The sequence below is a fragment of the Nuphar pumila genome, chromosome 6, assembly GCF_984573655.1.
Source record: "Nuphar pumila chromosome 6, dmNupPumi1.hap1.1, whole genome shotgun sequence".
Taxonomy (NCBI): Eukaryota; Viridiplantae; Streptophyta; class Magnoliopsida; order Nymphaeales; family Nymphaeaceae; genus Nuphar; species Nuphar pumila.
Window position 1 is genome coordinate 28,680,228 of NC_143254.1, and position 72,089 is coordinate 28,752,316.

General features: G+C 37.1%; 2 protein-coding genes across 4 annotated transcripts; both read right to left on the bottom strand.

Moving 5' to 3' along the window:
• Positions 1-18,204: 18,204 nt before the first annotated feature.
• LOC149834497 (dolichyl-diphosphooligosaccharide--protein glycosyltransferase subunit DAD1) lies at positions 18,205-25,020 on the bottom strand. Its single transcript, XM_090010156.1, has 5 exons — positions 24,869-25,020; positions 24,728-24,775; positions 18,795-18,882; positions 18,615-18,658; positions 18,205-18,534 (listed from the first exon to the last, which is right to left on the bottom strand). Exons 1-5 carry the CDS (start codon positions 24,950-24,952, stop codon positions 18,451-18,453), a joined length of 348 nt encoding a protein of 115 aa, XP_089866282.1. The 5' UTR covers positions 24,953-25,020; the 3' UTR covers positions 18,205-18,450.
• A 3,890-nt stretch (positions 25,021-28,910) lies between these two features.
• On the bottom strand, positions 28,911-45,641 carry LOC149834498 (uncharacterized). Of its 3 annotated transcripts, none has more exons than XM_090011439.1 (7): positions 44,336-45,641; positions 42,703-42,814; positions 39,649-40,610; positions 37,820-37,964; positions 37,480-37,728; positions 29,767-29,825; positions 28,911-29,397 (listed from the first exon to the last, which is right to left on the bottom strand). In XM_090011439.1, exons 1-6 carry the CDS (start codon positions 45,586-45,588, stop codon positions 29,769-29,771), a joined length of 2,778 nt encoding a protein of 925 aa, XP_089867565.1. In that variant the 5' UTR covers positions 45,589-45,641; the 3' UTR covers positions 28,911-29,397; positions 29,767-29,768. The 3 variants fall into 3 exon arrangements, with proteins under 3 accessions (XP_089867565.1, XP_089867564.1, XP_089867566.1); XM_090011438.1 differs by having other exon boundaries at positions 29,767-30,076; XM_090011440.1 differs by lacking the exons at positions 28,911-29,397; positions 29,767-29,825 and having other exon boundaries at positions 37,484-37,739.
• Positions 45,642-72,089: the final 26,448 nt, after the last annotated feature.

A 72,089-nucleotide genomic window follows, 5' to 3' on the forward strand; every position in this document is an offset into this window, starting at 1 on the left:
AAGACTGAGTTTTGTACCTTAAATAGCACCAAATATTAACCCTATATAGAGGGAGAAGGGTAATGTCAAACTCTTAAACTGCCAGATACAAAATAGAGCAGTTTTGCACCGTTATCACGCGCAGAGAGAGGGGGTAATGTCAAACTCTTAAACTGTCTGATACAAATCGGACAGTTTTTGCACAGCTGATCATAAACTCGATCAGAGGCGCAAAAAAAAAAATTTGTGCTTTTAACAACCTTTTGTGGCTGTTCAAAACCGCTGATAAAATGATGTGTGGTGCAAGGCCGTACGCCAGGCATCCAATTATGTGCTCAATTATAATTATAATTATATATAAGAGAGAGAGTATTTAAAAACCGCTGCTAAAGTTCATTTTTTTTATATGATGTGTGGTGCAAGGCCGTGAGAGAGAGCGAATAATATTTGCGATCCTCGTGGGTAAAGAACCACTTAGTGAAAAAAATGCAATAATTTTAGTTTTTTTATTTAACCCTTTAGATGTGATCTACATATTAAGTTTATTAAGTTTAGTATTTCTTACATACTAATCAAATTTTATGATGATTGAAAAATCAACATCCTACAATGTACCAAATTTTCAAACCTCAAAAAATCATATTTTTACATAAAAACTATGATCCGAGAGTCTATCCCCACTATTTTGACAATGTTTGAAAACACCCATGATGTTAGATCTTGTTATGAAGCCCTCCACCTATGAGTTCCAACTGGGGGGTTCCTTACCCATGAGGTTAGCAAATGTTATCCCTATACAGTAAATATTAGCTACTAATGACCTACAAGTTGTCATAGGTGCAAGTTGTATTGACTCAATCTAACCACGTAGCTGTGTTCAACATGTTTTGTTTGCTAAGGATCAAGCCTTGAATCGTGCTTTTCTTGTGTAAAATGTGATCTTTTGAGTTATGAAATTTTGGCATATCATGGACTATTGATTTTTGGACCCTTTTAAAAACCTAATTACTTGTGGTAATCACATGATTCAAAACAAGTTTCATACTAAAAAAATCATGTAGATCACATCAGCAACATTTGATCTACTAAAAATTAAATTTTTTGGAGAAAAAAAATGATTTATACTCATTAGTTTTGTACTTTCATTAGTAGCCAATATATATATATATAGGTTATTTCTAACGACCCATATGGCAACACTGATTTTTTATGAAAAAATATCATACTGTCCTTTTAAAATGGCATGATTTTGAAAAAAGCCTCACAATTTGATGAAATCCTCCCCATATCCAAAATTTTGATTCTCGATTTTTTTAAAATAGTTTTTTTCTTTGTAAACTTCTTGACGTTCACACAAATATGTTGTGAACCTCCTGTCACACAAATAAGCTGTGAATCTCCTTGGCATGCGAATCTCTTGATGTTCATATAAACATGTTGCACAAATATATTGTGAACCTCTTAACTTTTGCATAAATATATTGTGAATCTCCTCACATCTACATGTGAACCTCACACATATTTGCGTGGACCTCCTTACGTTGACACAAATATGTTGCAAACTTAGTTTCACAATCACATATTCAAGGCTCATTTTTTACTGAACAAACCTTGTAGATCACATTCATAAACTCCGATCTACAAAAAAAGAATCTCAAAAATATAAAAAAAATGTAGTTTATACTCAATAGTTTCATGCGTTCAACAACACCAAATATTAACCCTATATATATATATATATATATATATACAAAGAGAGAAATTAGCACAGGTTATATTAGTTTTCCAGTGTCAAATAATAAGAGAAAATTAATTCCCACATAGGAGTGGATTTTGTTTTCTTTTGTTCAAGGAAAAAAAGAAAAAAGTAAGCTGCTCCGGTTGTCGAAGTCAGTCTCCCCTTCCCGCATATCGGGGTGCCCTCTACCCCTCTGCTTTCAATGTACCAACTCAGAAATTAAAGCAAAACAAGGAAAGATAAAAAAGATGTCCATTCCTTCTCATAAGTGGATTTCTATTCCTTCTCATGAGTGGATTTCTGGATGGATTCCCATTCTTCTCTAGTTAGTTCTCCCCCTCCATTATGGTTCCCATCAACCAACCCAACCATTCCCTTTTGTTTTAACCAATTCACCTGGCAAGATAGAAAGCAATGATAATACTTTTTACAAAACTCTCATTCCCCACATGCATTCCAATTTAGTGTCAACACCCCCATCCATTTGTGTACTATCTCATCATATTTGTTCCAAAAAGGGTATTCTTAGCTGTTGAATTAGGCCTAGAGAGAGAGAGTATCTAGGGTTTCTACTTTTGTGAGTTACATTGCCTTTGTGGGATTAGGCCACTTTTTTTTCCCTATAATTAACTTGAAAAGTTCTCTAGCCATTGCTCACCATGTGCCCCTCTCCCAATTTCAAGATGATCTCACTCATCATACTTTTAACCTTTTAGTTTTCTTCCTCAACCTCCAATATTGCCTCTAAGACATTTAGAAAAGTTGGGTACTTGTATATTCACCAAAGCTCCTAGCTTTTGTATTCATTTAACCAACTCATGTTTGCCTCCCACCTCTCATGCCTAACGAAACTCCATTGTTGTATCAACCAACTATTTTGAAAGGTTTCACTGATTATCCACAACCTAGGAATAGTCGAGATTGGTTTTTAGAAATATCTATGACGAGATCCGAAATCGTCAGTAATGTGAGTGGCTCCAAAAAATTTCATGTGGCAAGGGGGGTCCGGTGTCAAGCTGAAGACCCAGGAACGAATCCCTCTGACACATGGAGCATCTGTTGTTCTGGTAGAGGTCGGCGTAACCCCAACTTGCCTTTTAAAAAAATGTTAATTTTTTTTTTATATATATATTTATACCGAGAAACCACCCCAAAGAACAAAGACCTAGACCCTATGGCCCAACCTACTTACGGTCTTAAAACTCTGCGGGCTTACTTATGTCCCCACAGAGTAAAAAAAAAAAATTGATTATTTGGTCATCAAAAATTTGAAGAAAATGCATGCTTAGGGCTGAATGAGATAGCTGGATTATTAGGTTGCACCATCATCATTAAAGGGCCCTGTCTTCTAATTCCACGTGGTTTTTCCTGGCTTGACTATCAAAAAAGGCAAGCCAGCTTGTAGAATCTACATTGTCAACTACAAAATCAAAGGCTTAGATTTCAGAGGACAACGTACAGGACCTACAATTACTTAATCACGTAGAACTCAGCTATGGATCAATCATTTTTTCTAATTCGGCAATGGGAATTTGGAAATTGAGATGAAGACTGGTAGCTCAATGTGGATGAACAAAGCTCAAGTTTGCCTTAAACAAGTCATTAGGGTTGATAAACAAACCAAGCAACTATTGACTAGGCTTGGTTTGGCTTGTCACCAACTTGTTTGTGATCGGTTCGTATAGCTGGTGAGCTGAGCCATAAGCAGCTCCCTTTAGCTTAAATGAGTCGAGCCCAAACACAGGGTATATATATATATATATATATATATATATATATATATATATATATATATATATATATATATATATATATATATATATATATAGAGAGAGAGAGAGAGAGAGAGAGAGTATAAGATATATATACAAACAGAAGAATGAATTAAAAATACGAAAAATGATTGTACTGTCTTTGCAAAAAGAAGTGTTTCCCGAAATAACTAACAATTTTGACAAAATCTCTCCCATACCCAAATCTTCCATTCCTAGTTTTTTTAGGACATTTTTACTCATCTGCAAATACAACACAAACTTCACAACTCTTACTTGTGAATGTCCTAAAAATGTGTGAACCTTTATAAAAAAATGAAATAGGGAGGAGAACGTTTGCAAATCCAGTATGACCTTCGCAACCAAAGCATCCTTTTTTGTGTTTTAAAGCGCTTTTGCACATTTTTTTGTGCTGACCATCCATTGGTCAGCACAAGTTCATTCCGTTTAGGTACTATGGATTAAGCAGCTACCACTTTTCGAAAATATGAGTATTTAGAAGTTTGCACATTTTGAAGACCTTGGCAATCATGAGTTGTAAAGGTCCTTAAAATGTGTGAACCTCCTTTAACTAAATACTCTCACATTTGTGAATGTCCTCACACGTTTGCAAACGCCCTAAAAAAAAGCACAGGCTGGGAGACATTGGCAAATACAGTTAGACATTCGCAACTCATAGTTGTGAAGGTCATATTGTATTTGCAAATGTCCTTTTGCCTATATTGTTGCATAAATGTACTATTAAGTGTATTATATAAAACATATATATTAAGTGTAAAATATAAAAAATATATGCATTCCATGTATAAGAAACAGGGAATGTTTTTACACAAGCCAACTCATGTTCGGCTTGTCTCATCGAGCTTGAACTCTCAGTTAAACACAAGCACATGCCAAGTCACAAACTCAATCAACTGGTAAATGAGTCGAGCCTGAACATGCCATGTTCGGTTCATTTGTTTCGTTTACCAACCTTACATGACATCCTGGCCACTAGCCCTAGTTTGACCAGGCAGCGTGGCCACGATTGTTTATTGACCTATTCTTTTAATTGGTACAACAATGGCTTGTCAAGGGTTATATGCCTTGTCTATTTACCCCTAAGCAGTCCTTCCCAAGGCATGTGTGTAGATACGAAAAGGTATAGACCACAAGCTAGGAGGAAACAAATATTATTACAATGGCAAGCAGTCCTTCTCCTTACCAAGAAGGGCTTCACACACTTGGCTAGGCTTCAGGCACTTGGTTAGGTTGGTCGGCTTAAGGCATTTGAGCGAAAGGACATCATGAGTTTGAAACCCGATTGTAATGCCTCAGATTTTCATAACCAAAACTTGTCAACATTTTAGACTTATTATTTTTTTTTTAAATGCAACGAAAGACGATGGCTGGTCGTTGGCTTAGAAAACATAGGCCGAGTCAGAGTTATGTATCCAACAATATACTCAAACTTTAAGCAGACCATAAATTTTATTTACAAGTATTTATTACAAAACGGTACTGCTTAGTAAAGCAGTATTATAATAAACAAAGTTTACAAACAAGTATAATATGATAAAACCCTGGATCTCGACGCCACTCTGTTCTGTACCTCGCACAACAGGTCAACTACTTGGATTCCTAAAAAATGGAGTCAATATCATTCCGGTCAGTTAGAAAAGCATTTCAATTCCAAACAAGTATAATATGTTAAAACATAATTGGCCACTCAAAGGTTGTACTTTGAAAACAACTATTTTGAATCGTAGCTCAAGTCTCTATGACTTAACGTACAATCATTCACAAGTACCCCATGTACCAAAGTATGAGTTCATCGAGCTCATCTTAACCATGCGAACACAATTTGGGTCTTTCACTCATTCGGTCCAATAAAGTACCGAGACAAGTGTCTTTCATAAGGCGATGCATAAATAACACTAATGTGCATCCATTCATTCATCAGTGAACCTACAACTAATACATTGTTTCAATATTATTAGTTCACACCCTGGTATGTGAAAAAACCTATTTCGACATCAAGTGAAATATCTGGGTGTCTTTTATGCTCAAATGCCAGAATGACCTTGTCCAAAGTGGGGATAGCACTTTTGCCAGGAGAACCCAATGCTAATGTCATTTCGGATGAATCATGTTATTGTAGTAGTTGGATCTATTGCATAAGACTAATGGATAGCCCAGGCTCTTAACCTCCGTGTGATGGAAGACCATTGAACACTTTTGTTCAAAATAATATGTCACTCGAGTAGTATCATCGTCGTCTTCATGATGAACATAAGTCATGAATGAGTTTGACGATATAATCCTAATTATAAGAACGTTGAGTGTCTTTCGACAAACCAGTTCACCGCGCACGAAAGGCAATATGAACCCAACCCAAGTGAGTCAGTTTTTGAAGCACAAGTCTTTGCTCGTGTGGACGACGATCATCATTACATTTATTTATATGCATGCAAACATCACTTTTCACAAGTGCTTTACCCATTCGAGTAAATAACTTACTTTGCGCATCGGCACTTACGAATACCTCTCCTAAAATGGTAGATCACAGAAGCTTGTATATGATGCAATCATTTTCGATCAACTGCTCGAGCGTTATCAGTATTTACGAGCACCAGCCTGAAGAGGCACAATAATTACTCTAGCACAAAGGCGCTTACGAGTACTTCGCCTAATTTAAGTAAAGCCTACTCTGGGTTGCGCTTATGAGTACTTCGCTAGATCGAGGCGGATCAACTACTCTAGCACTGTGGTGCTTACAAGTATCATGTCTATTTGTGGCGGATTAAACCGAGTCATCCAGGGCGAGGTCCCAAACAATATATGTTCGTACGAAGGCATAATCATGTCATCTTTTCTCGAGTATCGGTAACTCGTGCGAGCACTTTGCCGATTGAGACAAAAATTTTGGCATTGTAACACCTTAACGAAACAAAAAAAATTTATGTTTGTTTGAGAGATGCACACCACTTATATTACATCTTTTGTGGTTTATGAGAAACCTTAGACTTAATTAAGCCTCGGGCTGGTGACTTAAGTGATTACATAGAAAACCTGAAGCTCTTTAGTATTTTGTGCAAATCTGAAACCCTTATACATAGCAGGTACGCTAAATGTGTATGTGCTAAATAAATGTGTATAGTATATATTATGTCTATACATATAACGTGCAAGTATTACATAAAAGCATGACGATACACGAAAACGCGTACATGCCCAAATAGATGCGCATATAATCGTAAAATAAGCATGGCAGTATATAGAAAATTTGTACATGCCCAAATATAGAATAAGCATGACAGTATACAAAAAATGTGTATATGCCCAAATAAATGCGCACAAAATCGTAGAATAAGCATGACAGTGTACGAAAAATGCGTACATGCCCAAACAAATGAATAAATGCATGGCCTGGGTGCAGAATAGCACACCTGCCTAAATAAATTGCAAGAAGAAAGTATATAGCATATATATCAGATAAGTGAGATCGTAATCGCAAGGATATGCAAGTGAAAACTGACGCAAACACTCACAATGGCCTAGATGGCATGAACAAGGGTTGAGACCCAATTTTTACTTATGATGTCAAGTGTAGCAAGGGCATAGCAACACGCAGGTCAACGTAGGTGGCATCAGCACTATCATCTAAGAGTGTGTTCACTTCGCACAAGGGGGCTAGACAAGGGTGCAAGTGAGTGTACGTGTGCACGGGCAAAGTTAGAAAGGCGTACGGGGGTAACTACACCGTACACAAAGCATGAATTGTAACACATTAATATTGATGCCTTTGACGTACAATCCTACCTCATTATTTATAGACGAGGCTAAGCTTTAACATAAGGCCGCTCCTGAGTCGTGGTTGTCACGTAATCTCATCCGGTACGGTCAGGACAAGGCCGGTTCACATAAAAACAAGAAATAGAGGAAAGAGTGGTGGAGGTGGTGTTGATTCGCGACGTGCACCCTCATGCACTTGGCTCACGAAAAGAGTGAGAATGAGAGAGATAAATCAAAAAAGACCGTGTCAAACCTAGCTTAGCTCAAGGTAGGTTTGCCCAACTAGGTTTGAGACTAGTTTGGGTTAGGAAAAACTCGGACTTAGGTTCAATCAAAGCTCAAAGCAAGTGAGCTTGATTGGGTTTGCAGCAACAAACCGAACCAAGGAGAGGGGCGGCTGCGAACTCACAATTGGTCCAATAAGGCTGACCGGTGGCCGGCCGACTGAACCAAGGAAGGTCAGATGAGTGGGAGAGGAGGCACCCGCTAGACCTAGTCGGCTTAGCCAGTTGTCACAGCCAAGAAAAGAGAGAGAGAGAGAGAGAGAGAGAGAGAGAGAGACCCTTGAAAATAAAAAATCTTATTTTTTAAAAGTTCACTTCTATTTATAGATTTTTAAATGGGCCATGGATCCAAATAGGGGTATGATCTTATCCACATTCAAACCCAAAAACATTAATAGTCATTAAGGTGATGTGACAAGGAGTTTATCACATCACAAGACTTAAGGAATAAGTAATTAAATAACATATATATCTCTATAAGATATTTTTGTGGGACTCACAAAATATTTTGTAGGGCCCACATGGTTCGGGGACCCGTCGATATTTTTCTAAAAAAACCAAAATTGGTCACAAGCTTCATCTTGTTGAGACTAAGCAGATTGTTTCGTACAAAACCTCTTGTTTTGCTTAACAAACTAGATATGATTTTATGAACTTTTCTCGCAAAAATCATCAAGGAGATACGTGTATGTATCCTAAGCATAGTTGGCTGGTAGAATTTTTTTTTGTTTCATATACTTAGGTCAAAACAACGAATATGCATAAAATACCTAGTATATATAACTCAATGTTACAAAAAAACTGTGGATCTTACACGATTGTGCATCCCTTGCAGCAAGGTTGAAACCAATGGAAAACTATCCGCGATGGAGGGTGAAAAGTATTTATAAAATTTATGTAATTTGAAGAAAAATAGAAAATCATTTTTTCATATATAAATACTTTAATGGGTATCATATTAGATCCAATTATAAAAATATTGGTCTCTACTTGATCCAAATATCAAAAAATACTTAAAATTGAGTAATTTTTACATAAAATGAAAATTCAAAAGATGTGTATTAAAAATCACATTATATGTTCACACATAAAATTACTCCTCGTGATATTTTTAACTTTTTATCTTTCTTAAGTTGTTATTGGCAAAATTTTGGAGAATTTTAAAATATAAATAATTTATCAACAAAATCTTGAAATTTTCTAAATATAAAAGCCCTAATCAATCCACCCCAAATTCAAAAGTCAATCAATCAAACCTTAATTCAAAAGCCCCATTCAATCAAACCCTAATTCAGAAACCGTAATCAATCAACCTCAATTCAAAAGCATTAATCAATCAAACCCCAACCAGCCATACACACACACACAAAGAGAGAGAGAGAGAGAGAGAGAGGTGGTCGGTGCAGCAGTTCCACCAGAGCATTGTCATGAGGGTAGTCACTGACGACCACGGAGCCAGTGGAGGGATTGAGGGGGAGGAGGAGAGGAGGGGGTGTGGGGAAGCAAAATGAGAGGGTGTCCGGGGGGGGGGGTATACTCCACCCACCAACAAATCCTTTGTTTTTTATTAATTACTGTTCCCACCATCCCCTTTCTAACTGTAACGAAGGAAGGGGTGTAGAATGGTAAATCACCGTTCCTGGGACGCGGCAGACAGGCATCCTCTGCATCCAGCATTTGGTTGCGACAGCGCCCAGCAGGACACACAATCAAACAGGATACACCAACTAAACCAGCAGAAGAACAGGATAAGCTCTGATATTTCATTCTACAAAGTGAAATATACCGAAATATCTTGGTTTTCTGGATAAATAGGTTCATCTAAATACGCATTATAGCCCTTCTAATATTTAGGTGCGACAGCAACAATAATTATTAATTTTTGTCTGAAAAAACAATATAATTATTGATATCATCATCATCACAAGAAATCCTTGCAGGTATTACCAATGGGTCATCATATTTCGATTCTGTGGGATCATGTATGGATTTCATAGAGTTGGTGTAATAGGAACCTTAATATTTCATTTGGTATATACCTGTATAAGTAAACCATGAACAAAAAACAGCTCAACATGGTTTGTAGCAGGGTTACCGAAAACGCCTAGGCAAGTGGGGAAGCGCAAAACGTCGTGCTTCCGAAACGTGCTTGAAAGCGCCAAATTTTTTTGGGAAGTGTGCTTCCCCCGCCCTTCCCCCCCCCCCCCCCCCAATTTTTTGTATTATTTTTCTCTTTTTTTGCTTTCCCTTGTTTCCTAGGTCGCTTCCGAGACAATTCCTGATTCACTTCTAAGTCGTTCCACGCTTCCCGCTTCCTAAAATTTTGAAAGTGCCTTGCTTCCCGCTCCCTCGACTGAAACCATGGTTTGTAGGCTTGTTTTGGGAAACACCAAGAATGGTCATTAATAAATATAATATAGCATTATAGATAATACACTATTCCTGTATTACTTTTCCTCCATTCTACTGATGCTGCTGCCATATTGGCAGTAGCTCTAATAATACCTCTAATTGCTATTGTCATTGATTCTATTGTTGTTTCAATTAATATCACTTGGCCATAAATCATGCCATGAGTTGCATGAAGCAAAATGTTTTTAATTTATTTTTATTTTTGAAAGGCAAGCTAGGGTTAGGCTGACCCCTACCAGTTATACAACTATACCATTGGGTTTTGAACCTGCAATGTCCCAACACAAGGTGATGTGCACTAGCTGCTCCTACCAGACAAGCCGAAACCCCGTTGGTAAAATGGTTTGAAATTTTCAGAAAGAGGCCCCTGTCTAGGGGTTTGGTTTGGTTTGAGCAACTGATGCTGCTGCATGTTGATTTTATATCGTTTTGTACTCATTTTCATGCCACTTCTTATTTGTTTTCGCTTGGGCTTCATATAGCTCCCTATGCATTTTCTTTTTGTTTCTCATGTGTTTGCATAATCACTTCATACTACTTTTTAACACTTGCTTTTCCACTTATCCATTTCATTTCCTGATAATATTATGAACCAGACAAAATCCTCAGCAGATGAGGTGCAAGAATTATTTGTTTTTTGGGTGCGTTTGATTGTCTGGGATTTCAATCCGAGGCAATTTGAGATCCTCGGTTCTCAAATTCAAGGATCTGAGTGTATTTTGGGGATCTCAGATCCCCCGTTTGCATAATCAAAGGATATAGTGTGGGTCCCAGGCCAAATCTGACCTTGGTCTCTGACATCAAGGGCATTCAAATGTGCCTTTATATGGCCAGGCCACAGGATCAATTGTATATGCAAACTAGGTTACTGTTTGCTACAGTCAATTGTATATACAATCTAGTGGAAAACACCAATTTTCACTCTCTTTTCGTGTGTATGAATCTAGCTATACAGATGTGATCTAGATGATTTGTTTAGTAAAAACTATGATTTGGATTGTACCCTAAGGTTTTTTATTTTTTCCTATTTATATAAGAGGAATGCTATGGTGCTTCGGGAGCACCTACACTCACCTAGTAGACATCATAGATGTAGGTTGCATCTTCTCAATCAGGCTTCTTAGATGTGTTCAACATAATTTATTTGATAGGAATCATGTCATGGATCATGTTTTTTGGGCATAAAATAAGATTTTTAAAATCATGAAACTTTGGTACAATGTGATACAATCATCACAAGCACATGATCCAAAGTTTTTTTTCTGCTTAAAACGTATGTAGATCACATTATAAGGTCAGATCAACAAAAAAAAAACTCTAAGAATTTTGAAAAAACAGCTTTTACTAGGTGGGAGTAGGTGCTCCTGGAACGCCCTATCATTATTTACATAGTTGTCAAAAGCTGCGTCTAGGCATAGGGCCACCGCCTAGGCATATTGGTCTAGGCTGTAGGTTTTTTTTTTACCTAGGATGTTCCCGCTTAAGCCGTAAAGACATAGTTGTCATGTTTTTTTTTTTTAAATTGTCTCCTCTCATTTCTTGTCTTTTTTTTTTTCTTCCTCCCACTCCAAAAGCTTTCTTTTTTTATTCTCTCTTTTCACCCCTCAGCTTAGTTGTCAAAGGCGGAGCCTAGGCAAGGTAGTCTCTTGTGTTAAAATATGATGTGTGTGTATATATATATATATATATATATATAGATTATGACACATACACATATATTATCATATATATGTCTATGTGTCTATCTACATATATAAATATATATATTTATTTTGTAATACCCGATAGGGGTAATTCTATCATTTCACTTGTACACGCATATCCTAGATATGCTTCCTTTTACTTTTTCCTTTTATTCTTTTTCCTTTTTACCTTTTTTAGTTTTCTTTTTTTATTGTTTGAGAGGGGTCCACATAGAGTCGTTGGACCCCTCCAACGGTCATAAATATGACCGTTGGAGGGGCTCCAACGACTCTATGGGAGCCCCTCCTTGGGTCCCTTGCTGTGTATAAATAAGGGTCATGGCCCCATGTATTCTTCAAGCTTCTTATGAAGCATTTTATGAGTGAAATATATTTTTTTACCTCTTTGTGTGGTTGACCACTTTTTGTGGTTTATTTTGCCCATTAGTGGCCTCTTGTGTATGTGTGTGCTTCCGTGCTTACTCTTGAAGATTTCGCCTCTCTCGTTTTGCACTTCATTACATGGTATCAAAGCCTTGGTTGAAAAGGCTTCATCGGATCCTCTCTTGACAAGTAATATCTCTCCTCTCTTGTCTTCAAAATTCTTTTTCTATAAATGGCCAACAAAGATGCAAAAATCGATCTCTCATTCAAATTGGATGGGACCAACAACCGCATGTGGGCGACCGCTATGGAAAATAATCTCAAAGGTAAAAAAACTTTGGGGTTAGGTATGTGGAACCATTCCGGAACCACAATTGAAGTTAACTAAGTTTGAAGGAGATGAGGAAAAAGCATTAAACGAAGAAAAAAAAAGGTTATTCTTGATTACTCTTCTAAAATGAAAGATTGGGAAAGTGAGCATGCTAAAATCCTAGCATGGTTCATGAATAATGTCGAATTGAAGATTTGTGCAAATCTTGCAAAATTCAATAAGGCTAATGAAGCTTGGTTTTTTATGAAAGGCATGTACACCCAAAGAGACCTTGCTAGGCACTTTTTTCTACAAGAAAAGGTAAGAGCTACCAAGCAAGGCGATATGAGTATTAGGGACTACTATAGTGCTCTATCCTCTTTATGGGATGAGCTTGTTCTTCTCGAACCGCAATGGGAAGGAAGTGCTATTGCCATGAGACAAGAGCAAATGGAAAAAGAGAGGTTCTTTCAATTTATTCATGGGCTTCATCCCGAATTTGAGCAACTTAGAGGATCCCTTCTTCATAGGGCCTCTACTCCTCTAAGTGACATTTTGGCCGACTTATGTGAAGAAGAAACTCGTTTGGCCTTGAAAAGAGATGTTGATGAAGTACATGCCGTGTCTAGACCCGGCAACAATGTAAGATCATATAAACCACCACATTTTTGGAAGAATAATGGCGGTAGAGAAAGAAAAATCATTTGTCATAATTGTAATGAATCGGGCCATATTCGTCCGGATTGCCCTAAATTCAAAAAGAAGGTGGCTTCCGTGGGTGAAACTCCTCCAATCATCAATGAAGATTCAAAGAAGGATGGTGACATAAAGGAGTCCATCGCTCATCTAACCGAAACTCTTCAACAATTTATAAAGATGAACTCCTCTACATCATCCTCTTCACCTTCCACTTCTGGTGCCGCCATCTCCTCCTTTCCAAGTATGACTTCTTGGATTCTTGACTCGAGTGCCTCTTTCCATATGACTCCAAATGCATCACTTTTGTCAAAACCAAGTATCAATAAATTCAAATCATATGTATCCATCGTCGATGAAACATCCTTGAATGTTGAAGGCATTGGAAATCTTGAGAAAACTTATGACCAAAACAAAGAAATTTTTGTTCCCAAAATCCGAATTATTCTAAAACTTAATCTAAATCTTTTTTCCGTTTCTCAAATTACCGATTCTGAGTGTAATGTCTATTTTTCACCAACTCATTGCTATGTGCAGGATCTCCGGTCCGGGAAGCGGATTGGGCAAGGCCATAGAAGAGGGGACCTTTATTATATGAATTTTTTGTCTTTGCCATCCAAATCATTTTGTAATCATGTTCAATCTAAAGATATTGAGACTTGGCATAAGAGACTTGGACACCCTAATATTTTCAAGTTGTACCTCTTTCCGTTTTTGGAAAAATTTTGTAATACAAATACATTCACTCTCTTCCATATTCACATAGTAATTTCGTGTCAAAAAGGTCTTTTGAACTTGTGCATTCCGGTGTATGGAGATCGGCACCCGTTATATCCAAAGGGGGCTATTCTTACTATGTTTCTTTTATTGATGACTTTACTAGATACACATGGGTTTACATTATTAAGAATAAATCCGATGTCTTCACTAATTTTAAAGAATTTCACGTTCTTATTCAAAATCAATTTCAAAACAATATAGCCATATTTAGGTCTGACTCGGGAGGTGAATACATGTCTAAAGATTTTCAAAATTATTTTAAAACAAATGGAATTTTGCACCAACGATCTTGTCCTAAAACTCCGCAACAAAATGGTCTTGCGGAAAGGAAACATAAACATTTAATCGAAACCACAAGAACTCTTCTTGTGTCTAAAAATGTTCATAAAATTTTTTGGGCTGAGGCTCTTCTTACCGCAACATATCTTATAAATCGTATGCCCTCTTCTTCTTTAAAAAATGTTTTACCTTTTGAAAAATTATTTAAAATTACTCCATATTTTAATAGACTAAGAATCTTTGGATGCAAATGCTTTGTACTTAGTCAAGGACAAGATAAGTTGTCACCTAAAGCTCTTGAATGTGTGTTCATTGGCTATGGTGAGAATAAAAAAAGGCTATAGATGCTATGATGTTCGAAACAATAAACTGTATGTGTCAAGAAATGTAAACTTTATTGAAGAACAAAATGGTTTCGATATCCACACATCTAGGGAAGACATCGATTATTCTTTTCTATTTGACTTAGCTCCTAGAATTGAGTCCCCTGAGGCAATTATTTGTGATACTACTTGTGATGGCATCTTACATTATAATGATATACCACAACATGATAATGTTTCCCAAAATGAAAACCTTAATGATATAAATGTATATACCCGGCGGTTAGGAAATGAACATCAACCTGTTATTGACAGATACTCTCAAGACTTCTCTTTAGAAGAATCTATTGACAACAATCCACCTAGGAGATCTTCTCGAACTAGTAGGCCACCACAAAAATTTGTGTCTTATGAATCTTTTTCTCCGAATTATAGGACTTGTCTCATGTTAATACATTTGTATCATGAGCCTACCTCATTCAAAGAAGTTAAAGATCATCCACATTGGATTGAAGCTATGAAAATCGAATTAGAGGCTCTTAACAAAGCCCAAACCTGGAGCATTATTCCTCAACCATTAGGAAAAAAGGCAATTGGGTGTAGATGGGTATATAAAGTCAAAACCAAATGTGATGGGTCTCTAGAAAGATACAAAGCTCGCTTGGTTGCAAAAGGCTACGCCCAAGAATATGGGATTGATTATGAAGAAACCTTTGCTCCTGTAGCCAGAATGACTAGTGTATGAACCTTAATAGCTTTAGCCTCCATCAAGCAATGATCGATATATCAACTTGATGTTAAAAATGCGTTCCTAAATGGAACCTTGTGTGAAGAAGTTCTTATGGACCCTCCACCAGGTCTTGAAATTGGGAAAGAAAATATTCTAAAGTTGAACAAAGCTCTCTATGGTCTTAAACAAGCACCAAAAGCTTGGTATGATCTTTTTAGCAAAGTAGCTCTTGATAATGGTTTTTCCTCATGTTACACAGATACTGCTTTGTTTGTTAAATCTTTTAATGAATACATAACAATTTTGTTGCTATATGTTGATGACATGATTATCACAGGTAATGATAAGAAAGGTATTGACCTTATTAAAAATATTCTTAAGAAAATTTTTGATATGTCTGACCTGGGTTTTCTAAGGTATTTCTTAGGAATTGAAGTTACATACTCCCCCAAGGGGTATGTCTTATCTCAGATGAAGCTTGTCTCTGACATTATTGCTAGGTCTGGGCTGACAGATGACAAAAGGGTGAAGACTCCAGAAGTGATCAATGCCAAGATGAGAGCCAGTGATGGCACTCCTTTAGCGAACCCCACGCCATATCGTCAATTGATTGGATCTCTAACATATTTATCTATCACCAGGCCCGACATTTCACATGCAGTTCATAGTGCAAGCCAATTTCAGACTGCTCCTTCTACTATTCACATGGCAGCAGTAATTAGGATTATCAGATACTTGAAAAATTCCATAACTAAGGGAGTATTCTTATCCTCTTCTTCACCTCTTACTTTACTTGCGTATACTGACTCTGATTGGGGGGGGGTAACCCCGATGATCGTATTTCTACCACAGGTTATTGTGTGTTTCTTGGTGAGTCACTTATCTCATGGAGGTGTAAGAAGCAGCATAAAGTCTCTCTCTCGTCTACCGAAGCAGAATATCGTGCGATGGCCACTACCACAACAGAGATTGTATGGTTAAGAAGCTTGCTTAAAGATATGGGTGTCTCATTCTCAACTCCTTCAAAGTTGTGTTGCGACAACAAGAGCTCTATCTATATTGCTAGCAATCACACCTTTCAGGAACGAACAAAACACATTGAGATGGATTGTCATTATATTCGTAATGAGTTCTTACGGGGCACCATTCAACTCCCATATGTTCCTACCGAATATCAGTTGGCGGACTTCTTCACCAAAGCTTTGCCATCGCCTCGCTTCTACTTCCTCCTTAGCAAACTCTCGGTGATTTCACCGTGTGTTTGAGAGGGGGTGTTAAAATATGATGTATATATATATAGATTATGACACACACATATATATATTATCATATATATGTCTATGTGTCTATCTACCTATATAAATATATATATTTATTTTGTAATGCCCGATAGGGGTAATTCTGTCATTTCACTTATACACGCATATCCTAGATATGCTTCCTTTTATTCTTTTTCCTTTTTACCTTTTTTAGTTTTCTTTTTTTATTGTTTGAGAGGGGTCCACATAGAGTCGTTGGACCCCTCCAACGGTCATAAATATGATCGTTGGAGGGGCTCCAACGACTCTATGGGAGCCCCTCCTTGGGTCCCTTGCTGTGTATAAATAAGGGGCATGGCCCCATGTATTCTTCAAGCTTCTTATGAAGCATTTTATGAGTGAAATATATTTTTTTACCTCTTTGTGTGGTTGACCACTTTTTGTGGTTTATTTTGCCCATTAGTGGCCTCTTGTGTATGCGCGTGCTTTCGTTCTTACTCTTGGAGATTTCGCCTCTCTCGTTTGGCACTTCATTACATCTTGGTCTGATGCGCAATTGCACACACATATATGTTTTCTATATAAATATATATAATTATATATATTAACATATCATAAACATATATTATAAATTTATAATATTTTGTGTTTATATTATATATAATTATATATATATATACATATTTGTGTACTTAATTCATATATAATCTATAAGCGTAGGAGTTATCTACTTGACTGTTTTTATGTAATATAATTGCTTTAGAGTGTTCAACATGTTATTATTTGTCTATTGCTTATTGTTGATTGATTTTATGTTGTATACATGTTTGTTATTAATTTTAGTAGTTTGTTTACATATTTTGTCTGTCTTTTTTTTTTTTTTTGGGGGGGGGGGGGTGTACTGCCTAGGCCTCGCCTAGTCTTTTTAGGGGCTCACCGCCTAGCGCCTTTGACAACTAAGGTACAGATATGGTCTACATGTTTTGTTTAGTAAAAATTATATTTTGGACATTGTACTGTTCATTAGATTTCTCAAGGGCTTAAAGAATCAATGGCCCACAATGAAATAGAACATAACTCAGAAAAACATCTTTTTGCGTCAAATTGACACAATCCATAGTACAATCCCTAACAAACAATCTATGTTGAATGCATCTATAGGGTGAGATTATTTTTCAATAGAGCTATGAGGTCAGATTGATCAGACAAAGCCTGCATATTTGTACTAGATAGCATCGTGCAGTAGATCACAGTAAGATATATACCTTGTTTTTTTGGCTGCTAACTTGTATTTCTCTCAAGTCAAGCAGCTTTGAGGAAATCTCCCGCAGGTCCAGTACTGTTCTACTATATGTTGATTGATATGAGTATTAGTAGTGATCGCGCAGGAATCTGAATTATTAGCTATTAAATTGCTTATAATGCACAGTGATGGAACAATTAACATGCAGCATCCCAGTTCCATCATGAAGAAAACATTGCAAAAGTAATGCCTTGACAATGCAGGAACTGTCAAACCTAAAGTCTGGCTGGAAGTTAGCAGCATAAAAAACATGTATCAGCAACATGAAACATCATAATTTAAAAAGGCTTAAGCTCATTCACCAGCAAATGAATAGGAAAAAATGAAATTAAAGTACACCACATGACCAGAAACAGGGAAAAAACTACCTAGAATACATCTCTCTCTCTCCCCCCAATAAGCAGCAAATCCAAAATCCACAATACCCGAGTACTTCATAAATTTGAATTTCAAAAAAGAAAATCTGCAGAAATGGAGGGATGGAAGGAAGAGAGCAACATTTACCAAAATTTCATGATATTTTAGTCCAGTAAATGATATAATCTTTTCCCCAGTTCCTGGTGGTCCTTACAAAATCTTGGTTCTAACAAAACTTAAACAAACCGTTTTTAATCATGAAACAGAGTGCTCTCAAACAGACCAATGCAAGCGAAGATTTTGTGTAAGGGTGCATAACTTAAAACTCGTAAAGATCGCAAAAGATTTACTCATTAGTACTAGTCAACGGATCAAACTATAAACCAATCTAACCCAGAAAATTCATTATCACCAAGTGGAGGACTAGATTGCAGAGCACAAAATCAGCGAAAGCTCTTTCTGGAGGCAGATCCTGGAATGACCAAAGACAATTCACATCAACAAGAAGTTATGATATACTTCAATGAAAAGTGACACGAGAAACACGTTTACCTTGAATTCTTTGTTCTCTTTGTTGACTTGTATCCTGAGACAGACTGGAGTAACACATTAAGAAGATGACTTCAGAACAATGAATATTATCACCTAAAAAGTGACTCTTAAGGGGCATTATTATAAACTAACCCTTCTACGAGAAATGAATGCATCATGCAACATTTAGAGTAAGGGTACCTGCTAGAACAGCAGTTCCTACACATGAAAGAACTCCTGAGAGGAAAGAGTTGAATGGAAAAGATCCGACTATGGCCATGTAAAGAACCTGCCATGGAATCAAACACTTTTAAAGTGAAGCAAAATAACAAACCAGTATCATATGATATATCATGCAGGACATCATGAAGCTTCCAGATGCTAAGAGCATACAGCATTAAACTCTATATTGCAGGCACAAATAACATTACTGAGTACACTGCAGGCTTAGACAATATCCTGTTTTGCAATTTAGGAATATTTCAGAAGTTGTTACAAGGTGAGATGCTATTAAGAAAGTTAAAATGTCTTATCCTCGAATAACTTGAAATGAGAGTCCCATAACAGAGCATACATGACTTCACTACCAACACAAACTTGCAACTGCCCACCCACCCATAAACTCAGTGGTATTGGCAAAAGTAAAATTGCAAACTCTTTTCTAATCTTAGTAGTTAAAGTCCCGCTTCGGCACAGGCCTACCTAGGAGCTCCAAGGTTGGTACACTATATTTGTTTTCTATAATGTTTAAAACAATATAATCATGCCTTCATTGTGTATTTTAAAATATTTAATTTTTCAGCTTTTTCTTTTTTTATGAGTTCTTTTATTTTATTTTAAATAATTACATTTTTTGTGGGCCTCTAGCTATGTCACATGGGTGCGGGGGTGCGGCACTTTCAAAAAACCTGGGTGCGGGGGTGCAGCAAAAATATAAAAAATTATATATATATATATATATATATATATATATATAGTCCAAAAGTTGGACATAAATGACCCTGAGTGCGTTGACTGCACCCAGGGTCAGGTTGACCGCATCGGGTGCGGGTGCAGCACCTAGTTGGAGAATCCCTATGACATATAGGGCAAAAAAAAAATCTTGGCAAATTTTTTTTAAGTCCGAACATTGGACCAAAATGACCCTGGGTGCGTTGACCGCACCCGCATCGATGCGGGTGCGGCACCCTGCTAGCCGAATCCCTGTGACATAGGTCTCTAGGCAATGCCTAGGCACTCGACTAGGTGCTACCTAGTACCTGGAGGGCCAACGCTTAGGCACCACCTAGTGCTTTTGTCTACTAAGTTTCTAGTGCAGCCTATCATCATGTATTTGCTTATCATTTTCAACAAACAATAAAATTCTAGTCAAGTTCTAGGAAACAGAAGGAAGTAGGCATGCTGCGCAACCGTGGGTGCCCCTAAAAATTTTTGGACATCCTATTGGTTGTTCACTATTAAGAGTCATCTACGGCCACCATAGGGTTCTTACATACAAGGATCATGAAAAAGGTATACAATGATTTATAAGTTTAAAAAGGAGAAACACCACTTAAATAGAGATAGGAAATTTGTGTCTTCATGAATATCGTACCAGAATTTATTCTGTTCACCTGTCACATGGGTGCGGGTGCGGCGATGTGGCACTTTAGAAAAACTTGGGTGCGGGGGTGCGGGAGGGTATATATATATAACAACAGTAACACTAATGAAATAAAAAGCAAGCCGAACTGAGTTTTACCATTGGGATTCGAACTTGCAACGTCCCAACAGATATATTATGTATAATGTTTATATTACATAGGTTTTACATGTAAAAACTCTTAAAAGATAGTTTTTTGAGAAAACGAGCCAGCTCATGATCAACTCTTAACAAGCCAAATTCAGTTTTCCCTAAAATGGGTAAATATTTTTTCAAAAATGGGCAACAACGGTGTTTAGCCGAGATTGAGAGAGAGAGTGATACACAGTAAGGGGAAAGAGATTGAGTTGAGAAAGAGAGAGGTACGCAACGCAATAACAGAGGAAAAAGGGAAAACTGAAAAGAGATTGAGAAAGTCAGAGAGAGAGAGAGGTAGCCGAGAAGAGAGATTGAGAGACGAGGGGAGAGAGAGAGATTGAAGGAGAGAATGAGAGAGAGAGAATGTGTAACCGGGTTGGAGATGGAGAGGAGGCATCGTCGAATGGTGGTAGCTCGTAGTTGGCGGCAGCGGCAGGGACGGGAGGAGAGGGCAACAATTTTTTGCCCTAATCCTCCTCTCAGACCATTTCATCGGGTTCTTTTTTTTTAAGTCCAAAATTAGGACATTTATGACCCTAGATACATTGGCCACACCCAGGGTCGGGTTGACTGCACCGGGTGCCGCACTCACGTCATGTCGCGTAGACGCATGTGCAACACCTGGTTGGCCGAATCCCTGTGACATAGTTGTTCACATAGAGACTTGGGGGCTTGTTTGGAGGCCTATCCCCAATGTGATTTGTGGCTGCGCCGTCCCAAATCACGCTGGGCCCACCAAATGTTATACACAGCTGACGGACGGAAGGCACGTCTGCCACATCTCTGGAACGGTATTTTACCCCCCCCCCCCTCTTGTTCTTGTGCAGCGACCAGCGATGAGCTCTCTCTCTCTCTCCCCCCCCCCTCAATCCTTTTCTTCTTTCTTCCTCTCAAGGTTGTAAGTATCGTATCGTTACCCGTATCGATCGGGCCCAAATTAAGACTGTATCGTATCGTAAAATATCATACATTTTTAATAAAAAATCTAAAAAACAAGAAAATTTAGAAAAAATAGCAAAATTTCTAGAAAAATCATATCGATGAAACAATGATGAATTGCACAAAATATAATCATAAAATTACATATGAAGCATTTATGTCTCTATGAGTTGCATAAGACACCATCAAACATTAATTATCTTACAAAAACAATGCAAAATATTAAATATCTTGCAATTAAAAACATGTCACAAGATCCATACTTTCATATTACATAAACAAAATATTATGGCAATAGTTGCACTCGATTTACAATCGGTTTCTACTCATTACTTGAGTGCCTCGTTGTCATGCTGGATCATCTGATGTCATCTTTGTTGGAGGAATGTGGAGCTTGATTTCTACCTTGGTATGAATCTTTAATTTTTATAGTTTTTATGGAGAGCAACTTTATAATTTTACTCATAATAAGGATTTTTTTACTTCAACTCATTTTCTTGAACGGAAAAATGGTGAAAATGCAATTTTTTTTTACCTTAACCCACTTCTTTGGGTGAAAAAATGGTGGAAATGCACTTCTAATGGCCTCTAGACAAATGGCGAAGTCAGCCCTCAAAAGGTATTTAAAACTCAAAATGAAAAAAAGTAACTTTCGGCTTTTTAAAGTACATCGAAGGTGTATTGTACGACGCACCTTGTATCGTACGATACGATACACAGTCGTATCGCGATACGAGTGTGTAACATATCGTAAAACCCAAAAGTAATGATGTGTACTCTCTCTCCCCTTTTTCTTCTTTCTTCCCGTTCTCTGTTCCTCTCTATCTCTATCTCACCCCCTTCTTCATTCATCGTTCTTCTTCTTCTTCTTTTTAAGAATTTTTATATTTGATTTTCTTTGATTAGGGGCTTTGATTTTTCTTTGATCTTCTTTGATTTTCATTGTTAAGGCTTTGATTTTTTCTTTGATTAGAGCTTTCATTTTTCTTTGATTTTCTTAGCGTTTTCTTTAAAAAATTAGGGTTTTTTTCATTGATTAGGGTTTTTCCCTTTGATTTTTATTGATTAAGGGGTTTTCTTTGATTTTCTTTTATTAGGGATTTGATTTTTCTTTGATTTTTATTTATCTTCTTAGGATTCTTTTTAATAATTAGGGTCTTTTCTTTTATTTTTATTGATTAGGGTTTTTTTCCTTTGATTTTTATTTATCTAGGTTTATCTTTGACTGTCATGGGTTAGGGTTGATTTTCTTTGATTAGGGCTTTAATTTTTCTTTGATTCTCTTTGATTAGGGATTTGATTTTTTCTTTGATCTTCTTAGGTTTTTTTAAATAATTCGGGTTTTTCTTTGATTTTCATTGATTATAGTTTTTTTCCTTTGATTTTTATTGATTAGGGGGGGTTTCTTTGATTGTCATTGGTTAGTTTTTTTTATTTTTTGTTTGATTTTCTTTTATTAGAGCTTTGATATTTTTATTTTTTCTTTGATTTTTTCTTTAGTTTGTTTATGATTTATTTTCTTGCATTTTAGGGTTTTATGATTTATTTATGGTTTTTGCATTTGTATATAAAAAATATGAATTCTTATTTTTCTCAAATTACCCAAAATTTAAACTTTTTTTCCTACTTGGATCCAGTTTGAGATCCATATTTGTGGCTAAAAACCATAATTTTTTGATAAACTTTCATAATTAGATCCAATATGACACTGATTAAAGCATTTATACATTAAAAAATATCAATTCTTATTTTTTCTCAAGTTACCCAAATTTTAAATATTTTTTAGTTTTTAGATACATATCCAAAGTTAAAATCCATAATGAACATGTTAAAACACTCATATGGTTGGGCGGATCGAGTCATATGATTCAAAACGAAGTTATCTGACCCATTATCCATGTGTTCAAGTTGTCAGCACAACATAAAAACCAAACGCTGGACACAAGAAACACAGCTTCTTGTCCAGTCAAAACTAATGTTGAATGTAGTACAATTGTTACAGAACAGACAGAACACGTGTTTTGACTATTATGTTCAGCTATTCTGTCCAATCTTGGATGAGCCACCAAACATACCCTAGAGGACCATAATTTGCTAGATGCTTATAGGTCAAATTTCCAGTGGAAGCTATTGTGAACAATGTATTGAGCACAAATCAATTTTAAAAATCTAACTGTGACATGTTCATTCTAAACAGAATAGCTCCAAATGTTATGCCAAAGACGACACCACAGAATAGGGCTCATGAATCTTGTGCAAAGGCACTAAAGTTCTAAACTCCAGCAGAATCAGTTACCAAGATAGGATAATCAAAATGGTACTGATACAAGGATGATTCCACATTCAGTTTCAGCCTATAGATCTGGTAAATCTTCCTGAAGTATCACTAAAGAACGTGAGCCCATACAATTTAATATACCAAAATGATGCAGATATTAGAACGATCCACCTTTTAGCTCCTATATTAAAAACACAACATATTGGAACCATCGTAGTAAACCAATGGATGTACTCCAACAAGTTGCAGGCTGCGGCATCAGAAAGGAAATGGAAAGAGAAAATGCATATTACTCTTCTCAAAAATCATGAGAAAGATGACCAACTTAGAAGATCGAGATCACAAACTCAAAATTGACACAATCAAATCTAACTCAACATGCGTGAATGCAAAACCACATCCGCACCATGGAAATGCCAAAAGCACAAGAAAACCTAAAAGGTCACACCTTTAACTTGGTTAACTTCATCACACCTCCAGTCTGCAGAGAACCTTCAACGTTCACTCACTATCAGATCGTATTGGAAATTTAACAACTCAACTCCCAGTGAAGGCCAGTGTTTTAGAGTGCATACAGCCCCAGGTGCTACAAGTAAAACTACAAAGAACCACAAAGCTTTCTCCTACAACTTTGAGCGCTCATACACAAGGCCCCACAAACATCTGTGCGCAAGAAACAAACACAAAAAGGACAGCAATTCCCAAAAGCTAACCAATCTCTTCAAATTCCCAGATCACACATTGAGATGTCTATCCATGACATTTCTCCAATGACAACACCAAGAATCATATGCAAAGAAAATCAATCAAATCCCAATCGTTACATTCTTCCTTAATCCACAAAAAAAAGGGGGTCACCCACAAAAGAAATCGAAACATTTTTCTTTTTTTTCATTCCCCCTATACAAAAATGTGTTTCTAACACCAAACAACAAATTATACTGAAAATAAAAATGGGTTTTGGAAGAAAACGATAAAAAATACAGAAACAGGAATTGGGTCAGTTGGTGATCAACCAATTTCTTGACAAATTTACAGAACGGAAAACCTAACAACAACAGATCTCATGTAAGATACAACAGTTCAAAGGAATATTGAAGTAAAATGGAGGAAAGGAAAAAAGGAAAAGGAAGTTACTTGAATCAGAGAGGTGAGAACAGCGAAGACGATGTAGATATCGATGATCTGTAAGAAATCAAAATCCCTAGGAGGGTTAGAAGAAGTAAACCGAAATTAATCGAAATTAGGGGTTAAAAGTTGTTGGGTTAAGGAGAGGACCTTGAGATTGGTGGGAGTGGCCGCGTAGGCGGATCGCAACGAACGGAAGAGATCTTGGGCGTCCTTCGTCGTCGATCTTGCCATCCTCTCTCTCTCTCTCTCTCTCTCTCTCTCTCTCTCTCTCTCTCTTTGGGGGAAGATGGTATGGAAAATTTTCCGAATTGACAAAAGAGAAGCAGGGATTGACTCGTACGGTTTCCCGTGAAGAAAACGGTTCCCACGAGTGTGGCTCTAGGAAACAGTTTTCATGCGAAAACCCTCGCTTCCAGTAGGAAAGTTAGGGCCACCACAGACCATTGTGCCAAGAGCTTCCTATTGGCCGTTTGAATGGCTGCAGGCACTTGTCCGCTGGGATGAGTATGTCCCGTCTACTGTGTGCCCCACGTCCAGCATCAAACGCAAGGCGTTGGCTTCCCTAGGAGCCTAGTACTGGTAAAGCTTGGCTCATTCTTGCAGCGAGTCAAGCCTAATTTGAGCTCATAAGGAGCCCGAGCTAAGCAAGCCGAGTTCAAGCTTGCTTGTTCATAGAAAATGTATATTGTTTTAGAGCTAGGGGAAATATGAATTATATTTCTAAATATTCATATTAAACTTGCTAAGCCTATTTTACAAGAATGAGTTTTTTGTGAGCCGACCATGGGCCAAGCCATGAGCTGCTCGGCTTGTTTTTCAGCCCTAGGCGTCCCTGCCAAAATAGGACGCAAGGGTTGCAACTCTGGTGTTCAGGACACTGACAGCCAAGACAAGAGTGTCCGCCATCAAACCTTGCCTCAAGGTGAAGAGTGGAAAACACTTTCACACATTTTTTCACCTATAAAAATTACGAGTACGCTTGTTCTGATCACAACTGTGAATGTGATATTAAACCTGTTATTCTTGGTCACAAAATTCACACTTGTAACCACCAGTTAAAAGATGTATAGAATCGCAACTGTGATTCTTCAGCCCTAGGGATGCACACGAGCCAGGTTCAAGCTTGGGCTAGCTCGGCTCGGCTGGACCAAAAAATCTGGTTCAAAGTCCGCTCAAGCCGAGATTGAACAACCATGGCTCTAGAAAGCTCGGCTCAGCTCGAACTGAACATTTTTATTTTAATAGGTTTTAAAACTTGTGTCAAAATCTTTTTGAAAGGGAGAAAGATGGTGGGAATTGAACCCAGGCCACTTACAAAGAAGAACAAAGACTTGACCATTAAAGTAAGACCTTCCTCTTTAACCATTTTCTAAACAAAATATATACATATATAAAATATAATTTTTTTTATATAACTTACTGGCGGAGCCGGGGGTGGGCATGGGTGGGCGGTCGCCCACCCCAGAATTAGAAATAGGAAAAAAAAGTTTCTTCTGACGATGTTAAAGAAAGAATATGCGTCCATGTGTGTTTTCTTCTGACGATGGTAGTGCTAATCTTTTTCTTTAATTGTTTTACCTTATTGAACTGTGTAAAAACTGCAGAAGAGACGGGTTATTAGTTCGTGGGAGTTGGAGTTCTCTCTTGTGAATATTCAACTAAGATCTGTATGTTTTTCCCCAGCTTCTTCTTTTGCCATTTGCTCTTTGTGAAACCATGTAACCTACGTTTATGGGGACCCTGGCTCTACTCATCCTTGTATCATCCTCTGTGGTCATAACTCCCTCTGGGATCTCATTGGTACTAAGTTGTTTTGATCAATCTGGCCCTATCGATGGGTTCAGCACAGTTGATTTAATAGAAATCAATCTTTTGATAGTGTTCTTTAACAAAAAAAACATGATTTTCAATTTATTTTGACGGTTATTGATTTTTGAATCAGCAAAAAGTCTTGCACATAAGTTGGATTTTGTCTATTCAAATGCCGATCTTCACTAAATGGATGATGTAGATCACATACACAGGGTCCAATTTGATGAAAACAACTTGCATCGGTGAGGTCCTAATCACAGGAATAGCGATATGGATGACTGGAACCTAAATCTGGTTATGGGTGCCATGCAAAACACTATGCTTGCTTCACTAAATGGAGGAAAAGAGGGATTGAAAGTGTGTTGTAGCCTGACCATGGGCAGGCCGATGCCATGAAGGCCCTCAGAGTGATGAAACCAGATGGTACCATCAACTTGATGGCCATCGCCTTCTCCGGCCAGGGAGGCCACTTCTAGAAGAGCATGTCAGATCTATCACACAACCAAATTTTCTTCTGACGATGGGTGGGCAAAAAATTTCTGGCTCGCCACTGGTCCGAATAAATGGATCGTCCTTCAAGACCATAGCATTGTCCCCGGGACCCGAAGTCTGCCCACCCAACAAAAAACTTCTGGCTCTGCCACTGATATAACTATGAGAACTGAGCTTATCCGAGCTGAACTGTCTCTTCAAGCTTGGCTCGTTTACATGTACCAAGCCTGAACCCTTGTTCAAGCTCGGCTCATTTACTTTTTTGAACAAGTTCAAGCCGAGCTTAAACAGGTTGAACCCGAAATAGTTCGCCTCGATGTGTATCCCTGTTCAGCCCGTGATTCAACTTTCACATGTTTGCATTGGTTTGTGAAAGTTGTGTGGTTGCAATTTATAATCACAAAGTGCTTGAGAAAATCCTGCTTTCACGTGGTGTTTCATTTTGAGATATTTTTCTATGAGAAAAATGAATCATGCATTTGCAAAGTTATGAAAAACTTTTTCATATGAGGCAGAGTTTTGTAGGTTGGCAAATGCGGCTAGGGTTTGGAAAGAAAGCTCCACAGCATTCTCAAACTGTGGTATGGAGCTTTCTCATTCAAACTAGGGATGCATATTGGGTTGAATATAATTCGATGTAAAGTTGATTGGATTCAAGCTTGGATGAATGCAGCCTATAAGGAATCTGGATCTGCTTATGCACTGGAGGGATACTTGTATTCAAGGTATAGCTCCTGGAGATCTATGTTAGGTTGGCTATCTCTCTGCAAGAATCCAATAGCTACTAAGAGGAATTGAATACCAGCATCATGAGAAACATGAGAGAGACAACACCATCCAGATCTATAGAAAAGAACAAAGAATTAAAAATTAGATATGCTTGTAAGCACTAAGCAGTATAAACTTGTAATCTTTTTTTGTATATGAACAAAGCTAATTTACAACATGAGGAATGATGAAAGCAAAAAAAAAAAAGTTTTATTTGTCTTATCAATAATATTGATCACATGTGCATCAATAATACTGCACTGACATTAACAATGGCATCTACGTTGAATTAAACAGGATCACTAGAAATAAGGGTGTTTGATAGCCTGGGATCTTAGATCCAAAGTAATCTAAGATCATAGGACCTCTGGCATGACGTGCCTCTTATCAGGCAAGAGATCCATGTATCTAGGGGAGGTCTTATGGATCTCAGAGCTGAGGATCTGAGATTCTCTATTTGCAAAACTAGTATGTGCCCATGCCAGTTCAGAACCTCGAATCTAAATCTGACCCCTCCGATTTAAGATCCAAGACAATCAAATGTTCCTTAATGGAAGCAGAAAAATAAGAGAACAGAAAAACAGGAAAAAGGAAAAGAAATAAAGAATAGAAAAAAAGAATAGTAAAAAACTGAAGAGAACAAAATAGGAGAAGCAGAACCAAAAGAAAAGAAAAGGTTGCAGCAAGAGAATATTTCAGAATTCAATAAAGATGAATGGATCTAAAAAAAGCGTTAGGATTACTGATCCAAACATGGTATAGAAGGAAAATTGCTTTAATACCATGTAAATCAATCAAAGTTCAAACAAAGAAAAAAATATTAGAAACAACAAGAAGAAAATGATTTGGGAAGGTAGAAGGGGAGGTAAACAGGTCCTGCAATTGCCAATAACCGATTTCTTATTTTATCAAAATCCCATTTTAAGAGACTAATGTAACATGATCAAAATGCTAATGAAAACTCTTGTCGACCAAAATGATCATTACGCTACCTTCTTGCCAATGCATCTGTGTTCATAATATCCACAATGAAACGTGCTCAATATAATAGCTTAACACGAACTATTCAATCAACTACAGGAATCTGAGGGAAATTCCATCATTACCACACAACAAATTGAATAACAAATAGATAAATACAAATTTTAATTGTCACTCATAATTTACATCTTCCCATCGAAGTTCAGCACAACAGATAATAATATCTGCACAAAGGACGCAACCTTCTCCGAGGTAGCAGCAAAAATTTAATGAAACAAAAGGAATTGGCACAAGCAACACATGGAAAGTGGAAGCCGAGTAGATCGAAAAGTTACATCAAAGCCGGGTTGGCTTTGGGAAGGATTGCCATCCAAACTTCACACTTTCCAGATCTTTTGGAAAATACAAACCACCTGTGGATCTCATGACAAAGTTCAACTGCAACTCTGGTTCAAACAACTACATGCTGATTCAGAAAGGTTTTCATGAGATGGTCTTTTTTGTTGTGTATATTGACTCATTTGTAGCAATTAGAAGCTCTCTAGCTGTCCATGTGACCTGCGTCAGACTCCTTAAAGAACCCAAAATCTCAGCCTGATGGGCAGAAATTATACGAAGGCAATCTGTAAGGCAAGAATTCCAACATCAGGAGTCAATAACACCTTTTATGGAACCAGAGGAATAGACCAATATCTAAAGAACTTTAGATTAAATCAGCATAACATGCTCGACAATTTATGCATTTCCTTAGACATAAGCAACAGCATAAATGTTAACCCAAGTCCTACTACCAGCTACGAGAAGCCCTACGCTGTGTTTACATACTGGAGGTGATTTAAAAGTGGGAAGCAAGAGGAGAGCTTATTGTCAGCACACAAGAGCATCATACAAGTTGACCAGACAAGCCTCCACCATTTGTTCAAACAGTGCTTTGCATTCAGAAAGCAAACAAACCTAACTTCATGGTTTTGGAGAAATTTAAAGCCTAGTACCTTCATTCTTGGAGAAATTCAGAAGTGAAAATGAGGCTAGCACCCTTTCTTCGACTGATCTGTCAAATCTCAAGCTTTCAATCAGACTTCGTGCCAAGACAGAACATGCCATCAACAGTAACTCGACATATTGATGTTTTGCAAGTGTGTGACTGATCCATGCAACAGTGACTAGGCATGCACGAGCAAGAGAACGGGCCCCATGACATAGAGGCAATGAAAGAGCCTCCAGAAACCTCCTCTTGCCATTAGTAAGCAGAACATTTGCAACACTTATATGCCACTTATCAATCAATTTTTCCTCTTCATTCTGGTGAATTTATCAAAGAAAAAAGAAAAGGGAGGAAAGGAGAATACACTCTCAGCCATAATAAGATCAGCACAATTTTAGGAAAAAAATGGGTTACCACAACAGTATCATAGGGAAAGGAACTTAATAAGTGCAAGAAGTCATACATTAGACAAGGTCTACAAGAACTTTGAAATGATAGCTAATGAAACAAACTGAAAAGTCAGTCAAAATGAACATCTAAGCCAGACAGATGTGGCTTGATGGCTGAATTTTAAGAACATATTCAAGTGAATTATTCTCTCACAACCTCGGTTTTCAAATTATTGGGAGCCAGCTTTCCTGAACTTGATCTTAATAATCTTATCAGGAGCATCAGAAAAAAGGCTGCACACAAAGATCTTGACTTTACCTAGAAAGCACAACTGATAACGCTCTTTTCCAAATGAAAAGTTACAATGTTCAAATTTAATTTGGTTTTAAGAGCATCCAACTTTATCAGATGGCAAACATTTTAACAGCATCAGAGTTCTTGAGTATCTGATAAGGGAAGTGGAACTGCTGACATGATTGAAGTAACATTTTACCTCTTGCACCGTTCATAACTATATCTATCGAAAGGGTCTTTATGCTTTAACCCATAAAATTCTTACTCTTGCATGATCCACTCTGAGTCAAAATGTGAAAAAAAAACCTTCTATCCTCTAACTTCTAATTAATGGTAAAGCGGATATAGTAATTATATCTCATTCACATTTCTGCAACACTAGAGAAAAATTAACAAAGAACTCATTAACTACAAAGTATCTTAGAAATGTCAACATATGACCCAAGATACAACATATTCAATCTTCTGAAAATGAATTTCGTGAGGAAGAGGCTTCTCTGGAGAAATTTTCTTCTGCAACCTTGAAGAAGCTTCAGGGAAAGATGAGTACTTGTAAAGGAATGAAGAAGCTGCTCATTCAAGGGTATTTTATCATTTTGTCAAAGAGATGTAGACCTGTCAAATGCTTCTATATGTACAAGATTCTAAAATGAACTATCAGGTTTAAAGATTTAAAGAACCTTTTCATGCATTTAGGATCAATTAGTTTAATTATTAAAAAAGTCAAATAGTCCTTATCCTAAAGAACCCCTCCCAACATCTATATAAGAGGCCTAGGAAGGAAAGTCCAAAGATCAAATCTTCTCACCAAGATTAGAGATCTCTCACTTCCATAGAAGCTTAAAGTTGTTTGCCGGTTTGCCTCTTGCTATTTATTGTTTAAAACTATTTTAGTGCAATTCAAGGGTAAACTTCTTCCTTGCTGTCAGTGTTTGTTGTGGTCAGATATCCTTCAAATTCACGACCTAACAAGCCTTAAGACAAAAAAAGTCTGAATCTGGCCACACTTGTGGGATCTAGTTTTACTGGAGATCAATTTAGATGTCAATTGGTAGCATCCTTGTTCCTATTTTCAAGTTACAAAAAACGAGAAAAGAACTCATGGTGGAACCTTTGCACTATGGTTCTGTGATGGTCCAACATTCAAATTTCAGTTCCCAAAGACACCATAATGCATTTTTTGTCATAAATCTTTCTTGTGGCTCCACTTGGAATGATCACCATCTCAAAAACCTTAATCGTGAAATTCCAATTTGGGCACCGGGGTTTCTAAAGCCCATACTGTTGAAAAAGCAACATGAAGACATGTCCTTTAAATCCAGAACCAAAGATTTTTTTTTGAAAGATCGCATGTCTATAGGTGACCTAGGGTCCAATCTTATCCCTACTATTTTTTCACCAGGCACTCATCCTTTAGGTCCTGCTGTGCTCATATGACTCCTTGTTGTCAATATGGATATTCAAAATCAACCAAGGCATACAACCTATACTCCTCCTTGTATATCTCGATTAAATCAAGGCATACAACCTATATCATCTCAAGCTTGCTCAATCTTTTCAGCTCAAACTCCAATAGAGCTCCTTCACAAAATCAACCAAGAACCAGCAGTTCCTGAGGGTTTTTAGCTTTAAGACTTTTTTTTTCAAATAAATGTTAGCTTTAAGACTTGCTTGAATGAGAAGTTAAAAGCATTTCAAAACAGATCAAACACTTATAGAGAATAAAGAGGAAAACGAAACTTAAGCTGTATAAATAGTATTGAAAAATTTAGAAAATAATAACTAAAAACAAAGATAGCTCTCACCTAAGGAGGTCTAAGAGAGCTTTATCCTTGTGAATGGTCTCAATGCCTCCAATGCATACTATCACCCACATATTTCTAATAACAACTAAACTACTTGAGTCTGATTAGATGAAAAGGATCAAGTTATCCTAAACTCCTAACCGATGTTGGTATGATCTTGTGTAAAAACTTGCATACATTGCAGCATAGGTCCAGTCTATGTGTACCTTGAGAAAATGATGAAATGCCCCTTCTGTGGTCAAGTTGTCACCATACCTACAGTAATGAGTTGCCTTCTTTCTGATGTACTTGGATATGGTAGGAAAGAACATAAAAGCATTCCATCAGTCAAATCTTACCTCATGGGTTCAATTTTGACCTACTTAAGGTTATCCATAAAGAACCAGGGTCATTATCACTAGATAGCCTGACAAATTGTCTTATTATATCTCAGTTGGACAACAAAGTTTAGCAAATATACTAAAAGAGTGTGTCACCTAATGAATTTCCTCTAATCATTTAGTCATAATTACTGAAAGCTTCTACACATCCCAGGAAGCTTGATTCCATGGAACCACTCTGAAAGCAGGAAATTAGGTGTTTCTAAAGCTTGTTTGACATTTTATTGGAAGCACATTTCAAAGTACATAAAATTTTTAAACACAAGAACTCTACTTCCATTAAAACAAAAATGTTCACATATTTAAGAAATTGTAATTCCTATAGCAGGGCAACTGCAGTTTATCTTAACTGAATTGAGCGATAAATGATAATTCTTCTTAATGTTTTACATAAAAGATGTAGTCTTACTAAAATCAAAGGCATTTGAGGTAATTTATTTAACACATTACACTTATCACCGAATGTCTATTATATTAAGAAGACCACCCATCATGGTGCTTATCCAGGAGATGCACGCATTTGCATTCCTGCCTTATCAAAAAGAGCCATTAAACCAAGTTCTCATTTAGGCGAAGAAAGTATGACTGTTTCACTAATATTTGACAACAGGGGAAATTTCAGTTTATATTCCTACTAATGCAACTCTCATTATAGATGAAATCTTCTTATCTGCATGGAACTGCTGTTATTTCATTCCAGTCTATTCAAATTTGACCAAAATCTGGATTAATTGCAATTGGATCAATCAATCAAATCTTGATATGGAATGAGTTGCTTTGATGAATCTCTTTGTTTGTATCCGTGTGAGAGAATGATACATAAGAGTTAGTTCACGAATAAGATTAAAACCAAGAAGGTTAGGTGGGTCAAGATACATATCCGTAGCTACACACACACATATAAACACTAAAATAAACCCAAATGTTGAAAATACATAGCCAATAACATTTTTTTAAAAAGAAGAAAATCAACTATAAAATACTGAAATAATAAATTGCCCTTCAGCTGAACCAAACTGACGTAATAAATCATCCAATTGTAATTTTCACATTTGAAGTCACCCCAATAAAATAGCTAGAGAACAAATACAAGCAAAGAAATATGCCAATTATTGGCATTTTTTCTGTGAGGTATGGTTTGAAATCCTTCTTCATAAATGCAACAGATACTAAGAGGATACTTTGTCTGACATGTGGGAAAGGCATGGACAATCTCTCTGCCTTATGCCATCATACATGGGAAACAAGTTGATTGGAGATCCATCAAAATAATTGAATCAACTCAAGATGCATTCTATGGAACCTCTTTGGTGAACTTATTTTCATACCCAAATGATCTCATCATTTCAACAAAAAATTCAGCTGCATTCTATAATTGGCTTGGACAAAAAAATCCACTGAGTATTAGGCTAACTCCATTGCTTTCTTTCTAGAACATCTATAACTACATTGGTAAATAATACATTTTCCTAGACTGTTAATAGCTGAATGCAGCATTGCTAAAGAGGGAAATAGAATCAAAAAATGAAACAGGAAACCACAAAGCAATAAATGAAGGCATTTTAGGTCCTTGTGAACTCATAAACGAGAAACTAGAACATGCTTAAGATGTAATTAGGAAGTTTCTTATCTTTTAATTAGGAAGTAAAAGGAATCAAAATTGTCATACTATATAATAGTAATATCTTATTCATCTCTCTCTACACATGCATATATAGATAATTCTTCATATTATGTGTATCTGTCATATCTGCATTTATGTCTCTGTGACAGTTGAGAATGATTTTTGGATGCCTTGAATTATAGTTTATTTGCAACTATATCAGCATATATAAGTAAAACTGCCAGTGCCATGAACAATGCTTTTTGGATGGATTTTTTAAAATCAAAGATGCTAATAGAAATCAAGAATGCAACTTGGAAGCTCTTCAGCCTCTAGAATATACTTCCTGCGGAAGACAGTTTTGAAAACTTTGAACCGTATCTGCATCCTATTTTAGATTAGCAAATCTGCAAGTAGACGTACCAACCACATTCTTATGTGATGTCCTTCCCCAAAAATTGCAGTCAATTCTTAGCTTAGATTCATAGTTGACAGTTTCTCTTGGAACTTCACCATTGCAATGAATACCTAATTGCATACTTGAGACAGGATCTGGGCACAGTGGTGCTATGGAAGATAAAGGTCCTACTTATGACATTTTCAAAGGGTATTTATAAATGCCCATGATCAATTTCTAGCATAGTGATAAAGAAGAGCTTTGAGCCATTCATTACTCATACTTGGAGAAGTAACTTGGCAGACAAACTTTCAAAATAGTGGAAAATAAGTATTGCTAAAATATGTAAACATTGTACATATATATATATTATTCTTTATTTATTGTAATATTTTTTGTTTTTATTATTTTTGGTCAACCTAAAGTTGACTGACTAGCCGTTAGAAGCTAGTCTAACAGGTAGAGAGGTCTTTCTGTCTTCTCTCTTTACTCTTTCATTCCCCTCTCTCTATTGTATATAAATAGGGGTGAACCCCTTTGTTCAAGTATGCTTCTTGCATACTTTGAGATCAATAATAAAATATTATTTTTATATATTGTGAGCCTCTTTTGTGTTTTCCCATTATGGAAGTGTGCCCTTAGAGGCCACATTTGTGTTTGTTCATTTTGTTTCTTGGTGGATACTTTGTTCGTGATTAGATGCTCTTGAATCATTACATGATATCAGAGCTTGGTGGAGCTAAGCTCATTGGTGATTCACATTCAAGTGTTCATGCATTTGAAGATTCACATTAAAGTGTTTGTGTGATCCATTGTTGGTGCTAGCTTGGTGGTGCTTCTATTCCATGTTTGTGGTGGAGTACTCGTGTTTTCCATCTCTCTATACATCTATTTTTTCCTCATCTCATCTTTCTCTCTATCCCTTTTTCTCTTGTAAGAATGGATGACAAAAAAAGTGTCGCCATCATTCCTATCAAACTTAACGATACAAACTATGTAATGTGGTCTTCTATTATGAATCACTATATTTGGGGAAAAGGGTTATGGGGATTAGTAGATGGATCTGATCAAGAGCCAAAATAATTCTCACTAAGGTGGAGAATGAGAAGAAAGTGTCTCTTTCGGATGAAGAAGGAACTAAAGTCATAGCTAATTATGAGACAAAATGAAAATAGTGGAGAATGAGACATGCCAAGATTATGTCTTGACTTATTAATAGTGTGGATATAAAAAAATGCTCTAGCTTTGCAAAGTTTGAACATGCTAATAAGGCTTGAGAATATCTTAAAAATATGTATTCCCTTAAGGATATTGCACATGTGTGTAACTTGCAAGACAAAGTTCGTACCATAACCCAAGGCGACAAAAATATTTGAGAATATTACAATGTTGTCCGAACTTTGGGAGGAGTTACTCTCCTCAAACCTAAGTGGCATTGTCCCAAAGATATTGAGTTTCGTCAAAACAAGTAAATATGAAACACTTTTATCAATTTATTAATTGTTTGAGACCACCAAATCAGACCTCCTTCATAGAGGAAAAGTTTCCTCTATTGTAGATACTATTGAGGAATTGAGTATGGAGGAGAATAGGCTTAAGAGGCGTATTACAAAGAATGAAGATGATTCGGTTCTAGTCGTCTCAAGACCGGGAAATTACACTTGTGCAACAAGCCACTACACATCGGGAAACAAGGCAATGAGTATGACAAGCGAAAAATTATTTGTCATTATTGCCATGAACCCGAACACATCAAACCTCAATGTCCAAAACTAAAAAGGAGGAAAGAAAAGAAGGCTTTGATTGGACTGCCTCAGGAGACTATTAACATTGGTAACACACAAGACTCATCCATTGAAAACTTGTCCTTGGCTCAATTGATGGAAGCACTTCAACATCTTCTAAAAGGGGCATCATCAACTGGAGTCGCGGTCTCATCCTTCTTCAATCCCGGTAAGCCTCTGTGGCTTCTTGACTCTAGTGCATCTTTTTATATGACCCCCCAATATTGTTATCTTAACCGAATGTCATAGTAATTCAAATGTGTTAAATATTTTCACTGATGATGGTACATCTCTTGAGATAAAATGAATAGAGAATTTCGAAAGAGATTTTCAAAACTCTAAAAGATTTTCTATTCCAAAAACTAGATATATTCTTAAATTAAATTTAAACCTTTTGTATGTTTCTCAAATTTTTGACCATGGATGTGATGTCTCTTTCTCATCTGATAGTTGTTGGGTACAGGATCACCAGTCAGGGAAGCTGATTAGAGAAGGCCAGAGAAGGAGGCCTCTACTACATGATTTTTTTTTAAATACCTAAGATACTTTTTGTTGTAATATTCAGATATTGAATTTGGACTTGTGGCACAAAAGACTTGGTCAACCTAATGTATCCAAAATTCAATATTTTTCATTGTTAGAAAAATTTTGTAATTATGAAAATTTTACTTGGAAAGATTGTATTCTTGGTAAAATAAAGAGATTACTATTTCAAAAAAGCACATTTATTTCTTCTAGACCACTTGAGTTAGTATATTCGGATGTTTGGAGTCCAACACTGATTACATCAATGGGTGGATATGCATATTATGTAATTTTTATGGATGATTTCTTTTGGTATACTTGAATTTATTAAGAAAAAGAGTCCAAGCATGAAAAACTGAAATTTTTGAAAAAAAACTAGACACCCTTTGGAAAATCTTCCAAGAGAATAAAAATAAAAGCAAGATCAATTACAACAAATAGCATTTTCAGCATGAAGTTCAAGAATATTGACACTAAAAGAATTTCTGATGTGCAATGTGTGATGATCAGTGATAATCACAAAAATTGCAGGTAAATGATACCTGCTGGGTAGCATCCATGACAGCACACTTGTCATCAAATGTGTTGGAACAAATGTCTTCCATGCCTGCCAGCTCTAGCAGCCACGTTTCAATTGATGTTTCTCCTGAGTAAGAAAAACGACCTCCCAAGAGCAAAAGGGCTTTGCCAGATTGCTCTTGGACCTTCACGTCATGTGAAGTGAAATCCAAGAATGTTACAATAGCATCAATTGCTTCTTCTCTGTATACGCTGTGCCCAAGAGAATCACCCTGCAATATAACTGCCATTCCATATAGGGACTACAGAGGTTCTGAAACAGCTTTTCTGAATTTCAATAACTAACTTATGGAGAAAAAATACCAGAAGATCAAGCTGCAAGAGAACAACAGCAATTAAGGGCCGCTGTTCTATAGGTGCACGTTGGAGGTAGACCAGTAGGACATGCATTGTGTTCACTGAGCCTTCATTTTTCAAATCATTGAGGAACTTGTTGATCTGATTTCTCCTGAGACATGCACAAGTGAGCAAGAAGCTAAATTTTCTGCCTTGCTTACGGATTATACAGTAACAGTATTGCTTTTCTCTAACCAAGACATTCACAAGATTTCATCATACACATTCCTAGAACACTTTCCAAGAGATACTATGGATTCACAAATAGCTTGAGACTGTCTTCTTTCAGATAGATAGTAATATATATATATATATGGAACAGTTAATGCCTCCTGACAGAAATCTGAAAAAAGAAATCGTGCACTAAAGACAATGAAATAAATAATCTGGCTACATGTCATGTTAAGTCCATTTTGGTATACCTTATCTCTGAACCAAACAAAAGAACTTGCTCAAAGGAAGAGGACAAAATATGCTCAAAACTTTGATGAATCTTTCATACCACTACCATTAAGCATTTCAAATTATCAAGGCATTTGGTATACTTGTTGCAGAAAAGCGGGCAGGAAATTAATGTGCTTTTCATTCTTGGAGCACCTATGCCACTGGTTTGAGTACTCAACAATCAGAGAACATGATATATCACACAAAAGGAAGGCCATGCAGACTGATCAAGCACTACAAATTTCATTTAGAATATGTAAACTACAATCCAGTTTTCAGATCACTTGAAGACCTTTCCCTGAGAGAACATGATAGAATGACCAGAATATGCCGGGTACTCAATAGGTGCGAGAACATAGAATGAGAAATGGTGGCCACTGGTGAAGGGTGAGAACAGGGTAGATTGATAAAAAAATCATATCTTCTCTATTTCTTTAAAAAAAGTGTTTTCATGTTCAAAATACATTCCTGAGAAAAAAGTGTTTTTCTTCATTTTAACAGCCAAACAAGATTTTATGGTAAAACTATTTTCATAACACCTTTTCAGGCATCATCCAGATGGGGTCCCAGTCTCCTTTCCAGTAATAAAGACTACTCATCTAGCAAGATGTAGCCAGAATAGTTTTTCTTCACAAATTTGGATCATCTTATTACCAGTTCAGTTTACAAGCATTTAATTTGATGCATAAGAATAAGTAATTATTCATGCCACTATTCTGCTTTCTTTTGTCACTATTGTCACAGAAAGCTTCTCAAGACAGCCAAGCGTCCAATCTTTCTTCTCTTCTGACACATACTTGGGTCACTCTACATGGTTTTCAGAACAAGTGCAATCTTCCGAAAATCTTTTAGAGGCTTTCCTTCCATTTCGGTGGAATGCTCAAACACCTATTCCTCCTTCATATCCTTCACTGAGAATTTTTTAACAATAGCATACATACCACAAGAAGTTTTAAACAATAGCATACATACCATCATGATGAATATTCCATAAAGAGGTTCTCCATCTGGGTGTATGTTGTCATGACTAAATGACACCTAGTCAACTATGGCCAGCAGGGTGTATAAAGGATGTTTACGAGGTTTATATGAATCATATGATATCAGTACACAGTCATTATACATGCTTAAAGTTTTTCACAGTACAGATATAGGGATCCAATGCTTCCTTGGATAGAATCACATAAAAAAATGATAGTGTACCTATAGACTTATCTTTCCAAACACTCACTTTCGAATATGCACTTGCTTTGCTTATCCTGACATGATTATCCAAATATATGTTTGCTTTTCTAGTACCGCCATGAAGAATAGAAAGAAGAAACATATGTTCGAAGGAAACATAGACGTACCTGATTAAGCATAGCAGCTCTATCAGCAATAATAGAGCACATGAACTAGATTTGCCTTGGTTGCTCAGCAAGAGTTCAAGAATGGAAGACTTTTTTATGTTTTCAGCCAAGTAGTGCCTGCAACTTCCATCACCTTGAATGCAAGAGTTTAAAAGAACTGCAGCATTCTTTCTCTCATGGGAATCACCTACTTCAAGTGTTCGGATCAGCAACTCCAGGCCTCCAAGTGCGACCACTTGTTTAGCATTCTCTACATTTTTGTCAATGTCGAAGCCAGTAAGAAGTTGTTCCAACAGGTAAAGTGCTGCTACTCGAGGGCTGCATTTGACAGTGAACAGGCTCTGCATCCGGTCACCACACTCTAAGACCCTAAGGATCAGTTCCACCAACTCATGAGATAGCATTTGCCTGGCCCTAGGTTTCAGCAGATAAAGCACGACTCCAGCTTTCAGAAAGAGAATATCATTCCTGAGCAATCTGACAAAAATTTCTAGCTGTGCATCTGCATAAAGTATTATTTGCCTGTTTACTTTGTTTCTTACTACTAATTCAGCTAGGATTGACATTGCCAGCTCTAAAATCTCATCATCCTTTGAAGAAGAAATCACTTCTAACATCCCCTCAATGACAGAAGCTTTTGATAGGGATAATTCCACAATTGGGTCACCTTGTGAATCCAACCAAGCTTTGGCAATCAAACGTACAGCAATTTCACAGTCGCTGAGATTATCTGAAGTGTAGAGTACCTTAATGGGTCCAGCAAGATCATTACATGAAATATCAAGATTCAGTTCAACATCTTCATTTTTCTCAGTGTGGCTGCAGACAGCAGACCCTACTACTGGTTGTCTATGACATGAAAATAAATGAAAATATTCAGATGCCAAAACTTCAGATGTCAAATCAAGTTTTGCATTTCCCCATTTCTGACTCGAAGATTGTTCATGATACCCCAAAACACTCTGCCTTGGAAAGAAAAAAGCAATGTTAAAAGCATTCATAGAAAGAAAAAAATATGATAATAAAGTTTCTGGTTTCTAGAATTTGAGAACAACAAAGATGCTGATTGTAGGAGAAAAAAAAGATGCAAAAGGTACAAAGATAACACACATAGTAAACAGCATGTTAGAAAGAAAAAGAAGATACACAGAGAGAGAAATAGGCAATTCTATGGCTTTCTTATATCACATTCTGACAGTTTTGTTGGTCAAACTAGCTGTGGGACCCATATAAGACAAAGTCAAGCTTCAGCCTGGGTACTTGATATCGGCTTAGCACATAGATGCCAGGCTTGAGCTCAGCTTGGTAAAACTCGAGGAAGCTCAAGCTTGGTTCAGCAATCCAACATAAGCTATATGTAATAAAATATTCCTTTTACAAGGAGGCATAGGTTTGGAACCCATGACTTTAGGTTTGGGAAGCCACCCTACTAACTGTCAAAGCATGAGTTCTTGTGAACAAGACTTATAAGGCTAATATATAGGGCAAATCACTCTTTTCTTCAAAAATTTCCATTTTTTCTGTAAAATAAAATGTTACAGATGTGATTTTTGGTTTGTTTAGTAGGAAACTTGTTTTGAATCATGTGATTATGATAATTAATTAAGTTTATTAAGGGATTAAAAGATCAATGGCCCACAATGTGCCAAAATTTCATAACTCAAAAAATCACATTTTTACATCAGGAAAACATGATTCAAGGCTTGATCCCTAGCAAACTAACCATGATGAACACATCTATGTGGTTAGATTGAGTCGATACAACTTGCACCTATGATTTCTAGCTCATTAGTTCCTTACCTTCATTAGTAGAAAATATTTTCCCTAATATATAACGCCTTAAAACAAATTTACAAGTTGAGATTGAGATCAAGCTCAGTTCATTTAATTAAACAAGGTTAAAAATGAACTCGAGCTCAGCTTATTTATTTTATAAATGAGTTTGAGCCAAGTTTCTATTTAGTTGAGGTAAGTTCAGCTCACTTTCCAACCATACTAGCATGACCAGAGTTTGGTAATTCGAATTAAGTGATGCTTAAAAGATGGTAACAAGGACATTGCACCACGAAGTCTACACAGAATGGTTTGAAAGACACATAGGACAACATTCCTGCTGCATACAGGTCACATTTTCTTTGGAAACTGCCCCACCCTTTTTGATATTCAATACATTATTTGATTAGAGAAAAATAATAAAATATAATTAAAATTGACATCTCTCTGATTCCAACTAAGTAGTCAAAAGCGCTAGTCAGCACCCAAGCAACAGTCCCCCTAAAAGGCCTAATTGATGCCTAGGCAAGACTAGCAAGCCTAGACAGGACCAAAAAAAGAAAACAATCAAAAAATAAAAGTTTTAAAATAATAAAAATACATATGAACACAATTTATGAAGCTAATTGAAACTAATACAAACACATTATTCATGAGTAAAGTTAAACAATTAAAACATAATTACATCTCTAACATTCAGATCCATCTAAACAAATATTTGTTTAGTTGTGTCACCTAGAGACCAATAAAAATATATAATTATTTAAAATAAAAATAAAAAATACTGAAAAGCTTAGATGTTTGAAAATAAACTGCCAAAATATGATTATAATGTTTTAAACATTATAAAAAAACAAATATAAAAAATAAGCTTGGTGGGCAACCCCCCCTCCCCCCCATCAATCATTTATCAGTTTGTTGCATGATGAACCGCATCAATCCTCACTAGAAAAACAATGATGGAATTTTTTTTTCATCTCTCTATCTTTATGGGTATCATTTTAATTCTTTATTATGTTTTTTCCCTTCTTTTTTGTTTGGATACTATTGGGGCCCAAACTATCCTTTCTTGAATCCCCCAACCAGAGCCCATCCACGGGAAAAGTTTCTAGTACATACAAAAGAAATAAGCCTTGAATAAACAGAGAAACCATTCCGTACTGACTGTAGGATTAATAACTATATTTTCAATCAGAAAAAAAGTCCACAGACCAAAAGCAGAGGAATAAACATAAAGAAAGGAAAAAAGGAAAAAAGAACGAGGGAGAGGTAATGGCTTACATGACTGGATGTGGCTCTCGACAGCCGCTTACCAACTTCATGGTTTCGAGGAATGCGATCTCCATTCCCATCCCACTCCACTTCACACGCAGGGCTGAACACAGTTTGGTACCTAAAACACAGCCACCCCAAGCATTACTGCTGGTTAACTAATGAAATAAGCTCTACAAGCTGTTTCATTAGTTGCTCGTGGTTCGACTGTAAAGAGCGCGTTTGAACTCATGAAATAAGCTCTACAAGCTGAACATGGACCACAGATGTTTGACTCAGTTCAGTTCAGTACAAACTCATCAAGTAGTAATTTTAAATATATTTTACATCACATAATATAGTCTGGACCGACAAAGGAGCAAATTATTTCACTTGCAATTTCTTTCCATTATTCTATTACTTTCAGCTTTAAAACAATGTTTTTTTTTTAAACCAGAGGGTCCTTATGCACATTTACCAAAGAACCAAACCCCATTGATCCGTGTGGGTTTGGATCTTTATCTGGTTCTGGATTTGAAATCAATTTACCAGATCCGACGTAGGGACGCCCACGGTCCAGATTTGGGTCGCATATTTGATCGTATTCCATAGTGGGATTTAGAAAAAAAAACTAGAAAAAGCAAAGGAAAAAACCGACCATACCCACCAATTACAGTAAAAACACCCTCATGCAAATCTACTGAAACTGGTGCGGGGCTCACTTTAAGAATGAAGGTGAGGGCCCGTTCGTTTCATGGGCAAAGCCTTTCATGTGAAAAGCACGTCTTTCGAGACAACACTTCCAACGTGGGGAACCCCTATCGGCCTATCCTATGGGAGGTATCAATTATCAACTCCTTTTCGTACGAAACGTGCCTACGAAAACGCTGGGCCTCAGGCGGGCTCCGCTTGTGTGGCAGGAGCAGTTGTGTGGGGACGTTGCAAGTTAGAATCCTGATATAGTTGTATAACTGATAGGGGTCTGCCTAACCCCAGCTTTCTCTGTCAAACAAAAAGAAGGCGAGCTCCGCACCGTTTTCCCATGGAAGCGTTCGATTCAGCCCCGTGGGAAGGAATCCCCTTCATTCTCTCGAGGCACTTTCCTAAGAAACAGCCTGAAACCAACGCACTTGTTTAATATTCAGTTGGAATTCATGCAACTTTGACACCATGAGAAAAAATGGCGGAGACGGTGCCAAAAATACATCTCTAGTCCTGAGATCTCCATTCTAGGTTCGAATTCAAACAGTCAGAGGCACCCGAAGCATTAGAACCTCTTCGGTTAGGGATCTCCACTCTCCCGCTTCAGGATTTCTGGAATGGACACGATTATCCATAAAAACCAGGATACAGAAAATGAAATCATCCTAGCTTATCCTAAAAGCCAAAATGTGTGAAAAAAGTACACGCCCCAATCATTCACTTCCACAACCGACCAGTCACTATCAACCCCATCCACCGATACGCGAATCTCATTTCTCTCGAAAAGCCAAAAGCAACGAAGAATTTCCGCACGACACACCCAACCCAACGACCTAGTTATCTCGAGTTTCAGAAAAATCAGTTTTTTTTTCCTCCACAGAAACCACCGAAATCCAAAAGGATTCAAAGAAGACCCCGAAATCCAGAAGATCCAAGAAGAAGGCGATACGAATATACTCACAGGCTTTTTCTGATCAACGGCTGGGAGTTGCTTAGCTTGGGCCTGGAGGGCACGGAGACGGAGGGGAAGTCCTCCGCTCGAACCCCGCTCTTGACCCACTCCTTGTAGTAGAGCGCGAACTCGAGCGTGCCCATGTCCATCTGCTCGTTGTAGAGCCCGCCCAGCACCCTCACCCTCCTTGACTGCACGTGGTTGCCCTCCGATATCGAGCCCAGCTCCTGGTTGTACCACACCTTGAGGTGCAGCAGGTGCGGCAGGAAGAGGTAGTCCCAGAGCTCCGGCAGCAACGCCGTCCGGGCCGTGAACGGCGAGTCGCAGAACACCTGCAGCAGGTGCTTCGCCGACGATCGGTCGTCCCGCGCCAGCTTGTACGCCACCGAGAGGTAGAGCTCCGAGCACGCCGCCAGCCGGGAATTCGGTATCCCGGCAGTCGTCAGGTGCCGCTTCTTCGCCGAGGCCAGGCCGGCGATGGCGCCCAGCGACCGTACCGGCCCCCGCAGCGACTCCGCCGCCGCCCGGTTCTCCGCCACCCGCTCCACCGCCTCCATCCCCAACCGGAGGCTCGCCAGAATCTTCGCCTCCTCCGGCCGCCTGGCCGATCGCCCCCATTTCTCCGAATCGGGATCGAGATCCAGGCAGGAGCAGCACTTGTCCCTAATAGAAACCCTAAACCTCTCGTCCTTGATGAATTTCCCGGCGAACCCGCTCAGGATCGAGACGACGGCCTGGAAATCGTCGTCTCCAGTGGCCGCCGCGTCGCCGTCCCGGCAGACCCGGGAAGAAACCCTCGACTCGGCATCGGAGGGGGCCGGCTTCCGGACCGATCGCCGTGGCGTCGACTGGTCCGACAACATCCGGCGGTGGAAGGACCCGTCTTGAGCCAGCAATTTGCTTTCCCGGCAGATCTGGAGCGGGAACCCGGCGTCCTTGGGGTCCCTCGAGCTTCTCGTCTCGGACGCCGGCGTACCGGCGCTGCTCACCCGAGTCTGGAACCCCGATCCCGACTCGGATCTGCGCAGGGCCCTCGTTCTCCCCCTCGTGGTCGTGTCCCGGCAGAGCTGGATCGTGAACACCGATTCCGCCTCGGAATTGCGCGGCTTCCGGACCGACCGCCGCGCAGTGGGGCGGACGGACGGGCCTGGCGGATCGGTGTCCACCGGGAACTGTACGGGCCGACGGGGCGTGGATCGCTCCGGCGGGGGACGCCGCCGGAACCCTTCTTGGGAGAGGAGCTCCTCCAGGGAGAGAGGCATTTTCGGGCCTGGGGTTCGCCGGAGGCACCGACGCTGAACCGTGGAACGGTGAGCTCCATTGGTTGAGAGGTAAAGGAGGAAGATAAATGAGAGTGGAGTGAAGGGTGAAGACAAATATGAAAAACGACGATGCGCGTGCTGTTGTAAATATCGGAATTTAATTACCAAAATACCCTTAGAGAGCTTCCCGTATGACGATGAAAATCGACCTCTGCCCCGACTCGGATTAATCACCTTTATATTTGGTACCATAAACGATCCGACTCGGATCCCATTTGATGCCACTCATTGTGGAGTGAGTTGATGCTGCAATGTGTGGCCAGTGATAAAGGGGTTTTATCTTGGCTTAACTTTAATAATATTAATACAAAAAAAAAAAGAGCCCATTAAGCATGAGTCGGACCCTATCCTTTCTTGACCCAGATCCTCTATTAAGGGGGTGTTTGTTTCATGCTCTTTCACATGAAATAAGCCCGATTTAGAATAGTGAAATGAACATTTTCCGAAGAAATATATGCGGGTTACCTTAAAAACTAGCCTTAAGTGCTCTGCGTGGTCATCTTTGATAGGTTGACTTAATACCAAGCATTCTCATAGTAAATGCATAAATGCAACTTTCCTATCAAAATGGGTTCACACCTCCTCTGGCAGAGAACCAATTTCCTTATTAGCATCCTTTTCAAGAGAAAGTGGATTTCCTTTCCTGGGAATATAACAAATAACCCCTTTAAGGGCATGTATACTGGTCATGACCTGTGTCATCGGATCCGTCAGACAATCATAGGTTTACAACTCCATCCAGTGGTATGAACATGTTAAGTAGTAAAAAATATATTTTACATCATATAGTTTATATAAAAACATGTCTGAAGTATTTGATTTGCAAAAAATTGGTTGGGCTAAAATCTTATTACTGTTAGCTCTTAAATAATATACGGTTTTTTTATTCTATATTTCTGTAAACAAGCTAGCTTGAACTCAGCTCATATGAGCTCGAGCTCGGCTTGGCTCACCACAAGATTTGAATGCTCGTCTCGTTACCTGACCTATGAGACGATTTTCCGAGCCCATGCCAAACTAGTCGTACCAGCAGCACGAAGCAGTGGGGACTGAGAATGGTGGGGATTATTTAAATGTGGAGGGTAATTTCCGTCAAAATTGACATTCGAGGACATCTCTCGATTGTCCCCATGTCTTGTTCATCAAGTCCGAAGGTTTCGTTCGTTGGCATGTTTCTTGTCTTCTATACTAAAAGGCCTAAAAACCCTCGCTTTCTCATTGAAACTACAAAAACGCCACTGCTATTTGTTGCTTCAAACTTAAATGACAAAATTAACCCCGAAAACAACCAGGCAAATAGTAATTTCTTATATGCGCATCTTAGATACTTACTCCCTCGGTAACTGGAATATGTATACCAGAAAAATGTGTAAACTAGTATGTATTGAAATTTTAGTCAGTTTTTTATTTTTTATTTTTTAATGGATGCAATCTATATGCTTGGTTTTATAGAAAAGAGACTACGATGATCCGATTCCAAGTAAATGGATCACACCGAATTCATTGGAGGGTTAGATTTATCAAAAAATCCTACGAAAATATCTATTTATACTAGTTTTACATATTTTAGTTTTCCCTTACTCTTTTAATGTAGACATATAAGAGAGACACAATTGTCATTTAAAAAAAAAATCTGAATTGAAGCTAACATAGATTCTCTCTGAAAATGAAAATGCCGTACCTTAATCTTGGGGGTTTGAAATTTGGAAAATGGTCTAACACGGGTCGGTTTGGATTTGGTCCACATCCATATAAGATGAGGATCAAAGAACATTGGTCCATTACATTTAAATCAACTCCTATCCAAGTCTATATCCAGCAACAAATAATATCCATACACAACTCATTGCAATTTAAAATGATGCATTTATTATTTTCATTTAGTTGCGGGAGCAGAGATGAGAGTGAGTGATGGGAGTTGTCAACTACATCAAGCTTGCATTTTTTTTGGGAAAGGCAAGCTTGGTTAGGCAGATCCCCACCAGTTACTATTCAAGGTACCACTGCTGGGTTTTGAACCTGCAACGTCCCCACCACAAGGAGACGTACATTGAGAGCACCTACCACAACGCAGAAACCCGTTGTTGATATCAACGTTCAAGATGCATTTGTAATATCAAGAAAGACCATTTTCAAACTAGAACAAACAAGTTTTCTACATTTTGAAAACCAGCTTCTTGTAAAGCTTAGAAACGTGAATCCTATATAGTTTTAATTAGGAGTGTCAACGGGTCGGGTTTGGTTCAGACCCAGGTGGAACCAGACCTGGCCTGGGTATGGTATTAGGTTCAGATTTGGGTCTAATCTGTCCGACCATAAGAGAAACCATACCCAACCCGATAAGAACTACATGAACCAGACCCGGGTCATACTCGATCAAATACTTGGGCTTAGTTAAAAATTTCTGACTTAATCGAAACTTGGGTCGATCCCAGAGTATGGTATAAAATTTCACAAACTATACCTTGCTCCGTGTATTAATTGAAACTTTAGTTCCAGATCCGGGTCTCAATCGGGTCTTCTTATTTATCACCATACTCAGACCCTATAGGGTTTGGTACGGGTCGGGTCTGGGTAAACCCAACCTGTTGACGCCCCTAGTTTTTAATATGCTTCTCAAGCGAGCTTTTAGGGAAGTGAGCTTCAGGGTACACGATAAACTTCCAGTAGGGCATAACATCTCATGTCACAGCCATAAATGGATATGGATCGATCATTCACGATCCAGATTCTACTCTGATGCCCTTACAGGGCATATGTGTCATTATGGTGGGGCCCGGGGGGGGCTTGAGCAGTAAAACAAGGGGTATGAAGTTTCTTAGGAAAATTTTTTGTGGGTCCGGGGCAGAAATGTAAGGCAAAAATTCCAAGTGGAGTGGGTCATGGAACGTTTTGGAAGATGTGATTCCGACATCCTTCTTCAATAATGCTTTGCAGGCTACACGTACCCAACAGTACAGGTGTAATATACTCGCTGTTTCGGGACTAGGGTCATGATCCAGATCCAAGACCCGGATAAGCATTTTAGCAGCTGATAGGACCCACATTAAGTATGTCAGCTTAAAACTAATGGGTCCGATTGCTGACGTAATCGGATCCAAGTGCAACTTGAGTATACTGAATCTGCAACACAACCAAGTGGACCTAAGATGAGGTTGACTGAGTTGAGTCATTTTTGGACCCGAAGTAGTTTACCAGTTTCCAAGTGATAAACATGGTCGCAAATATCGTTCTTGTAAATCCTCGTGGTAGACTGAATTCTTTCTTTTTTTTTACAAAATATCGACGTATTACTTTGGGGGCCTTGAATTTAGGGGTGTCAAAGGGCCTGGTTTACCCTAACCAAATGGGTCCGGGTATGGTGATAAATAAGAAGACTCGGGTATATATAGTTTATGAAATTTTATACAAGACCCAGACCCAAAGGCGGAGCTTGGGGGGGGGGGGGGGGGGTGTTCCTGCCTCCCGGCCCAGTTAATTTTTTTTTTTTAAAGCCCAGCCCTATTCTGGCTTTGGGCTGGCACATGTGTGGGTTTGTACTTCCGTGTGGGTCGATGCCCGTACTATGATTGGGGGAATCGGTGCCGCCGTGTGTTGGTGTGCATGTGAGGGTTCAGATTTGAGCAATGTGTGGATGTGTGTGAGGGGTTGGGAGAACTCAGATTTGCATTTTTCTCTCTCTTTTTTTTCTTTTATCGGGGTGTCAACGGGTCAGGTTTGATTTGTACACAGGTGGAACCAAACATGACTCTGATTTTGGGGTATGGTACCGACTTCGAACTCGGGTCTAATCAGATTCACCATAAGTGAAACCATACCTGAACATGATAAGAACTACATGAACCAGACTCGGTAAAATACTATTTTTATCATTTTTATATTAAAAAATTGCAAGCCTTAATCGAAACTCGTGTCAGCACAGGATTTGGTATAAAATTTCACAAACTATACCTGAATCCATGTACTAATCATACTTTTGGGTCTGGATCTGAGTCTTAATCGAATCTTCTTATTTATCACCATACTTGAACTCTATAGGGTTTGGTACAAGTTGGGTCTAAGTAAACCCAACCCATTGATATCCCTATCAAGTAGGGCTAAGATTCAGATTGGATCGTGCTAGACCAGATCTAAATCCAAAACATGAACAATAGATAGAGAGTCATTTAGCAGGTAATATTGCAATACAAGCAGCTTCTGTCCGATTTCTGAAAAAAATGAATTATTTTCTTTAAATGTTTTGAATCCTGAAGTGTCGAACCATATTTTTTTTCAAATTATTACTTGGTATATATTGCCATTAGATAATGTTTAAGAACTTTTCGTCGAGGTTGAGAAAGACTGTAGCAGATAGTTTGATTTGTCCATATGAAATAATTTTTTATTAATAATTGTAGCCATTTTTTATTTTATCTCAAAAAAAGTTTTTTGGGGGTGCTACCCCCGAACCCCCAACTATCACACCAAGTTTTTTTTTTTGCTGCACCCCTGTTTGCCCCCCCCTCACATGAATCCTTGCTATGCCCTGCCCAGACCCGTACCCAAGTTCCCATTAATACCCACAAATTTTCAATGTAAAATATGTATTACTGTTTTGGGGCCTTGAATTTAGGGGCGTCGACGGGCCTGGTTTACCAGAACTAAATGGGTTCGGGTATGGTGATAAATAAGACAATTTGGGTATAGTTTATGAGATTTTATACCAGACCCAACCCAAGTTCCCATTAAGACCTGCAAAATTTCAATGTACAAATGATAAAAAAAATATTATTTTATTGGGTATGGACCAGGTATGATTCATTTAGTTTTTATTGGGTATGGGTATGATTTTTCTTATAGTTGTAACACCCCCAAAATTTTTAACTTTTTTTTAAGTATGACACCTCAAATGAGAGTCAACAGAAATTGTTTTGAAATGAGTTAGATAACTCTGGGCGAGTTACGAAACATACAAGATGATTGAATTCATCTCCTTTTTGGACCTGGATTTAAGTTTATACCACACAGGATTTTCTTAGGAAAATTGACCCACATACATAAAAAAAATAATTTAAAATGATATATTCATCCAGCAACAAATAAGTGACATGATCAAAATATAAATTAACAAGTTTCAAAGTACATAGAGTTGAAAGATTTCAATCTAACTGAAATCCCAAAATTTCTATGATCACTATAATATGTAGTTATGGTTTACCCGCCCCGTCACTACATCACATCATTGCACCATCCATCATTCATCAGCTGCATTCTCATAAAACAGGGTTTCGAGCATGTAAGATAATACCACAAACATAAAGATCGTACAAACATAAAGGTAATACCACCCTGCTCCATCCTTGATTCCTATTAGTAAAATAACTAAAATACCTTTAGGGATGATAGTGGACCTAAAAGAAACATGGTCCAGTCTCGCCTCACCCTGTTTAGACCGAGGATGGAGGACACAAAATGGGGATGAAGGCGGGGATGGAGGTTAAATTCAAAACCCATGCAGGGATGGAGGCAGAATTTTGAGATGGAGTGGGGGTGGAGACCTTGTTCCCCGCCTCCGCTCCGTTCCAATGCCATCCCTATATATTTTTGAAACTGAATTGTTCATTTTGAACTGCATATGTATGTATATATATATATAATCATTTTTTTTAAATGTTTTCCTTCAGGTCTTGCCGGTCCAGACCTAACATGAACCTATATAGCATGGTTCAGGCCTTGGTCTGACCACTCAATGGTTCAGACCTTGCTCTAAGCAAACATGCACACACTTGGTTAAAGTCAGTAATTTTTTTTTTTAAACAACATAAGCATGGTTCAGTTGGACTGAACCCATGCGTTCGCTAGTTCTTAGTAAAATGAACCCACTGAGTGTAGTTCAGACTGTGGTCTGATGGGCAAGTGTTCAGACCTTGGTCTTAACCTACAGTTGGTGAACGCCTCAAGAAAAAACTGACTCAAATGGGGCGATCCCCCTTGAGTTTCATTCGGACCTTGGTCTGAACTCACATGGGTTTAGACCATGGTCTGAATGTGACCAACTGAGTACAAAAGAAAAAGAAAACTACTCATGAGCTGGGGCGAGCCCACTGAGTTTTTGTTCAGGCCATGGTCTGAACTCAATTAGGTTCAGACCTTGGTCTGAATGTGTGCAAACCAACATTAAAGAAATGGTAGCTCATGCGGGCGAGTCCACTAAGCATTTGTTCAGACCTTGGTCTGGACATGTGTCAATCACAAACCTTGCAAGGTAACTGAGTTATTGCTATGAAAAAAATAATGCTGAAAATTTAAATACCCAATCAACGTATAATTTTTTTAGAAAAAAAATGCATGGTTAGAAAATGAGATGAATGCGCTTAGAATGAATCGAAATAACAAACCAAACACATTTGAGCAATAAAAGGGTTGGAAAAGAATGCACTTGGTTAATGAGATGAAGCACAACACGTTTGCAAAGGAACACCAAATGACTCAAAACAGACATGCTTTGGCTAAAGAACTAAGTATGACCTTACCTTTGTAGAATGAGAGATAAACAATACTCCCTTCTGATTCAGTGTAGAGAAGAGCTCGATTGCACCTTTCTCTACACTAGATTGGTGTTTAAGCTTCAAAGGCTTTCAGAGAGGAAGATGAGAGAAGGCAAGAGGAGAACTCCCGGTCAGAAAAATCATGGAGCTGTGAGACTTCATCTAAAAAAATTTGTCAGTTTTTATGGAGATAGGAATTGTCAGAAAAATTATTATTATTATTATTATTATTATTATTATTATTATTATTATTATTATTATTATATACTTTTAACACTTGGGTAATTGTTTGGACTGAGCAATTCCTGAGACGATCCAGACATTCCAAATCTATGTCCTGGTTTGGACTGAGCAATTGGGCCCAAGAACCGGGCCAGTCAGACACAGGTCAGAATCTGAACCATTGGCTGACCTACGTTGAACGTGGAACCATGGGACAGATCCAGACTTAGCTGTAGGAAAATAATGAGCCAGTTGGGGTACGGTCAGTAGCTGGGGTATTTGGCTTGGGGCAATAAGCATGACAGTCGTCCAGATCCATGAATTCGGTTCTGGATCTAGATCTGGATGGGTCCTCTGAAGGTTTATCTGGATCCTATTCTGTCCCATTATTGTGGGGTCGGGTCAAGTGGCCTTCAACCCCCATTAGTTTGGTGGACCTGATAGATGGGTCTAGGACTCATTTTACATTTTATCCAGTCCACTTTACGGATCCTGTATCTTCAGCTAATGCTAACATCTAGTACTGATGAACCAGCACTACAAAGGCCGCATTTGCTTGTTAGGGATGAAGGCACCTTCTTCCGCGGAAAAGGAATCGGACCACCCCCTCACAGGAACTGAATCTATGGAAAAGGGGGATCATCCCCTTTCACCTTTCACCTCTTAATTACTTTTCGTGGAAAATGTGATGGGAATGAGTACAATCCATACTGTACATGTGCAGCTCTGCAATGTGCCCGGTATGGGGATGCTCCATTTGGAACCAAATCTGGATCCTGGGTACTGGCATGCTACCCAGTACACGGCCAATTAGCCTGGGGTGCTGTGGGGGTATCCGTTCCTATTACCATGTTTTGGCAATCTCTTTTTTGAAATTCAAAAGCAAAAGGTTTTGTAGTACTTGAGAATTTATTCACCTAGGGTTTTGAGTGGTACGGATTTGGATCCGCTATCCAAGAATGGATCTGATAATGTGGGACCGGGTCATGTGGCATTTGTTATAACCGTAAGTACTGATTAAGCTGACAGAAATGCTATAAACCATAAGAGGGCGCTTGCATCGCACACGATGTGGCTTGCCCTACATGAAGCCAAACCGATCCCAGTATACTGGGTCCATTAATCACATGAATATTTTGGATCTACTGAATAGAAGTACGAAATATCATTGCACAGATGGGCCCTACCTGCACCTTTGTCTTGTCATGTGGGTCCACACAAGCATATTTTGGGATCAGAACTCCAGACCATTGGGTAGTACCCAATGGACATTACAAAGGTGGGCCTACACCCACGTGTCGGCTGTAGGACCCACAATCACAAGAATACTTTGGGATAGACACTTGATGGCAGAGCACCTTGCGCCGGCCCCCACCTCATTGGAGATGCTCTGCAGACCCTCAATTTAGTAAACACCTAGCACAGCTAATCCATACTAAGATGAAACATTGGATATTACTGCTATAAATGGTCCGAATCCATCTTCGGCCCTGGTCCTTATCCATCATGTCTTAAACATTGTCCAGGTCCTATCCAGATTAAACCTAGCTAATAGATCAGAACAATGTTGTCACTATAGGGCCTTTGTATCGGCCGATAAGTTCAGTATTGGCAGAAAATCGATAATTTTCACCCTGAATCGGCTATGTTTTAATAAATGTAAAAAAATACTTAAAAATTTATTTTTTGATATTATTTTAATGACTTTAACATGTCCTGTTCTGATTGACACATAATATTTTTTAATTATTGTTTGGCCGATTCAGAACCATTCACTTGAGTATCGGTATTGGCCCGAATCCACCTGAATCATTGGCCAAACGATACATGACCGATACTGACAACATTGATTCAGATCTAGTCCTGGATCTGGTTCAGACCCTGAATTAGCAAGCTCAACTGAAAATTGGTCAAAAGCCTATTTAGAAACGCTGTGGAGTTTGCTATAAAAGAGAATTACAGTTTTACACTTTAGAAAGTTGGCATCATGATACAACTATGTCACATGGATACAGATACAGACGCAGGATGAGTTATGTCCTCGAGATACGACTGTATGTTTTTTTTTCTCCAAAATTAGGACACAGGAGAAAGTACTTTAAAAAAAAAAAATAGTTAATAGTTTTAATGTACAAAACATATACTTAAGAATAATAAAATACATACAAATGGTCAAAATATATAACTTACAACTGACACGTTTTGTAACGCAGTGTGCGACGTGTTGTAATCGACCCCAACTAGCATGTCCTTTTGACACTGTTTGTCAGGCATTGGGACAATGAAAGTTTAACTTGGACCCAATTTTCCAAGGCTTTTCCTCCATAGCAAAAGCAAAAAGGTAACCCTATTCTCTTACATATGATATTAGGGTATCAATATTGACCCTAACCGAACTGATGCAAATGGACGGGTAGGATTTGTTCACATCCAAGTGAGAGTGTGAGCTAATCTTAACCATGGGTTGAGCGGCTAGGATTGAATGTAGAATGGATCTCATCACATGTCATATGATGGGATGTATTCTCGTTTGCGAGCATCCCATGTCAGCCAGACAAAACAAGTAGGACAGAACAAAAAACTTGGATTGTTTTAACTTGGTTCAGTTCGAAGGTAAATGGTCTCTCTCTCTCTCTCTCTCTCTCTCTCTCTCTCAGGAAGGCAAATGACATCTCTAGGATATTCTTCTTGCTTGTTCCCTAATTTTCCAGGGACCAATTACTTGACTTTAGCTTTGTGGGTGTCTTTATCTTGATCCTTGTTAGAGACTCACAAGTCAACTTTTGCCATAAGGTCCTGTCCTGGATGGGATTGATCCCTTCTAGTTGGCTTATATATACATATATATATATATATATATATATATATATATATATATATATATATATATATATATATATATATATATATATATATTTCCACTGGTGGCACACCGCAATGGTAGCCCCAGCTTTAAGTAGTTTTTGTGGACTGAAGCAGGTTATATGTTCTCCCCCGGAACATGCAGGTGCATGTTCTCGAGTATAAATGAGCGCCACGTATGTAAGCACATGGGGCACGTTTCCCTATGTGTATTGACATCACTTAGCATCAGAGTCTGGTTTATTTGCAAAGACTTAATTACCCTTTCTCGCCATTAGCGCCATGAAACAACGTTTCGAGTAAAGGACAAAAATGTCTTTCTATCAGAAAAGAGAAAGGGTTAAAATCATCATCGTTTTCGCCCTAAGGAGTAAATGATTCTGCTTTAACAGGAGATCCTCGCAATATGTCACCCTAAACATTTTGGCTCACCCTTTATCGATGCACCATCTGCTGTAACAGGAGCTCTCTTTGACGACACAACCTTTGACGTCGTCTACTGCCGTCGAAGCACCTTTTTTTGTCATTTACTGTTGTCAGAGCATAGTTAGAGCACCGTTGCCACCATCGGTTGCATCTACCTTCTAGCTAGGTGTTTCTCCTCCACTGTCGAATTAGCAAAACTTGTGTCCTTTGGGTGAGTTTTGTGTAAGGTTTCGTTATGTAAACAAATCAATTTTTGTTATGTAAATCTGAATGCTAAATCTTACAACTAGTTATACTATTCATGCTAAATAACACCTATTTTCATACTGAAACAAATCGATTTGTACCTATCCACCTTCTGGGCATCGAAAAATAGTTAGCACGATTTATTCTTATGAAGGCCAAACATTACAACAATATGTACTTATTAGGGCTAAAATTTTACAATGATTTATAAGTTTGAATTTAATAATGATTTATACATTTAATGCAGTAGTAATTTATTCGATGCATCAACAATCTATATGTTTAAAGCAGTAGCGATTTAGCGGATTTATGATTCATGATTTATACATTTAAAGCAACCATGATTTATACATTTAATGCAATAGCGATTTATGATTTACAACGATATGTACTTATAAAGGGTTTGATTTCTTCAACGATTTGCAGTTAAATCTATTTGTTGTGCAGGTTAGCAATGACTACAATTTGTAAACAAGAAAGTCTTCGTCGTTGGAGGAGATGACTCTTAGAGAAATTATCCGCCAATCAGATATATATGAGCGTTATGTAAAATACCAAAATATAATGAACATTGATAATGAAAAAGACAGGAATAAATTGTTGGATATTTATTATGTGGAGCCTGATCCATCAGATATTAAAGATGAAAAGCAGACGAAGAAAGATGAGGAAGAACTAAAGATGATGAAGAAGAAGGATGACGAAGAGAAGGAAAAGCAAATAAAGAGGAGGAGGAGAATGAAAACTATGCACACTTATGAGGCAAAAGGATTTCTTTCTGCCGACCATGCAAAATTAAATCTACATGCGCATCATTCTTCATGTTATCTGTCATGATCATCAGTTGCATCACACTATACTATGCATCGAGTTATTATTTACCGTGCCAATTAAAGAAATGACTTATTGTATATGTGTGTTGATGATAGTGATTCACATGACAACGATTTAATGACAGCTACAACGCTGTGAAGCGATTTCAATTTTAATCGCTAAATGAATAACGATTTGAATACGCAAATCGCCACCACAATCGCGCAACAATGTAAATGCCGCACACACACATTTCAATATCATAATAAAAATATCTTACAAATTGACACTAGCAAACACATAATATGTTATAAATCGATATACATATCGCATAATATATTACCAATCAATACAAAAATTTAGCATAATATCTTACAAATCGATATTAACAACCATGATTTATGTTATACTATTCCAATATTTTCTATACAAAGGCAAATCGTTGTGGCCGACATATACGTCATTATGTAAATCACATAAATCGTCAACCGGAATCCAGGTCTCATAAGGCATATCAATTTTTGTCAACGAGCGGGATGTGGAACGACATTTACTGTTGATGCCCAAATGTTACAACGATATATACTTATGAAGGGTGCGATTTCTACATCGATTTGTACGTTTGAAGCAACGATTTGTACGTTTAAAGCATGAACGATTTATACGTTTGATGAAATAATGATTTATACTTGTTGACAATAGCGATTCACGTAACAGTTATTTAATTACATGTACGAACCTATGAAGAGATTTCCATGAAAATCGCTAAATGAGCAATGATTTGAACACACAAATGACCACTTCATGTCGCTACAATTTTAATTCCTCATGCACAGTTTTTAATTACATACTACAATATCTAATAAATCGATACTAGAAAGCACTTAATATTTTATAAATCAGTACATATATCCCCTAATATATTATTGTACCTAACCCTATACCCTAATCCCTAAACCCTTAATATCTTACTAAACCCTAATCCTAAACCCATAATATATTACTAAAATCTAAACCCTAAACCCTTAATATATTACTAAACCCTAAACCTAATCCTAAACCCTAAAACCTTTAACCCTAAACCCTTTAACCCCAAACCCAAAACCATAATATATTACTAAACCCTAATGCCTAAACCCTAAACCCTTAATATATTACTAAACCCTAAACCTTAAACCCTAAACCCTAACCCTAAACCCTAACCCTAAAACCTAAACCCTAAACCCTAAACCTAAACCCTAACCCTAAACCTTAACCCTTTAACCCAAAACCCTAAACCCTAAACCCTAAACCTAAACCCATAATATATTACTAAACCCTATCCCTAAACCCTAAACCCTAAACCCTAAACCCTTTAACCCAAAACCCAAAACTGTTTTCTATACTTATTCTTAATATCAATTTAAGATATTGTTTTGATTCGTAATATCAATTTAAGATATTGTTTCAATTCTAAATATCAATTATTAAGATATCATTACGAATTTTCAAATCGATTCAAGATATTGTTCTGAATCTTAATATCGATTTCTATGCTGATTCTTGATATCAATTTAAAATATTATTTTGATTCTTAATATCGATTTCTATCCTGATTATGTATAGCGATTTATAATCTATCAACAGGAATTTCCATATCGATTTGTGGCTGACAAAGACGTCATTGCGTAAACCGCCTAAAACATGAACCACTTTAAGGTACATGTTATTTTATTATAAAAGCTTTGGCGGGTCCCATAAGCATTAAACTCCTCTGTTATAAAAGAAGATCCTCGCAATATTACCCCATAAACGTTTCAAAAAAAATCTAACGCTTCATCTTCTTTTGTTGGAGCACCCTTTGTCGTCTCGGTGAGTTTTTGTGTTGTGCAGGTTACCAATGGCATACATTCATAAGAGAAGAAACACTTCGGCGTTAGAAGAGAAATCTCTTGATGAAATCGTCAAACAATATGCTTTGTATGAACAATTAGAAGTGTACTACAAAATAATGATGATTGAGAATAATAAAAAAAGAGAGCAATTACTGGTAAAGTATAGAGCGGAGCCTAATCCGTCAGATATTGAAGATGATAATCTAATGAAGAATGATGAGAAAGAAGTACATATAAAAAAGAAGAGGAATGATGATGAAGAGAAGCAAAAAGAAAGGAAGGAGGAGGATATTAAAAAAAAGCAAAGGAAATCGAGGCAAAAGAAAGAGGAGGTGGACGATAGGGAAAAGCAAAGGAAGAATAAGGAGAAGGAGGGAGAGAAGCGAAGGCAAAAAGAAGAGGAGGATGAGAGGAAAAGACAAAGGAAGAATAAAGAGAAGGAGGAAGAGAAGCTAAGGCAGAAGGAGGAGGAGGGGAGGGAAAAGCAAAGGAAGAATAAGGATGAGGAAGAGAAGCAAAGACAAAAGAAGGAGGAGGAGGAGGAGAAGGAAAAGCAAATGAAGAATAAAAAGAAGGAGGAAGAGAAACGAAGGCAATTAAAGAAGAAGAAGGCAGATAAAGAGAAGTAAAGACAGTTGAAAAAGAAGGAGTCAGAGGAAGAGAAGTAAAGACAATTGAAGAAGAAGAAAGAGGAAAGGCAAAGAAAGCAGATTCAGGATGAAGAAGATAAGGAAAGGCAAAGGAAGAAGAAGGACGAGAAAGAGAAGAAAAGAGAAAGGAATAAGAAAGAGGACAAGGAAGAGAAGAAAAGACAAAGGAAGGAGAAGGAAGACGAGGGAGAGAAGGAAAGGGAAAGGAAGAAGCACGAGGAGGAAGAAAAGAAAATGGAAAGGAAAAAGCAAAGGATGGACGTGAAAGAACGAAGGAAGAAAGAAGTACAAAAGCAAAGGAAATGAGGAGATGAAGAGGAGAAAAGTGTGACCAAGGTACGTTAATCGCTACTGGATATCATGATGTACTGTTATAGGTATTATTATATATAGTGATTACTCTATATAGCGATTACTATGAATAGCGATTACTTTGTATACTGATTACTATTATAGTGATTACTATGTATAGTAATTACTGCGATAACAATTACTATGTATAGCGATTAATTATGATTTGATATTTTGTGTTACAAGCAGGTCAGAAGAGAAGCAGAGCAACAAGTGTAAAATTGAAAGGGCGGTGTCAGTGGCCTGTAGTTCTGTCGTGGTACAAAAAGCTTAGTGAATATCAGAATGACCGATTATGAAAGATGTACTTCGATGGCCTTTTGAACCAACATTATTTTGAAAAAAATTGCTGGAATACCATGACCCACCTGGTCAATAAGTAGAACCATAAGACAAACACATTCCAGTTTAGGATTTTTGAGATGACCATGACCCTAGAAGATGTGGCACAGATTGCGGGTCTCAAGTGCCATGAAAGTGTTGTCCTAACAAGGGATTCAAACTATAACCCAAGGGACAATTGCACGACCCTTCTAGGAATGGTGTGAGTGTATTTTTGGTGGAGGCAATTCCTCAACGATGAAAATTTATTTTTTCTATAATAAATGGAAAGGTCGGTCTGTTGTATGTGCATCTGAAGTAGCTGACTAAGAGTTGCACGACTTCTGTCTTTATTTTTTTGGACTTACTTTATTTTCTAATTATTCTGGTCCGAGAATAAGTTACTTGCGGCTGCAGTTCCTGGAAGACTTAGATGAAGTCGACAACTGTGCATGGGGTGCTGCTATGCTCGCACACTTGTATAATCAACTTTACCGTGAGAGTAAGGGTACAAAAACCATCAGGGGGTTTTGGCCATTTGTTCAGGTATTTGTTTATTACATATTTAGTGCTTGTAGACTAAGCTCGTTGAAGGTTGTAGTCTTACTAATATAATGTTTTTGTAGGCCTGGATGTGAGATCATATTGTCGCCTTGCGTCCTCAGTGTGGCTCTGCGGTTTGTGGTTTTTCCAAGATCGGCCAGTGGGCTTCAATAAATGTCAATTAGGAAAATGCTTAGTTCATTTTAGATGGACTGCAATTAAATGAGGTAAATGGTTTAAAATCGTTGTAATGTTTAGCATTTTTAAGTAATCATCGCTTTAGGATTTTGTCTTCCTTAGTACAAATCATTATCTCCTTAGCATCTAACTTTTATTAACGTAAATCATTGTAATGTTTATCATTCTTAAGTAATCATCGCTTTAGGATTTTGTCTTCCTTAGTACAAATCGTTATCTTCTTAACATCTAACTTTTATTAGCGTAAATCGTTATAATGTTTAGCATTCTTAAGTAATCATTGCTTTAAAATGTTGTCTTTCTTAGTACAAATTGTTATCTCCTTAGCATCTAACTTTTCTTAGCATAAATCGTTGTAATGTTTAGCATTCTTAAGTAATCATCGCTTTAGCATTTTGTCTTTCTTAGTGCAAATTGTTATCTCCTTAGCATCTAACTTTCATTAGCGTAAATCATTATAATATTTAGCATTCTTAAGTAATCATTGCTTTAGGATTTTGTCTTCCTTAGTACAAATTGTTATCTCCTTAGCATCTAACTTTCATTAGCGTAAATCATTATAATGTTTAGCATTCTTAAGTAATCATCATTATTGGATTTTGTCTTCCTTAGTACAAATCCTTATCGCATTCAACATTTTGCATGAATAATTATGTCTATATCTAAACCACAATTTCGATTGTACAAGTTGTTTGGAGACCGTATGGAGATGGGGAGGACAAAGAGGTTGTTGTTGTGGCTGCGAGACTGTCTGTGATATTTGACTCTTTAGTAAATGTGAAGCCGAGTTGTAGCATGGTAGTCGAGTACTTCTAAAAGCTGGCTTGGGACAGTCGGTACCAAAAGTGCCTGTGCTATTGAGAAGAAAGATAAATAGTGGTGGGGCCAGAAACGTGAATTGACACGAACGCTTCAGGAAACAATTGGATAGCTAAAACAAAGGAGGTGTTTGTGCCATACCATATGATTATAAAGAATGACAATATAATCCCAACTATTTTAAACAATATTGGCAACCCATGTATCTAAATCGACAGATTGAGAAGAAGCAACCTGAAAGTAAGGACACTCTTGTCCCCAATCATATCGTCTTTCAGCATAGACGTAATGTCCATCGTGTCCCTTTAGCACTTCCTGTAATTTCCTCTATTACAGTATACGATAAAGAGCAAACACAACTCCTAAAGGAGAATGTATCGTCCGACAAAAGGTTAGCGATGCGAGAGAGAGAATAAGGAGTTACAAAGGACGTGCAAATTTTGAGGAAGAAAATTGGGTAACTGATTGAGAGCACTGGGTTTAATAAGATCAAGGGAATGAAGAGGCCACCGAATAAAGAGACTCCACCAAGGCAAATAAAGAGACGATTTGTATGTTCATCTGAGTCGTCAAGTGCCAGTGAATAAATATGTGATTTGTGTATCCCGATAATTCTATGTTGTAATTCTATCATTCTTTATTGTAATTATATAATTCTTTCTTTAATAAGTGTAACACAGAAGTGTCACTGAAAAATTGACAAGAATACATAAACTTAGGTTTGTAATTATATAATTCTTTTATGATTTGTACTTACGTTTGCTATACGTTTGCTAAATCGTATAGCAATCACTGACTTAGGGTTTATTATGTATCACGATTCCTGTGATAGCGATTACTTTGTATAGAGATTATTATGTATAGTGATTATGAAGTTACCATGATTTGTAATTATATTTGCTAAATCGTATAGCGATTACTAGTTTAGGGTTTATTATTTATGGCGATTCTTGTAATATCGATTACTTAGTATAGCGATTATGAAGTTAGCATGATTTGTACTTATGTTTGCTAAATCGTATAACGATTACTGATTTAGGGTTTATTATTTATAATATTTTCTGTGATAGCGATTACTTAGTATAGCGATTATGCAGTTACCATGATTTGTACTTACATTTGCTAAATCGTATAGCGATTACTGGTTTACGGTTTATTATTTATAGTGTTTCCTGTGATAGTGATTACTTAGTATAGCGATTAATATGTATAGTGATTATAAAGTTACCACGAATTGTACTTATGTTTTCTAAATCGTATAGCGATTACTAGTTTTGAGTTTATTATGTATAGTGATTACTGTAATAGCGATTACTAGGTATAGCTATTATGAAATTACCACGATTTGTATGTAGGTTTGCTCAACCATTAAGCGATTTCTGGTTTACGATTTATTATTTGTAGCGTTTCTTTTAAGTGCAAGGAACGTTGCATAGGATTAGTTTAGGGTTTAGGGTCTAGAGTTTACGTAAACATCATCTGACACACTACTGATGTTATGCGACGTATCATTTATTTACATGTACTAATGTCGTTTCGATGATACTAGCAAATGAAACGTCTTTTAATTAATGTAAAATGTAATTTATTTATTTATTATAATCTTTGGGCATGATTTTTTAAAACAGGCGGGACGTGAAACGATGTGAAATGAATTTTTGCTTAACTTCGGTAGTGTGTTCAACAAAGAACACAAGACGTTTCCTTTAAGAGCAAGGAATAAGTGACGTTTCATTTTCCTGCTTTGTGAGAAACAAACAGAAAGACTGACGTTTCAGTTAACCACCATCATCGCAAAAACGATATCGATGTCGAAGAAGGACGCTACGATTCAGTCGACCGTTTAAAAAAAAGGGTACCTTCGATTCCTTTAATCTGCTTTGTCTTTTTTATGTCGTTTACAGTTCGCTTACTAAATATAATAAACCAATTTCTTTACTGAATATTTAGCTAATTTTAGTGCAACATCCACAAAACAAGATGCCTGAAAACTCAGCAAAGTGCTCGAAGAGAACATCAACTGGATGCGAGATGAATTTGCAGAAGGACACACTATCAGTAATTTTGTACGTATGAAACCACTATCAATTATACATTTACGTATGTTGTGGTCATATATATTAACAAGTGCATATTTATTGTAAACAGACTATACACGATTTCGTCATGTATATTCAAAGCAAGGGATTATCCATGTCGGTCCGCGTTGTCACCCCTTAATTATTTTATGATATATCGGTTATCTTAGATATTTTTTTTTTATTTACTAATGTACCTGCCTGTTTTAAACTTACTATTATTACTGTTTCGTTCAACAGAGTATTGTCCGTCGAATACCATACGCTGCTGAATTTCTAGATGAACTACAATACTGGGGTGACGATGACCAAATGACAAACTTTTCATCAAGTGAAAAGGTTTATGACCATATCAATTTGTAAGATGTTAAATCGATTTAAAATATTTTTTTGATTCTTAATATCGATTTCTATGTTGATTCTTAATATCTATTTTAAGCTATCAATAGGAATTTACATATCGATTTAAAATATTGTTCTGATTCTTAATATTGATTTATATATTGATTCCTAATATCGATTTAAGATATTATTTTGATTCTTAATATCGATTTCTATGTTGATTCTTAATATCTATTTTAAGCTATCAATAAGAATTTACATATCGATTTAAGATATTATTCTGATTCTTAATATTGATTTATATGTTGATTCTTAATATCGATTTAATTTTTATTTTGATTCTTAATATTGATTTATATGCTGATTCTTAACATCGATTTTCAGATATTGATTCCTATATTGTGGCAATCAGAAAAACATTGGGTCTTATACGTGTTGGATGTATGAAAATAAAAAATATGGTTATACAACTCCTTAGACTATAACATTGGTGTAGACCGTGACATTGTGTATTTGGTAATTTTCTATCTATAAGATTATTGTATCTTCTACCATGGCCCAAAATTTACTTGCTTTTGCATAAACCACAGGTTGGATTTTTTAGAGACATGTTGGGTGTCAACATTGGCCCGTGGAGGCTTCACGTCGCAGATGATGCTCTTTTACAAAATAATGGCATCGATTGTGACATCTTTGTAATGAAATATATTGAAGCAATATACTATGAACGAGTACCAAAATTCACCGTTGTATGTTGTATACTTAAACATGTTTTATTATCCTATATTATTGTTGACTACATTTCTATATTGGTCTGACTTTCATTTTTTTTTCTTTCAGGATGATATTCCTAGATTTTGCACAGAACTATATGAAAAATCAATGAATTTTCTAATTGTGAAAGATACAAAACCCCAAACTGCAAGATTACCTAGAAAGCAATGAAGGACGCAAGGCCCCTAGGAGTAAGAGGAAGTCGTTTTAAACGTCTACCAGTTCTCAAGGATAACGTGAAGAGGGTTACGTTCTACTGTTGAAAGAGAGAGATAGCAATTTTTAGTTCAACATTCAATTTCTCGAACATGACAAATTTTTTGTGTATAGACATTTGTAACAGATTTTGTAGATTATGTATACAAATTTTGTAAGACTGTGTAAAAAATTCACATTGATCCATAAACCAAAATTACACACCTGACACACGTGTGTTGAATACACAAATTGCCACCTCAAGCGCACAAATTGCAACAATGTTAATTCTGCAGACGCACATTTCAAAATTATAATACAAATATCTTACAAATCAACATATCTTACAAAATTATACACCTGACACTTGTTAATATCGATTTTTAATATATTATGCTGAATTTGTATATTGATTTGTAAGATATTATGTGTTTTCTAGTGTCAATTTATGAGATATTGTTTTGTTTGTTAATATCAATTTGTAATATATTATGCTGAATTGTCGTATATAGATTTATAAGATATTATGTGTTTATAGTGTCAATTTGGTGATATTGTTTTGTTTGTTAATATCGATTTGTAATATATTATGCTGAATTGTCGTATATCGATTTGTAAGATATTATGCTGAATTATCGTATATCAATTTGTAAGTTATCACGCCAAAGAGAAGTGAAAATTCTCACCAGCTTTCTTAGAAATCGGAACTTCAAGGTCATTAATTAATAAAATAGGTAAAGGTTCATCAACAAGTTCAATCTTTGGCTTCTTAATGTCAGTCTGATTATTGTTTTTGTCAGCACACCCTCTCTTTTCTTGAGCAAATGAATGTGGCGAAACCGCCTCCGCAACCCACCTTTTTTATAATGAAGCTTCTCGATATAGTATCGACTTGGTGATATTGTTTTGTTTGTTAATATCGATTTGTAATATATTATGTTGAATTGCCGTATATCGATTTATAAGATGTTATAGATTTTCTAGTGTCGATTTGTGAGATATTATTTTATTTGTTAATATCGATTTGTAATATATTATACTGAATTGCCGTATATCAATTTGTAAGATATTATGCGTTTTCTAGTATCGATTTGGTGATATTATTTTGTTTGTTAATATCGATTTGTAATATATTATGCTGAATTGTCGTATATCGATTTGTAAGATATTATGTCTTTTCTAGTATCGATTTGTGAGATATTGTAACTTCATAAATCATAAAAACACATGGTTACACGAAACTCACCGAGACGACAAATCATATATTATGTGTTTTCTCGAAACAAGCAGGTTTGTGAGATATTGTTTTGTTTGTTAATATCGATTTGTAATATATTATGCTGAATAGTTGTATATTGATTTGTTATTATGTGTTTTCTAGTGTCGATTTATGAGATAATATTTTATTTGTTAATATCGATTTGTAATTTATTATGCTGAATTGTTGTATATAGATTTGTAAGATATTAAGTGTTTTTTAATGTCGATTTTTGTGAAAGATTATTTTGTTTGTTAATATCGAATTTGTAAGCTATTATGTTGAATTGTCGTATATCAATTTGTAATATATTATACTTAATTGTTGTATATTGATTTGTAAGATATTATGTGTTTTCTAGGGACGAGTTTTATGATATTTGTAGTATGATTTCTATTATAGAATTACAACAAAGAATTATAACATTACAACAAAGAAGTGTAGATTTACAACAAAGAATTACAGAATTACAACAAAGAATTATCGATTTACAACAAAGAATTACATAATGTTAAACATTACAATGATTTACACTAATGAAAGTTAAATGCTACAACTATTTTGTAGTTGAAGAATCCATACATGATTCCTGTATTGTGTTGCTCACTTTTAAATTGAACTGAGTGTATCATTAAACAGAACAATATCAGGCACTACATTAAGTTCAGCAAGAAATGCAAACATCCTCCCAAAATTGTTACATACCAAAAGACTTGTCAAACTCATGCCATCGTTCCACTCAAACAGGTCAGGGGGATTGCAGGTTTCAACGTTGTAATGCACGTATGTAGGGCATTGCTGCATATTGAAAATTACACAAGTTAGATATTGATAAGTTGCACGTAATACAATTTTCATGGGAAGCAATATACTGTATTACATACCTGTTCATGCGAAGGGCTTGGTTGCTTAGGGGTTGGTTGTTTCTTACACACTTTCTTACAAACCAATTCCAGTGCACCCTTTGTCCTCCGACAACTACGATAAGAGACAGGTTTCCTTTTGATACCCTTCACTAGGTGAATATTTTCATCATAATCTACAAGGTTTACTCCTGACTTGTCGAAGTTGATGTTGATGCTTTGGCGTAACTTAGCATAAGGGTCAGAAGAAGCGTGATTTTTACCTATGTTGTTCGATTTCATTTTCTTAGATTGGTCTTCATGAGCTGCAATGGACTCATGGTGAATTAACTACACTTTTTCAAGTAATTCTCTTAACACTTTTCTCATACATACATAGGCTTCTTTGCTTTTCAATGTCATATCTGCAACATACATAAGTGACCTACATAGTTGTTGGTAACGAGAGGCTATGTAGAACTTCTAATCAACACCATATGGACTGATATATGACTAAGGTCTTTATTGCATCTTCTCTTGATTAAGTGCCTTTAATGTATGACAAAATAAAATACCTTTGAATTCAAATATTTTGCACGTACATTCAACTGTTCTGTTGTCAACATTGCATGTAACATGTACTTCTTTCCTTTTTTATTGCGCTTTGCCCTCCCATACAACATGGTATTTGTGCATATTCCCATATTGCATGTGTCATTCTATGTTGTAATTCATGACCTGTATAACCTCCTTCTTAGTCCATTCAAATATAGTTAGTATATACAGATCTGCAGGTCACATTAATATTTCTATGCCCAAAGTTACAAGGTGGGTGTTGAAGCATTTTACATCATGTTCAAGCTCATTCTGTCTAAGACCATCTATAAATAATTCATACCATTCTATGAAGGGAAATTTTGTTAAACATTAATACAAGTTTTTTTTTTAGTGTGACAAGCATAGATTCAGCTCTTTGTGTGCTTATCATACCTGCACAAAAGTATTATCTTCCATATGTCAATGCCCACTTCTTTTTGTCTGCATATAAATTTTATAACCACACATAGTCTTCAAGGTCATACATCTGAATCATTTACTCCCAATCAGATAGAAAAGTGACCTCGTCCATGCTTTCAAGTACACACTTTCTAAACTTTTTATCAAACCCTATCTTCTGATTAAAAATGTGTCATATGTTCTTTGCTGCATTTTGAAAGATATGCCACAAACATAGGCGGTGATGTGCATATGGGGCCATACATGAGACACTGCAACCACAATTGCATGATCACCATCTGTAAGTACAACTCCAGGGTGCTTCTCATTCATTACTTGTGTAAATACTCTGAACAACCACTCAAAGATTTCCTTGGTCTGGTCATATAAAAAAGCGCCGCCTAATATGCAACTCCGTGAGTGATGGTTTACTTCAACAAACTACGCAAATGACCACTATTTTGTATTAATCTTCACCGTCATATAAAAAATAAGCGCATCATTGAAGCATTTATAATCTACTCTTGACTTTGAATCTGCCCAAAACATATTCACAATATACCTATCTTCATCCAATTGCATTGCATTAAAGAAACTAGGGTCATTACTTGAATTCTTCTGTAGGTAATCAACCAAAGAACATATTCCTCCATTCTTCATGTTGTCTGACCTCTTCCTTCTCAAATAGTTTCTTAGATCCATAGGTGTGAATGGTACATTCTCACGACCACCATCTATGTGCATGCACAAATTGTATGTCTTCCTTGGTGCAATACCGGTGCTATCAACTATTTTAGTAATTATAGCATACACTTCAGTTACTTTACAATGTGACCTTAACATAGGAGTCATAAATGAATGGGCTAATTCATGATTATGATCTTTGATTAAAGTACGAACTACATATTTTTCATTCGGAAGTCTTCTTAACACTATTCTCGCTGGACAACCACATCTTTAATCCGGCTTGCTCCTTATTGAATTTTTACTCGACTTCTTCCAACCTTACTTAGAACAAACATATGCCTTTCTCACCATGACACCCTGTGCATTTTTTGCCCAAGAATACCTTCTAACACTGAAGCCAAGTTTTAAGGCATAATCATTATAAAATTTGTATGCAACTTTATCATTATTAAACTACATTTTCTCTACGGGAACAAAGTCAAGTGTACTAGCATGTAGACTTGAAGTGCCTGCACCTTTGTCAAGTGCACTGTCATGATTGTCTACCACATTATCGAATTGCATTTCGTCTGCTGGAATATTCAAGTCTAGAGTAAATCCAATGTGTGCACTCTTCTTATCATGTGCATCATTAGTGCACATATTCACTTCTTCAGGTGCATCGATAGTACGGATGTCCGTTGCTCCATGACTTTTCAGTGATTGAGACACATCATCTTCACTGCAACTAGTTGATATGCTCAACACTGTCATGAGCAAAATATCAAATTGTGTTAGCCAACGCATACGTTTACTACAATTTATTCAAGATGCATATAACAACGACTATCAATTAGTTAAGCAAGTCAAAGAAACGATTGAATGAATCACGGTATCAAAGCAACAACATAATAGCTTACAATTAGATAAGAACAAACAAAATGATATCTCATAAATCGACACTAGAAAAAATATAATATCTTACAAATTGATATACGACAATTTAGCATAATATATTAAAAATCGGTATACGACAATTCAACATAATATCCTACAAATCGATATACGATAATTCAGCATAATATATTATAAATCGATATTAACAACCATTTACCATATCTCACAAATCGACACTAGAAAACATATAATATCTTACAAATCGATATACGACAATTCAACATAATATATTAGAAATCGATATTAACAAACAAAACAATATCTCACAAATCGACACTAAAAAACACATAACATCTTACAAATCGATATACAAAAATTCAACATAATATATTACAAATCAAGATTAACAACCAAAACAATATCTCATAAATCGACACTAGAAAATACATAATATCTTACAAATCGATATACGGTAATTCAACATAATATATTACAAATCGATATTAATAAACAAAATAATATCTCACAAATCGACACTAGAAAATACATAATATCTTACAAATCGATATACGACAATTCAACATAATATATTACAAATCGATATTAACAAACAAAATAATATCTCATAAATTGACATTAGAAAACACATAATATCTTACAAATTGATACATAGCAATTCAGCATAATATATTACAAATCAATATTAACAAACAAAACAATATCTCACAAAGTGACACTAAAAAATACATAATATCTTACAAATTGATATACAACAATTCAACATAATATATTATAAATTGATATTAACAAACAAAATAATATCTCATAAATCAACACTAGAAAACACATAATATCTTACAGATTGATATACGACAATTCAACATAATATATTACAAATCGATATTAAAAAACAAAACAATATCTCAAAAATCGATATATGTGTTACTACAACCGCGATTTGCGTTACATTGCATATACTGAGTGAATGAACGATATCGGATGGGGTAGAGGCCCTTGCTTGCATCTGTAACCAAGCATTCTTGTTAACAGGTCTCAACATCTTATAAATATCTTCAAGTTTCCAACCATCAAAACGATAAAATCTACCCGCAATAACAAAACAATGCCTTAATAACACTCACGATGACATACGTTCTTCAACAATAGCATGATGACATGGAAAGGTACTCACCACGCTTTAATGACAATTGTTGAAATGTTTGTGCGTCATTGTTTTTTTTTCATATTGCCTAACAAAAACGAAGAAGAAGATATGACTGCAAAAAGAAATGACCGACAAATACCTCTATGACATCCACCAATGATCGAATCAGTCGTTCGATTTATAGTTATCTCGACGAGGTAGGAACGAACCCGAGAATGTTTTTTATCTAACACAAGGCAGAAATGAGAAGGCGGCCATGTGTTGTAACAAAAGCTAAAAAAAAAGGTGAAACATGCAAATCTATATATGGAGAGCGGGATGACATTTTCGTCTAACACATATCTGTCTTATGGGAGGACATTTTCGTCAAAAGCATATCTACCTTTTTTATATGTTATTTAATTATAAAGTCCTCGTGGGCAACATTGGCATATGAATTATCGCAGGTTCCAAGATATTCCTCCGTACACACTGGAACATGCGAATTTGTGTTCCTGGGAGAACACACAACACCCTCTCCTCTCTGTGGACTGTGCGAGAGAAAATATTTTCTCTTGCTCGGAAATTACATTGCGCCACTAAAAACCGAGTTTCTCTGGTGCAGCTTTAGATTGCACCAGCAAAATCCTGAAAACTTTTTAGCGGTAGTGATTCAAAATATTTTTTCCTCCCTCCCTTTCTTTTTCATTTCCCCAATTCTCGCGTCCTCTCTCTCTCTCTCTCTCTCTCGAAAGTGGAAGATGCCGGAGGGTTTGGTACTTTGGTAAGCTTTTGCAGATTGCTGTTTCATCACTCTCTCTCAACCGACCATGCCCGCCGAAGAACGGAGAGCGAGAGAGAGAACAGACATACTGTCGCTCCTCTTCCTCCACCACCCGCCACCATGCCTAGATCGAAGCGCAACAAAGTCGGTGAGTAACCCCTTTCCCTCTCACACTCTCCTACTTCCTGAGTCATCATGTCTGATGGAAAGGTTCGTGGTTCAGCCAGGGTGTTTGATGGTGCAGAGATGATTTGGTTTTTTTAGATTTTTGGATGAATTGTAGTGACGCTGTCGAAGACGAAGAAGAAGGGGAGGGAGCACAAGGAATCGATATTAAGCGCGATCAGGGGGGCCGCGGAGAGCTACAACTCCCTCTACGTACCTTCACCTTCGAGTACATGAGGAATCTCAAGTTCAAGAAGTTCAGGGACCAGCTCAAGTCCTCCAGTAGGTCCTTCTCCTTCTTCGTCATTTTCGTCGTCACTGTCGTCATCGTTTATCGTCTTCTTTTCCTCCTCCTCTGTGTGCGCGCGCGTGTGCAATGGCATAGCGGTTGTGTTCTAAGAGTAGAACCATTCCTCCTGTATTTGAGCTCATGAAAAGTTTGTGATTT

Bases quoted from the DNA above. Each gene is read 5' to 3' on its own strand.
- LOC149834497 (XM_090010156.1), bottom strand. From the start codon at position 24,952: ATGGCAAGATCGACGACGAAGGACGCCCAAGATCTCTTCCGTTCGTTG. The intron at 24,776-24,868 runs GTCCTCTCCTTA...GATTTCTTACAG, and splicing joins CCACTCCCACCAATCTCAAG to ATCATCGATATCTACATCGT. The intron at 18,535-18,614 runs GTAAACGTGTTT...TGGTCATTCCAG, and splicing joins AAGAGAACAAAGAATTCAAG to GATCTGCCTCCAGAAAGAGC.
- LOC149834498 (XM_090011438.1), bottom strand. From the start codon at position 45,588: ATGCCTCTCTCCCTGGAGGAGCTCCTCTCCCAAGAAGGGTTCCGGCGG. The intron at 40,611-42,702 runs GTAAGCCATTAC...TTTCCAAGGCAG, and splicing joins CGAGAGCCACATCCAGTCAT to AGTGTTTTGGGGTATCATGA. The intron at 29,398-29,766 runs GTACTAGGCTTT...CTTGCCTTACAG, and splicing joins GAATTTCTCCAAGAATGAAG to ATTGCCTTCGTATAATTTCT.